The sequence below is a fragment of the Manis pentadactyla genome, chromosome 10 (assembly GCF_030020395.1).
Source record: "Manis pentadactyla isolate mManPen7 chromosome 10, mManPen7.hap1, whole genome shotgun sequence".
Lineage (NCBI taxonomy): Eukaryota > Metazoa > Chordata > Mammalia > Pholidota > Manidae > Manis > Manis pentadactyla.
This window is the reverse complement of record NC_080028.1, coordinates 49,303,592-49,360,319: the sequence shown is the minus strand read 5'-3', so window position 1 is coordinate 49,360,319 and position 56,728 is coordinate 49,303,592. Positions and strand designations below refer to the sequence as shown.

The following is a 56,728-nucleotide window of genomic DNA, read 5'->3' as shown; positions in this document are numbered from 1 at the left end:
GCTCAGCGGGCTCTTGACTCCGGTGTCCTTCCTTCTTGCACAGGATGTCCTTTGAGGTTTTATGGAAAAGACTGTATGCTGATATGCCAGTGTCAGAACAGAGCTGACTGCAACCACATCTCCGGGCAGTGTACCTGCCGCACAGGGTTCATGGGCAAGCACTGTGAACAGAGTGAGTGTGACAGCGTGACACCTATGGGTGGTGTTTCCCCCTGGAATCAGTTTTCCTACACACCAGAAAATATTATGGCAGAAGCCACAACTTTCTAGTGTGAGTTGATGGCCAGTCACTTATCAGCACACTTGACTTCCCCTCCCAAAGACCAGGCCACGTTGGGATTCTTGCTGGCTGTCTTTTCCCTTAAAACTCTTCTGAGTAACTCCTCAGTGCTCTGGGTGGAGGGCGTGTGGCCACAGAGATGAAGACAGAATTCAGGTTTTCCATTTGTTCATCGTAGCTCTCTCTTCCTTTCCTGCTTTTTTTCGGAACACGGCCGCTCAGCTTTAAGAAAGCCAGTCAAGCTTTCTTCATGGCAGAGGCCCGGGGCTCTTGCGGAAGGGTCCACCCTCGGTGGCGGGCTGGGAGCCTGGGGCCAGCCCCACCACCGGCAAGAGAACAAGTCCATGCAAACACTGCCCCCCATTTGTCAGCCTTCCCCAGACAGCACTTTTATCTGTTTCCACTAACAACTCCTCACTTTAGCCTCAACAACCTTCAAGACATTATATTGTTGTACATTTTTTTAGTTGTGAAAATCCCACTCAGGGAGCATATGCTCTGTTGGAATTACTCATCCTTGTTTTTCCATTCCCAGGCCAACAGTTATGCATCTGCCCACAGGGTTAGAAGAACATTAGTCTTAGACTGAGTATTTCCAGGTAGTTTATCATTCCTTTCCTCTGATTCTCATTCAAGATTCAAATGAATAAATAAAGGTCTGAGAGCTGTGTGGGGCTCACTCTCTTATCATAAATGACAGGAAAGATGCAGGGCATTTCCTGCTTACTGGGGGGTGCGCCCTTGGGAAAGATTACAGCAAAGATTACTTGGCTGTAGGAGCAATGTGGCCTGGAAAGCAATCAGCACAGCAGAACTCTGGCAATAAAGCATCCTTCTCCCTCCAGCCCACCCACACCTCACAACCCCCTTGGACAGCCAGGTTATCTCAATCTTATGTGCTAAACCCTGGAATATTTTTGCATATCCACCTATCTGGTAATATACAAGAGTGACATCCAGGAATCAGTCTGCATGGAGGTAGCCCAATTTTAGTTTTGTACTGCGAGTTCATTAAACCATGAAATAGCTACTAAGTGACACAGTTGCCTGCATCCCATTTCATTTATAAAAGTATTTTGTGTTTATGTCTAAATGTCTAAATGTCTGTGCACATACATATATGCATCAAAGCCAGAATAGGCTCTAAACTGACTTTCTCTTGAATGCCAGACTGGTTATGGTCTTATTAAATAAAAGCCTCTTAAGTGCATCTGTGATCACTCTGAACACCAAATTAAAATGTCCCTATTTTTGGAGATCTCTGTAATGTTCATTTGTAAACAGAAACCTTGTGTTTAACAGAGCACTCTGATAATACTAGCACATTGCCCCCTGCTGCTCACTTTGCAAAAAACATCAGTATTTTGTCATGAATATTTGATTCAACATGCCTAGGCTATTCTTTGAAATTCATGCCCAATTTTTATTAAGACTTTATCAGAAAAATCTCACTATTTTAGTCTCTCAGGCTTCAACCTGCAAATCCAAATTTTGAGCCATTTTGTGGTAAATGAAGTTCACCTAGAAAGTTCACAAAATTTGCTCCCCTCCCTCTTCTCCTGTTCCCAGCTAATCCAAGTCAGAATGTGCCTTTAGAAGGATTCCTGATCCTACAGAAAAACATGCATTCTCAAGGAAGCATCTCCACCTTATACTTCCCAGTCTAGTCCCCTCCCATCACACAGTTTTGCTTGCTGGGGTCATCTCAAATTGCCCTTGGTAACGATCTTCATCAGTTCCACTGGGGTTCTACAGAGTCTCTACATACTCATCAAAGAGGTGGGTACATGGAAGCTGAAAGCATCAGGAGCAATGATGAGGGGCTCAGTCTCTGGCCTTGTGCCACCTGGCCTGTGAGTCCCACCATGGTTTGGGGAATGCTGGCCATCTCTAGGACATTCCAGGTGGTACAAGTCTGCCTAAACAGGAATCCCCTGAAAAGGATGGCCTCAAGACACACTGGATCAAATAGTAAACAACAACCATGGCCTGGATCCCCAAAGCTGGAGAGCTACAGTGGTCTTTGATCTTCTTCCCAGAGTGCCCTGCAGGAACATATGGCTATGGCTGTTGCCAGATATGTGACTGTCTGAACAACTCCACATGTGACCACATCACTGGGACCTGTTACTGCAGCCCAGGATGGAAAGGGGCATGATGCGATCAAGGTAAGGATACTAGTAAATAATCACTACCTTCTATTGTGTGACAGTGTACCAGCCAACATTAAGTATTTTCACATATGTCATCTGCTATAATCTTCATCATGACTGTTTAATGCATTATTCATTTAGTTGACAAATGGATGCCTTATTGTCATTGTCCTACAGATGAAGAAACTAAAGCTCAGAGAGGTTGAGTAACTTGCCCAAGGTCACATAGCTAATATGCAGAATATGTCAGGGCTTTGATGCCACATTTGTCTGACTCCAAAGCTCTTGAACTTTCCACTGTGCCTATAATTTTTTCCAGCTTTATTAAGTTATAATTAACCTATAGAAAGCAATACATATATACAGCTTTTATATATATACACACACACATATATTAACACATATGTACAGCAGCACAAAGTATACAACTTGATAAAATGATATTTACCCACTCATGAAACCATCACGATAATAAAGATAATGAATACATCCATCATCCCCAAAAGTGTCTTCTTGAAGGACATACACAAATCAATCATAGTTGCTTTCAGAGAAAAGATAGAGCAGGAAGAAGAGGTCTGTTTGATTACATATACTTCTGGAGTGATTTTTGTTAACCGTGTCCAAATATTAGTTTTGCAAATTTAAATAAAAAGTAGTAGAAACCAATGAATGGGAAAGATATCATATGTGCCCATGAGGAGTTTATAGGCTAATAGAGGAGACAAACATTTGCTTAAAAATTACAGGGCAGCATGAGAAATGATGAAAGAGATTTGTGCAGATGGAGCACAGAGAAGTGCCTAGCTGCAGCAGCTATATTCTATTAAAAGCAGGAAAAAATACTGTGTGATGATTTTTCTTTTCTTCTTACACTGCTACCATCAACATTTTTGGAAAATATTTGAAATATGGAATTCTGTTGTGTACTATGGCTCAGGAGTTTAGTCTTAGACTGTGTATTTTAAGTGTGTTCTCCCATCGAGGGCAATGGGCCGGCCTAGCGGCTCTGTCCCCTGTGTGGCACTGGCTTAGCCAGTGTGTGACACAGTGGTGGCCGTGCTGTGGCCGCCCAGCAGAAGGCCGTGTGCACAGCAAGACTTGCTGCTCTGTGTGCACAGCGGGATGTGCCGCCTCCTTTGTGCACATCCAGGGGCTCTGTGGATGTGGTCCATTGTCAGAAACAAGGGGCCGCTTCATCTTGACATGGACAAAAGGGGTGGATGACTGAAAACCTTGAAGGAGTGAAGCCTCTCATAATAAATAGTCTTAGAAGCACTGCAGCAATATAATTCTTTAGAAACACATTGATCTTTGGGTTTCTGTTCATTGTCTGCTGGAGTTCAGAATCCATGCTTCTGGTAGAAAAAAAAAAAGGAATGTTACTATGTATGAGACATAGTAGCTTATCATAAGGGCAAAAGAATTGTGGGTGTAGGCCCCCATCTGACAGATTTCCTTGGAACGTTTCAGAAATCTCACGTTGAAGTTTGATGCCTTTAATTTTAAATGTACTTCAACTCCATTGAATTTGTGCTGTCTCATTGTTCTTTTATTTTCCTGCTAAGAAATATTTGAAAATTATTTTCTATATTTAGAGTTTATCTCAAATCTAACTGTCTCCAAGATGAGTTTTCCCATGGCCCCTTTCAGCTTTCTAGTTGGTAAGAGTGGCAAACACCTAGAGCTGGCAATTCATACAGTGTTTCACTAGTACTCAACAGCCAGTTTACAACAAAAGCTGAAGGAAAAAGGGGAGTAAAGTAAATGGGATTTACAAATCTTTTGAGTGAAGACAAGAATTACATCAACATTACCTTCACTATGTCCAAATAGATTTTTCACTTAAAATGAAGGTTTTAAACATGACTAACACAACTTAGAATTATTCAGTATTCCTTACTTTAGTCCTGTCTCTGATCTTTTATACCGCTATTTCTAACATCAGAAAGCTTCTGTTTCACTTTGAAACTATAGCTCTTCCTATATTCCATAGCAGTTAGTTTAGATGGTGTTCGAAAACCATATTGTTGTAATATTGCTTCAAATTCCTACTAAGAACACGTGTTATAACAGTACAAAGAATGTAATCTATGTTAAATAAAGGTAAAATTTAATTTCATTCACAGTAAGAATTTAGCTTAGTATAATAATAGAATGGGTTTAGATTTTAACCACTCTCTCTACAAAAACAATTTACACTGATGTGGAATTACTCTTTCATTTAACAGAGTTTATTAATGCAGATTTTCCTGTCTATATTATATACTTTGTGAGTTCTCTGCAACCAATGAATGATCCAGATGGACTTTCCTTTGACAAACTGCGTGCTGATTCCTTCAATGGTGGACTGTTGTCTTCACAAAATGAAAAAGCACTTTAATACTGACTTCCGTTAGACACACGGACAAATTGTTCCCCTAACTATCACATTATGCTTTTCAAAGCCAAATGGAAATGAGTTTCAAATCATCTTCTGTCGGTGATTATGGGCACCTCTGCTCCTTCCTATTACTACAGGTATTATTAAGAGCTAAACATACTTTCCCTTAAATGCATCAAAGGTAATTTCATGGTTTACATCAAGATTTTTTCCACGGTTCTTTGGTTTCTGTGCCTATCCAACCATTCTATGCTCTGTGACACATGTTTTGCTCAAAATCAGTTTCCTGTCTTCTTGTTATAAGAACCCTGTTGAGCTTTGTATTCCCAAAACTTAACTCAGCACCTGGCCAGTAGTAGATATTGATCTTTGTAGTTACTAGCACATACATGCCAAATGTTGTTCCAAGCTCTATATGGATTAACTCTACATGTACTGGCATTTAATGCTCACAACAGAGGGTATTAATGGTAAGATAACAAACCCAGAGGTTAAATAACTTGTCCACAGTCATATAAATAGGAAGTGGAGGGCCAGCCTTTAAACTCAGTCAGTCTGCCTACAGATCCCATGTTAACTGCTGTGCTCGAGTAGTATTAATTTCACAGCACTGATTGATTTGGTCGCATACTTTCAGAGATTCCAGGACCAAAAACACTGAAAGGTGGATGAAGAAACTTGCGTGGCAGAAGAGATCCTATAATTCAATAGGTGGGACGGTGTGATTGTATTCTCACTCACTTTCTCACTTATTTTATGCTTTAACTTTAACTTAAATACCAAGGAGATATTTCTGTTGTGTGTATGTGAAATACTCTCAGCTTATAAGTTCTCCTAGAACGTCCTGTACAATTTAGGTTAGCTATTTTCATCATCAAGTTTATTTCTCTTTATTTTTTAAATTTCTCTTTAAATGAACGCTTCTTTTTAGTTAACATGCAAGCCACATCCTCTCCAAGACTTTTTTACTGCATTTCCATGAAATCATAAAAGCAAAATCTTTTCAAGTGTTTTCTATTGATTCAACAAACACTGAAGGAATATGGAATAAAAAAAATCTTAGATTTGCATAACTCACTGAAATTGATAAAGCTCTTCTATATAAACAGTTTTAATTGTATCCCCCTGCAATACTGCACAGTAAATAGAGTGGGTGTGATAATTCAGTAAGTCAAGTAAAAGGAAGTTAGGTGTGTTAACACCTGATGCAGTATTTTCTCCCACTATACTCTGTGTTTACTGATAATACTGAAATGTAGTATTTGACTGTGGATATATCCTTTCCCTCAAAATTGTAGGTAATCCTATAGTTACTATGAAAAGGGGCCCTGCTATGCTATAAGGCAGATATTAAATAATATAGTATTGTTGTTCAGAGAAGAAGTGATTATTTCTGGCTGAAGGAGTAGGGTGTGGGAAGCAAGGTCCCTAAGAACATCTCCTAAGACAGGTCTTGAAGGATAAGTAGAAAATGGACTTATAAAAAAGATTCAGAAGACCACTCCAGGTAGAAGGAATAATCAAAGAAGGGTTTCTCTGTTTGCCAAAACTTAGTGGACTTAGCTAACATGGAATCTGCCTTGCCACAAACACCTGAAGGTTCTGGGGAAAAATATAAGAAAAATAATGTAAATATAAGGCTGATGTTGTAAGAGTTAAAAAAAAAAAAAGGAGGTGTGAGGGGGCAATCCACCTGGTCTCAGAAAAAACAGTTACTTGAAAGGCAGAACAGGGAGTAGAGATTAATACGGCTGTGGTCAGGAGGTGGGACAGCAGACCCACAACAGGGACTGGCAGGCCTAGAAGCTTCAGAGTTAATGTCCACATAGAAACAGGAGTCAAATCTTCTGCCCTCCCTTGAACCGTGCATAAAGATAGGAAGAGCTGCTTTCCCCGTGAAGGAAAGCTAGATAAACTACGTCTTCAGCACCAAGGATGGTAAAGAATGTCCAGAGTAATATAAAGAAAAAAAAATCTCCAGAAAAAAATGTATAACTCATTGGTTAAACAATCATCAAGATGAAAATGAGGCACAAAAATTATTCAGAGGCTAATGGTATCCCTATGGTATCAGATGTGAAAACCAACAATCTGGTTGCTGTTTCCACAACACAGGCCACACTGGATTATCAAAGACAAAATAATTCCTACTAAAGATGAGCTCAGAACAAACACTGCCAGACCTGTAAGGAAATGATACGCCTGGGTGAAAATCAGCAAACACTGTAAGCAGAAGAGTAACACCTCCAAGAATTTGAGAGTATAAAGTAATCTGAAAGAGAAAGCAAAATAATTGTTTCTATTAAAGAGAGGGATAAATGAAGGAATGGAATCCTTAAGGTAAACCAAGACGTCAAGGCAAAAGAACAAGCAGATTTGAGAAAGAATAAAATGAAATGTCTAGAGATGAAACATACAGCCATTGACCTTGTCAGGGCCACACAGCGGATGACACGCACTAACTAGGAATCCGTGCCCCTCAGAACTGAGACGGGAGCATGACTGAGGCGCAGCCTGGTGCTTCGCTCTGGATCTGTCACCACGTTCATGCTGAGGCCAGGCTTCCGGCAGCCGATCCCGCTGCTGGCTGAGTGTTCTAACCTTGCGAGTCTCAGGACTGCTCAGATGAGTGACTTTACTGCACCTCCCACCAGCCTGGCTGGAACTTTCTTAGGCAACTTAAGACCCTGCTGCCCCAGCCACCATGCCCTCCTTCCCCATTTCCTTCCGAGGCGTCAGACCTGCCTCACAGGGCGCAGCCTCCCCTTCCTCCAGCTCCCTCCCTTTCTTCTTCACCAGCAGGTCCCTCAATGAATGTCTTGCAACCTAATCTCACCTTGATGTCTGCTTCCCAGGGGATCCAAACAAATGCAGAACAAGATCTGAAATGGAGATCTTAGAAAAATGGTCCTCAGGGCAAAACTGTGATATAAACTATCATCTAAAAGGGCAAAAATAAAACATTTTAGTAAAACAAACAAGACATCATAGACCCTTGCTAATGCAGTTCAGAAGCAAGAACATTGAACCCAACATGAAAGAATGGGTTTCAGAATCACTGGTGACAAATATGGGAATATTTAAAATGAGAAATATAAAAACAGCTACAACAAGTGATGTAATTAATGAGATTTTTTAAAAAAACAACAACCCAAAATACTAGGTCATAATAGCATAAAAGATGGGCAAATACGTAGTTATGGCATTCTGTAGAAGACCTTTTTTATTATTCAGGATAGGATAGAGGCATTCGAATAAATTTATCTTTCTTAAGTAAGAATAAAAAAATAGGATTTCTTATAAATATGCCAGTTTGAATATGTGTGGTTAGCATCACTTATTCTGCAAATCCCATTAAAATGGCAGTAAATGAATAAGAAAGAAATAAGCCCACAGGAAAAAAGAAAACAAGAGGTGGTGACAGTGGACAGCCGGTGTTTAAAATATAACTGGCAACAAAAAGTGTAGGAACTGGAAGTAGATTAAAGCAGGGAAGAAGGAAATGCAAGGACATTTAGTGCGTGAAACCGGTAAGAAGCAATCTGGTTCACGCAGGAAAGGCTGAGGAACTGGAGGCAGCAGGTTTTGCAGAAAGGGGGAAGGTGGGGTTAGGGAATGGGTACAGTAGGGTTGGCTGAAAAAAAGCATAAAAAGCTTGAATCTCAACGCACCTGTGTGCTGCAAACAAGGACAATCCCTTCCCTCACCACAGCAAGAAATCAAGAGAAAGTTTATTTTTTGAAGAAGCTGAGCTAGAGAAGTCCCAGTGTTGGGGATGCGGGAAATAACTAAGGGCAGAGGTGAGGTGCTAAACTGTAAAAAGGCAGTTAAGTTCTGCAGGCTCCCACACTCAGAACCCAAGCCAGGCTGATACATACTCTCAGATAGAAGGTGCAGACTCCTCTCTCTGCTGAAACTGACCAGCCTAAGAGAACACAGGCAACACCACTATGGATCCTCTATCATTTGGTCATCAACAAAGAGACATACAGATTCCAGTTAGCTTTCAAGGGCCTTGCTCTTCAAAATGAATAGACAGCCAATAACCACCAGACCTTAGAGGAAAACCTCCAACATGAAAGAAAGAAAAATAATTGAATAAACAGAAAAAGAAAAAGGAACTTGGAAGATGGAGCAAATACTTATATATAACTATGATTAATATTCTATGAAATATAAAAGTCATTACATCCTTGAAATAATAATAAGGATCATCATTGAAAAATTAAAGAATAAAAAAGACTTTGGAGAGCTTTTGGGTTTCAGAAACAAAAACATTAACAGAGCATTTGGAATACAAAGTTCAAGAAATAGTCCAGAAATAGAACAAAAAACTAACAAATCAGCAATAGGGGAAAAAGGATAAGAAAATTAAAGGACCAGTTCAAGAGCTCTAATATCCAAATAATAGTTTCAGAAAAAGGGAATAAAGGAAAATGTCAAAGACATATGAGAAATTTGTGAGGACCAAAGACCATGGGACTCCAGACCAGAGACGCCCCACTGAATGCACAGCAGAATGACTGGGGGGAAAGTCTGTTACCCATGCACACCACTATGAGATTTCAGAAAGGAGTGATTAAGGGACAAAGAGAAAAGTTTCAAGGAAAAATCACAGAATCAGACAGAGAATGTCATTGCACTTGACAACAGACACATTGGAATACATGAGGCAATGAGAAAGTTTAAGGTATAATGATTATCAGTGTAGAACTTCATGCTCCTATACCCACCCAAGTAATCACATGTGAGAGCGGGGTAAATATATATTACAGACATGTGGAATAAATAGATATTTTAGACAAAAATTTCTGAGAAAAGTTTGTCTCCCAGGCACCTGCTTTTTAGGAATTAGCAGAGGGATTCTCTCAAAACATGCGGGTGCACTAAAAAATGAGAACTCATGGGGTGCTGAGGGTAGGAAAGGCAATATAGACGTCCTGGGATAATTGTAAAGAGGAAAAATATACCATAACAGTAACTCAATAGACAGTATCCAAAATAACACATTTTAAAAATAGCATACAAATGTTATTGAGAAATCTGAAGATACTTGGAAGAGCTAAAAGTCTTGCTTCAGGGGGGTGGGATTTCAGAGTAGGTAGGCTGGGCCTGCTTCTTTTCATCAGAAGCCAAAAGATAAAGGCTTTAATTTTTCTAAACTCCTTGTTATCTAAGCAGATTAACTTGTTTAAGTGTACCTACAAAGTCTAGAAAATAAAGTCAGTGTGGGTGGCAGTCAGTGAAGTAGAAAAAAGGAAATATGGAAATTTTGATTAATTGAAAATTAGAAAAAAACATTGAAAAATCATTAAAATAAAAGCACAAACTAAGGTCATAGAAGAAAATCTAAAATATAAATAAATATAATAAAATGGATTAAATGTGTCAGAGAAAAGCTAAACAGTCTCATATTGAATGAAATATCAAAAGCCAGCCCTGGCTGTTTAGAAGAGACATGCTTCATGAATACAGATGCAGGAAGATAGATATTTAAGACAGATAGAAAGTGACTATCATTAGATTAATGTCAAACCAAATAGGCTACAGAGCAAAAGATTTATTAGGAACAACTAATTCTTACATATGGATAAAATAATTTACCTGGAAGCTGTAATTCTGAATCCATATGAGCCTAACAATGTAGCCTCAAACTATATAAAGAAAAATTGAAAGAATTTCAAGGAAAAGGGAAAAATATCAAAAGTTGGGAAAAGCATAATACATTTTAAAATGTAATTAACGGCCTTGTGCTAACATACATGAGTGTGTGTGTGCTTGTGTCTAGATATAGGTATAGATATGGATAAAGATACACATGTGTGTCTTTACATAGGATTTATTTAACTATCAAGCTGGTTATTGTAAAATAAAAGGAGAAACCAGCTAATCCTTCAGCTTCTAAGGACTCTGCCCCTGAATATAATCTTGACCAGTTCAGCTTTTCTAGTTACTTAATAAAGATCTAATCTAGTCTGATATAAATAGCTATACATTCTCCCAATTTTGGATGATTCTCTTTCTGCCATTTGGCTATCAGGGATTCAAAGACCATCTTGGGGAGACAGGATGGGATCAGCTTTTCTCTGCTTCTTGGTAGATGTCCTTCTTGGCTTCCTAGCTGTGTTTTGGCTGATGGGGAGAGAAGGAGGGACATAAATGGGGATTGGAAAGAAAATAATGTTTGAGGGTAAGAAGATTTGCTTTGTATGCCACACCCAAATTCAGCTTCTATTTTTTAAGAGATACATCTCTGAATTTTTGTTTTGTTTTGTTGTTTTTGTTTTTTATTTTGGTGTCATTAATCTACAATTACATGAGGAGCATTATGTTTACTAGACTCCCCACTTCACCAAGTCCCCCCCACATACCACATTACAGTCACTGTCCATCAGCGTAGTAAGATGCTGTAGAATCACTACTTGTCTTCTCTGTGTTGTACAGCCCTCCCTGTGCTCTCCCCCCACATTATACATGCTAATAAATCTGTGACTTTTTAAAAAAAGACTTACTATTATTGATAGCTTATACATCCCCAGCTTGACCACTAACTTCCAGCAGTCTAGCTACAGCTCTTCCGTTGCAGCCACGTTACCCCATGTTACATGTGCTAATCGTAATGCCCCATATTCCCCTTCTCTTTTTTTTTAAGTACTGTAATTTTGGAAATTTGAACTTACAACCTTGGCAGAACATTTCTACTAACTGAAGGTATTGATACCTAAGCCATTTTAAACTATTAATTAAAAAGTTTTGGACAACTAATACTACTATCATCCCAGTATGAAATAGTGTGGTGATTGAGAGAAGAGGCAAATATTTCAATATATTTTCTTGGAAAAACACAGTGGGAGACAAAGGGCTCTCGGGAAAAGCAGTAGTAACAGTAATTAGTCGTCTCACAAAACAAAATTTTGTTTTTTATATAACTGGAATGTCACCTGAATTTTGGGTTAAATGGAGACAAGTTATTTTCAAACATTTTCATTCATTAACTTGACCACATATATTACTAGATTTCTGTTGTAATGGAAATCATGTACGCATTTTGTTTTTTTCTTATATGTCAGAATAACCAATATTGGTGATTTGGTTACTCAAAGAATTAACATTTTGTGGTAACAGGAGAAACTCAATCATGGGTTTTTTTCTTGAATATGAAGAATTTTATTCCATTTTCTCTACCTACTAGTATATTATGTAAGCTGTGTAGTCTCCTATCAAATAAAAATAACCCCAAGGGGAATTACTGTTCCAATTTAAATGCTTTTTTAAAGAAGTTTACAATGAAAATGTGTAGTTCACTTTTATTTTCTCATCTCTTCTATAAAAAGTAATCAGTTCCTTTACATGGTCTATCTATTTTTTACATAGGATGTAGGGAAAGTCTCACTTTTTAAATTCTTTATTCTTGATGAAACTCAGTGTAGTAAAACAAAGCTTATTATAAATAGTAAAATAAAACAGCATAGTAGAACAAAACTTATTCTTTTATTCATCACAATCTAAAATAGCATTCCCATTTATTAATGATTATATTATCTTAGGACGTAGAACATTTGCAACCAGAAAAGAAAAACAAAAAGTACAAATGAAAACAAGATTAGGAATTTCTAGAACAGCTATTATAAATTCCATATTTAGTGCTCAGGTTAGTTAAATACATTTTAATTTAGAGCCTATTATGAATGTAGATAAATAGATTTCCACTGCCAGAGAACATGCTGTTCTATGGGACACAGCAACAAACATGAATCTGTGTATGATATATATATGCTACACCAGTGTTATAATCAAAGAGTTGTAGGGACCTAGAGAAGAGATTGATTATTTTAATTACTTACAGGACTTAGGGAAGAGTTTATTGAACATGGGGGGTGGGGGGCGCTGAGTTGCCACTTGAAGAATAAGTATGATTTTACTTAGGAAAAGGCAGTCTAGGTAAATAGAGCTTTCCAAGAACAAAGCATTAGGTCTGAAAGTGCATGGTGTGATTTGAAAGCCCTGTTCAGTACTCTGCTCCTATTACAGGGTTTAGTACATTGAACTTATCCAGTTACCTGTTTCCTTTTTTGAAAAGAGGATGTCGTCTTTCTATCTCCAGTGCATTATAATGGACTAATTGGAATAATGCAGACATTCAGCAAGTATTTCTTCAGTGAATTAATATCCTGGCTGGAATATGGAATGAATGGAAGAAGATAGTGCTACAGTGGTAGATGAGATTACTGTTCAAAGCCTTTTAGGAAATGTGGATGACAAAAGTTTTTGAATATTCATGTGCTATTTTCTAGAGAGATAAATTTGGAGGAGCATGGAGGCACGATAACCAGGTAGGAAGCAATGACTGACATTTTTCCTGCATTAAGGAGACATTTATTAAACCTATCTTTTTGGAAGGTAATACGCCATGTGATTCATTGTTTTTGCTCTGCAAAAATCTTGCACTGTTAGAGAAAGGAACTACTATTCACAAATTTTAAAGACAGGTAAATTATGATAGGGGTTTTGAAAATTTTAAAAGAGCAAGAACTTGCTTCTAGCAAGTAACCAGGGAAGATTTATTGGAAAAAGTGACAATTTAATTAAAAAGTACTTAATATTACTGTTTTACCAAATTGAGATGATTTTCATGATTTTCTTTAATTGAATCTCAATTAGTTAGCAAAGATACTATTTTATACAAGTTCACATCACAGACTTAAATGTTTATAACACTAAGAGGCTCGATTTCCGATGTAAGAACACTGTTGCTCATAAATAATAATTTTAGTTATTAATTATTGAGCACCTACCCTGTGCCACACCCTTTACTGCAGCCCGTGTGTGTGTGCGTGCATGCGTGCACACACACATAGTTATGGTTCAGCACCAATTTACTGATGTGGAAACAGGACATAAGGGATAATTACTGTGCCCAAAGTTACACTTCTAGAGCTTGGCAAAGCCAGAATTCAATCCAAATCTATCTGTATCTATAGCCCATATTCTTAGTACTCTACTAATCTAATTACTAAGTATTATGTGCACAATTTTATCAAGAATAAGTATTATAAAGAAATGTGCTGCTGCATTGTAATTTTAACGATCACTTAATTTAAAAGTGAAAGTGATAGTGAAATACTATAGTATATCATCATTGTCTCTTGGGGGGGAAAAAAACAAGATTTCTTTATAATTTTGACCTAATTAGAATCGGTGGGCCTTCTAAAGATAGAGACTACCTCAATATCCCTAAAGGTGCATAAAAGTGCATTTAACATTTAGAAATAAAATCCGGAAGCTAAATATCTGAAGTAATTCCCTTGGGACCATGGATTAGTAGCAATGATTAGGTTTCAAAAAGCCATTTAGTCCTTGCCAAATTTGGTACTATATTTTAAACAAATTTGAATGTAACATGATCCTAGTATTAACTGACATAGGATCTTTAAACTGCTAACACATGGACATATAATTAAGAAATGAGTATGGATTTTATTGTCATATATGCCCTTGAAAAAAGATAGCTGGAAAATTGAAGATTCTAGAGAAAATACTTTTAAGGAGTTAGAACTGCAATAACAAATTGTTTGAGTTTCTTAAAATTTTGAAAGGTCCAAGTCCAGGTCTCTGCCTACAAAACAAAATGCCATATGTGTAAAACTACACTTTAGAATCATGCATCAGAGGAATTATAAATATTTTAATAAACACAAATATTAACATGGTGATTTATAACCTTAGGTAAAACCTAGAATTGAAATTAAGTCCAGTTAATATTAAAAGTACTGATACTAGCTTTCTACCTCTACTATTTCATTTAGAATCCATTTTTTTAAGGCAGCATTTCAAAGGAATGAACACTGCATGTCAGAGAGCCCTTTCATTTTTAGACTGTTTATGTTCACATTGTACATTCTTAAAATTCTTTTCAAAATTGAACACCAAATGCTTGTGTTCATAATAAAAAGTAATAAAGTCCCACAGTTTAGGTACTTGCAGGTGGGCCTTCATGGCTGCTAAGAGATGAAGGCCCTCAGTAGAGTCTGGACTACTTCACCTCCACTTTTCTAGGGCCTGAAAAAGTCTATGTCCTGCCAAAGTGTTCCTCCTCCTCCCCTCCCCACCTCTTCCCCCTTGTCCCCTCCCCCTCCTCCCCCTTCCCCTCCCCCCTTCTCCCCTCCCCCCTTCACCCCCTCCCCCTTCCTCCCTCTCCCCCTCCTCCCCCTCCCGCTCCTCCTAATAGTTTGACTTACATGAAAGAAGTCCTGAGGTCAGTAACAAAATCAAAGGTGACTAGCTATTACATTCTCATCTCTAGAGCCACTTTGCTCCTAGACTTTTAAGTGAGAAAGTTGCCAGAACTCCTGTGGTCAAGGTGTTTAAAAAAAGCTACTGACAAGTTGTGTCCACAAAGGATATTTGCTTTCCCAGCTTCTGGTAGGAGGGTAGACGTTGGTGAATCAATCAGGAAATGCTGCATTCCTCTCCACCCAAAGGCTGGTGCTCAGAAGAGGAGAAGGCAGTTGGATGCGTTCCAGGGAAACGCCACTGAAGGATTTCTGCGGGAGCTGCTTACCTCTGAACACTTACCTGGAAGCACAAGATAAGATTCTAGAGAAAAATGGAGCTTTGATATAGTTACATTCATGTGTATATGTCAAACAAGAAATAATAACACAGCATCAACAATAAAAGCAATAGTTAAAAGTTATCAACTAGTTTTCCTTGAATCTTTCCTTACCCCCAGCACCAAGCTAGCAGATAAAGTTTGTATTTTTGCCTGAGAGGATATTGGAGTTCAAGTGGGTGAAAGCAGAAATAATACGCAAGAAATTACTTAGTAGCTTGAGCATTTGGAAAGCAACCAAAACAGAAGGAATACACTTTCCAAGAGAAATGAAATCAAATTGTAATGCTGACCAAGCCTGCAGCTTGGCAGCATCCTGAAAAGACATAAAATTGTTGAGAGTCTGACTACAGAAGGTGTCTGCTGAACCTAGATTCCGGGGTTCTCAGTCTCAAAGATGACCCTGCCCCGCGTGTGGCACAGAATCGGTGAGCAACCTCGGTGCAGGAGCTGTTTATGGCTGGCTTGGGCTATTAGTGTGCAGGCAGCGGCCACTGTTGTCCAGCGATTAGAGGGCCTGCTCTCATTTTCTGTGGTGGCTTAAGCATCCCAGATCCTTATACACTCCAATGATGAATGAGACTAAATCCCCATAAATCCAGGCAGGAAGGAGGGCTCAGAATGAGATGAATTTTATTTATAGAAAAAGAAAGAATAGATACTTTTCTACATCTATATTAATTGATCAAAACTCACTCCTACTATGTATGGGACCATACTGAGGGTCACTAGGAATTCATGTGTGGAGCACGGCTGCATCAAGGGAGGCTGCCCTAGAATCACAGCCAATCAATTCCTCTTGGAAAAAATCCTTAAACCTATTAAGGAAATGGTCATAGAAATGGGTGTGGATTTGAAGTGACTTTGATTTGGGCAATATATTGTGATGATATTGAGTAATTCTACATACTGCTTTTAAATCCCCAGTTACTGCCTTGGTGGCAAAAGGAAGAAAGAAAAATGCAGTCTTGTTAGACTTTGACAGGATTTATTTCTCTGTCAGTCCGATGAGAATTTCCAGAAAGGAAAGAACCTGAAAAGTGGTTTCAGGCTGTTATTCTTGAACTCTGAATAAAAACAAAAAACAAACACACTAAACAGCTAAATACACGTATTCTTCCAGGAGAGGAAGGCACACACAAAACCAAACAGCTTGTGAGAAGTTAGGTGTGAGTGTGGACGTCAGAGAGGAAGACTCCTACGCTTCCTTGGCTCAGCGTCCTACTGTCAGATACTAGCAGTGAAACTGGAGAGAACCCTCTCAAAATGAGATTGAGCAGCAAGGTTTTTTTGGAATACGTTGGCCTGCAAGGTCCCGTGGGACGTCCGGAAGGGGAAGGCCTGCAGGCAGCAAGGACGTGAGTCTAGGACCCAGATGGCAGAGCCTCCTCACCGCTTTTGGGGAAGTAAAGAATGGCAGAAATCCCTCGCGGACCTCGGGCTGTGTGGTGGCATGAGAAGGTATGGCTTAGCAGCAAGAATCTTCTACTAGAATTAGGGGATCTGATTCACTGAGCGGCCGTGGGAAATACACTCTCTGTCCCAGGGTCTCACTACCTTCCAGTGTGTGTTCTAGACCAGATGTGTTCAAATGGATTTGCACGGAATCTTACGGTGTGTGGTGGAACTACAGGTCCGCTTGACCCATCTTGCTTCTATTTAAGTGGTTGTCTTTAGAAAAATTGGTTTCATTTATTCTTTGCCTCATAAAACTACATTTGGGAAGGGGAGAATTTCTTAATTAAACAACAGCAATGAAGACTGAAAACCAGAGGCCCCCCAGTGCTGCCTCGGGGCTTCTCCGGCTCCAGCATCCGTGGCGCCATTGCCCTCATTTCTCTCTCAGGCTTAGACCACGGCCAGTGTGATCAAATGCTTCACTCTGATTTGAGAAAAAGATAATTTACCCCATCAGGAAAACTTCTCAAGAGTATTTCATTCTAGTATCCATATTTCAAATGCTGATGAAGCATTGAAATGAAATGAAGCATTGAACAATGGGTGAGTTGAAAGTTTCAAATTTCAAAATGGCAGAAATAAAAATTACAGAATTTTATATAAAAGAAGGTGAATTGGAAAATGGAAAGCATCAATGAGAGAGATACACCTTAAAAAATCAGAAACAAATGAAATCAGGTACTTTGGGATCATCTGAAATTGGAAAATGTGGTTTGGGTCAAAATTCTGTTACTCAGGAGCTGTTTGCTTTGGAGAATTTGCTTAACTCCTCCAGTCTCTGAGTTTGGCCTTTGTAAATTAACTCTGTCTTAATTCTATATTAACTCCATCTTCTGGAGAGCTGATATGAGAATCACATGAGATAATTGGGGGGTTGGGGAAGTGTGAAGTACTTGGAAATCACTGGGACTGTATTACTGAAAAAACATTAGTTATGTGGATGGACAGAAATATAGATATGGGTGCAGGGGAATGTGTTAAAATGTCATGATTATAATCTTAAAAGGCATAGAACAGTATGCTAAAATCAGGATTTTTTACATTGTAAAGAAATGTCCTTGTTGCTTCTACTTCAACTTTCATATTCCCTTAATACCCTTTATCCGTGTCATTTTAATGTTTATTTCCATTTACTACACATAATTTTTCATTACTTCTTGAATATAGTATGCCATATGTACCATTTTAATGTTTATTTCCACTTACCACACCTATAATTTTATTTGTTCTTAAATATAGCTATGTCACTGTATTTGCTGAGGGATCAGAAGATTTATTATTCAAATGTGTTTTGGTAGATAAGTTTTTAGGTGTAACTGTTCCTACAGCCTATAAATCAAGATAATAAGGAAGCTTTCCTTGACAAAGTAAATATCCTAGTTTGGGTTGACAGCCAATCATCACTGAGCAGGTCAATTTTAATGAGGATGGGATCCTGCCCTGTGTATGTGCACGTGTGTGTATATATGGTGTGTGTTTGACAGACTGCTCTGTCTCTCTCTCTGGACTTCATGCTCAGAGCGCCCACCTGTACCTCCCTCATCTGTCACCGCCATGCAGAGCATCACCACTTTTACCATCCTTGTCCTGGCGGCCACTACCTGGACTGTCTCTCTTTCTGGTGAGTTAGGATTCCTTTTCGAAGCCTTTATGTTAACTGCAATTTATTCAGCCTTCAGTAATTAGAGAATGCTAAAGTCAGCAGAAAATGTAGAAGTTATCTACTTGGAGTGGTCTGGTTAACAAAGTGGGGTTGGGCCAGACCTTTGGGAGAAGACAGGCCCAGGAGAAGAATAAAAGGGCGATGGGCTCCCTCCTTGGTTCCTGGTCAGGATGGCTCAGCTTCCTGACTTGCCTTTCAGAAGAAGCAAAGTTGCCCTTTATGCAGCTTTGAGACTATGACACAACCCTACCTAGGGTGCACCCACAGAACTCCTGGATACCTGTGAAGCTCTTTCTCCAAAGACCAGGGATTTGCCCCATTTTTAAAAAGAGTCAGGCTCACAGAGATCTATGTCTTCATCCTGAGTTGGCCCTGAGTAAACAGTGAACTCTTAGGCCTGGGCAAGGGATGTCAGGAGATAGTTAATTTTGAACAATGAATTCAGCTTTGCTTTTCTAACTGTGGAATTTGTTCTTTCTCCAATTCTTTCTCTCCAATTGCATCTCATTCCACTCTTCTGGTGATTAAGCCGTAGGGAAAGAGGTGAGTGAAACCTTCTCTGTGTGTAAAAATGAAATCAGCGAATGTATATATGGAGCTGTGAAAATAGTGAAACCGGCTCACAGCTGAAGTAATTCCTCAGGAGGTAAAACTGTTAACTGTTCCCGCTCTACTTCTTCTGCTGGTGTTTCTTTCTTTAAAGGCGGTAAAAGACATCTTGCAAAAGTAGAACAGCAAATAAAGTGAACCTTTACCTTTGAGTAGCATTTTAAACTTTTCTGAGTATTTTTCACGTTCATTATTTCACTGGACTCTTGCAGTAACCCTAAAAAGAGAGATTAATATTTCCTTTTTAAATAGCTAATTCTCATTTTATTTAAGGAGTTGTAGGTCTGAGTTATCCATGTAGCACGGCATGTGGCACATAAGATCTTCTAGACATGTTAGTTGACAAATTGAAGAGGCGAGTACTTTTTCCCCACTCTTCTTTCTCTCTACCATCTTGATATGTGAATGACTACCGTACTGAAAAAGAGAACGTAGGGCATTATTTTTGTTTCAATTACAGGTGGACTGCTCCAAATACAAGAGAAGGCTCCAAGATCATATGCACAAAGGAGCTGCAACCAATTTGTGGCACAGATCAGAGAACTTATAGTAATGAATGTGTATTTTGCATGCTAAACCAGTAAGTATGGTACTCAATTTGGAGTGCCCCCCACTTCTTTTTAAAGATTGCAAAGTCCACATTGGCTGAAATCTTGGTTTTTAGAAACATGGCTTGAGAAGTCCTACTTTTTGTCATGTTCTTACAATAGTCTTAGGATATTGCTTTGTTAAAATAAAAAAATTAACTTAGCTGTATGTCTAAGAGGACATATGTACTTCTTTGTTCTCCAGCCAAATTCTCATTCATATTATACACTGTTCCTTCAGGCGTTAGTGTTACATAGAGACATTTTTATTCCCACATTACATTTAAGGAAGCTGGGTCTCAGGCAAGAATGTATCTTAATGAATGTTCCATGAACCTCCTGTGCTACATCTTTCTTAATACATAATGGGAGCTCAGAAGAGAGCAATCTCTATTTAAGCTGTTAGCCATAGACACTATTATAAGATTTGGACCTATTGTTCATACTCCAGAGGAAATCCATGTTGCTTCTCATGACTGTCTGGAAAAGTCTAAGGAAGAGACCAAAAATACAAATGAATGGTTGGAACCAGTTGGAATCCCCAGTACCACCAGCCCCACAAATGAAATATTAAGTCCTCACTGTAAACAACATCTCTGTTTTTAGGAGAACGAAAGAAGGGTTAGTACCAGCCATTCTAGAAATTTGAATTCACTACTGATGATTAGTGAAAGGAAGGGAGTGACACACAGCAGCAATTCACCGGAGAATTCCGCTTTATTAGGGAAAGGTGCTGGGTTATATAGGAAGGGGCATGAGCTGATTGAGGTGTCACTTCTACGGGGCTGGTGGCTATTGGCTAGGTGCTGGGATTAGGGGGGCGAGGGGTGATTGGGCTTCAGGTGGCGCTGGCGGGAACTGAGGACCCGGAAGAGAAGAAGGAAGTTCGCCATCTTATGGGTGGGGGCCCTTCATTCCCCCCTTTCTCCTCTATGGGGTTGTGGACGTTGCTTTCTTTCTGACTGCTTCCTGCTGAACGGGGGCGGAGAAGGGGATGAGGGCTTGAGGACTGGGAGGAAAGGGTGGATAGGACTCCCCACAGTAAGGACGAGTAGATGTGGACTTCTTCAGGTTGGAAATCAATGAAGGTTCCCTGTAACCATAGGTCGAGGACTTGTTGATTCTAATGGTGCCAAGAGGATACGGGTGCCAGAAGCCAGGCGTCTGCGGCCATTGTTTCCAGGAACAGTTTCCAGCGGAGAGAGGGGTCCATCTCAGCGTGTGGTGAGGAGGTTACGTGAGGGTGAGGGATCTTCTGTGGCTAAAAGCTGGTAGTTCCTGAGTAAAAGCTGGTTGAAACTGGTTGAAAGTTCGATTAGAGATTTTACCAACTTGGGATTTGATAAACTTTACAAGGCAAGAAGAGACAGGCGAGGAGAATGATTATTATAGGGCCTGCAATGGGCCAAAGCCAGGTAAGGAAGGGGTTTGTTAGTATTGAAGAGAATGGGTTGGAGGAGTAATACTGTGGGTACCAGGAGTTACCCATGTAGTGAATGGCACAAGACCAGTAGGGACATCCCCGTAGGTGTCTGGCCATCGCTTGCAACAGGCTTGTTTTTGGTCATAGAGGAAGCAGAGGTAGGGAGAATAAAGGTAGCTCCTAGTGAACACTTCGGTGGAGGGAGGAAAGTGGAGGTATAAAGGCTCGGAGCCGCCTTTCAGAGGGCAGTCTGATGTGGCAAGGAGGGCAGTAATTTTTGTTTGATGCTGTGTGTAAGTCTGTCTGACTTTGAATCGCCATACAAAGGAGGCTGGGGTGGTGGGGAAGACAATAGGAATGAGGAAAAAAAGCGAGAGAGAGCGAGGGAGCAGTAAAGGAGGAAAAAGTCATGATTCGGGTATGGATGGCAAAGGGGGTGAATGGGATTTTGGAGGAAAGAGGACAGTAAGGTCAGGAGTCTGGAGGGAGGGAGAGTCTGTAAACTTTTGTAGGTTAAGAGATCCTTTAGGTGATGTGGGGACAGAATGGTAAGGGGCGCCCTGAATGTCAGTTTATGAGCCTCCTTCTGCAAGAGCTGTCCAGTGGCTAATGCCCGTAGGCAGGGGGCCCATCCCCGAACTGCGGGGTCTAATTGCTTGGAAAGATAAGCTACTGGGGCAAAGGATGGGCCATAATATTGGCCTAGGACTCTTAGAGCTTGACTGGACCTCTCATGAATGTATAATGAGAAGGGCTTCGACAAATCAGGAAGATGGAGAGCTGGGGCTTCTACAAGGGCTCCATGGAGCTTAATGAAGGAGTGTCGGGGTGAGGAGGATAATGGTTCTTCAGGGGGACCCTTGCTGAGGTCATATAGGGGTCTTTCCAACAGGGAGAAGTTAGGGATCCATGCTCTAAAATACCCAGCCAGGCCTAGAAAGGAAAGGATTTCTGTCTTGGTTTTGGGAACGGACAGGTCAGAGAGGAGCTGTTTTCTGTAAAAAATCTTGGGAGGAGGGGTCCAGAGGGATAGGAAAAAAAATGCGTCCTTGAGATCTAGGACTGAGAAGTGGGAGGCCGAGGCAGGGATCCGCGATAAAAGGGTGTATGGATTTGGAACTAAGGGATGGATAGGGACAACGGCCATGTTGACGAGGCGAAGGTCTTGGACAAGGCGGAAAGATCCGTTGGTTTATTTAACAGCTAATATGGGGGTATTAAATGGGGAGTGAGTGGGTCTGAGGTAATTTTTGTTTAAAAGATCTTGAATGATGGGTTGAAGGCTTAGGAGGGCTGAAGTGGTTAGGGGGTATTGGGCCTGACAGATATACTGAGAGGGGTCACGTAATTTGATAGAGGCAGGAGGACATAGAGCCATGGAGGGGCTTGTAATGTCCCAAACTTTGGGATTTACAGGGTGTATGAGGGCGGAACTGGAGCTTTCATTGGGTAGAGGGGGGTCGTTGGCTATGAGGGCCATTAGAAAGGGAGTACTGGGGGCTGTGGGAGGGGATATAGTTATGGAAACATGGAGGAGAGAAAGGATGTCCCGTCTTAGTAAGGGGATGGGACACTGGGGCATAACCAGGAAGGAGTGGGAGAAATGTATGGGATTGTCCTGGATTGTGCATAAAGGGGGGGGGGGTTTAATGGGAAAATCTGTTTACCTCGTACCCCGACTATAGGAGTAATGGCAGGCGTGGTAGGGCCCCGGTATTCTCGCAAGACTGAGAAGGGCTCCTGTATCTAGGAGGAAGGAGATGGGGCGACCATCTACTATTAAAGTAACCCTGGGCTCCTGTTTGGTGATGGAAATGGTCGGGCGAGAAGCCCCCGGGCCCTGTCAATCTTCTGCCAGCCCCACTACGGCGGGCTTAGGATGGGGGTTGTTCGTCCAGCCTCCCCTTTGGGTGGCTGGGCAATCAGACCCCCAGTGGCCCTTTTTGTGGCATCTGGGGCATGGGGTGGTAGGAGATCTGGGGGAGGGGCATGCCCTTGACCAATGTCCTTCTTGTCCGCACTTGAAACAAGCTCCTGGTGCGGGGGGGCTTGTTTGTAGAAGGGCGCCCAGGTTGTGGTTTTATCTGCTGGGCCAACATTTGGAAATTGGCCTGATCAGCCTTTTGTTTACGGCATTCTTTCTCCTCCTCCCGGTTATGGAAGACTTTAAAGGCCACTGTTAGGATCTCAGTCTGTGGGGTAGCGAGGCCCTGTTCTAACTTTTTGAGTTTAGCTTTAATGTCGGGGTAGCTTTGAGCTAGGAAGTATGTCATAAGGACATGTCTCCCGTCAGGCGTTTCTGGGTCCAGGCTGGTATAGTGTAATAGGGCTTGAGTGAGTCTGTCTAAGAACTCGGAGGGAGCTTTTGAAAATTGACTACTTTACGAGCTGCCTTTTTCAGACCTGCTATTAAGCAGCAGGTGAAGATATCTCGAGAGCGGAGACCCACGGCGGTGGGGGACTGAAGGGTTCTGGCTCAGTCCGTGGGGGAGAAACAGGTGATGGGGGCAAAGATGGAGGAGGCTCCTGGGACTTAGAGGGGGGCTGAAAGGCTCAGGCTTGATCTGCAGGGGGGTGAGGTGGGGGAGGAGATGGTGGTGGAGGAAGGGGGAGGGGTTGTTGTAGAAGAGGAGGGGGAAGGGAGTGAACGGGAGGCTTCTGCAGGGGAGACGGCTTGCAGGCTAGGAGAACTTGGGGGGAGGCGAGAGGAGGAGGCAGAAAGCTTCGGTATAGGGAATCTCCTTCCAGTTTTTCAGGCGCTGGCAGTAGTTAAAGAGATCGTGAGTGATGCTAGGATCAAGAGCTCCCCCTGCGGGCCATTGGTTGTTATTGTCTAGGGGGTATGTCAGCCAATCTTGGGAGCAGTATTTGCGGAGAAGTTTTGGTTTTATATCAGGCGTCAGGGAGAGGGTGGCTAGATGCTTGAGCAGGCATTCAAGAGGTGAACTTTCAGGGAGGGATGAGGAGGCTCCCATGGTTAAAGGACAGAGAAGGAGACAAACAGGGGAAGACGAACGGAGACCCTCGGACTGGGAGCAGACTGCAAGGAGACAAAGGGCGTCCCCGATGACCCTTGGGGGTCTGCGGAAACTCGTATACGAGTCGGTTTCTTAGGAAGTGTGGGTCGTCACCCAGACTTCTCTAAGGAGGCAGAGTGCCGGAGTCTGAGGTACCTAGTACTAGGAGTTTTCGGCGGAAGGAATTTTCGGCAGAAGGAACGGAAGGAGGGGGTGGTGAAGGGAGCGTTCTCATCCGCAAAGGAGTCACCTCGTTTATGGCTGTTGGGGGAGGGGCCTGAGGGTCCGCTGCAGCCATGAAGGCCTAAGGCGGGGAGAGTTCCCTCCTCGTCCCCGAGCGTCAGGGCCTTGTTGGATGATCACGGTCAATGGCGCTGCGATAGCTCAGGGAAGAGCGGCCCGCTCCGGGGGAAAACTTACCCAAAGGCCAAAGAGGAGTGGTGAGTGTGAGGAGCCAGCGCCAGGAAAAGAGGACGAGGGCAAGCTGCTGCTGGTGTCGGGGGGAAGACGGGGCCCAGTTGGGGTGTCCCGTCTCCCGAGTTTCGGCACCAATGAAAGGAAAGGAGAAACACACAGCAGCAATTCACTGGAGAATTCTGTTTTATTAGGGAAAGGTGCTGGGTTATGTAGGAAGGGGCATGAGCTGATTGAGGTGTCACTTCTACGGGGCTGGTGGCTATTGGCTAGGTGTTGGGATTAGGGGGGAGAGGGGTGATTGGGCTTCAGGTGGCGCCGGCGGGAACCGAGGACCCGGAAGAGAAGCAGGAAGTTCGCCATCTTATGAGTGGGGGCCCTTCAATTAGAGGTTAAAATCATGGGATTGGTGTCAGAAATCTGGATTCGAATCCACATCACACTCAGTGGGTCCATGACATTAGGCAAATACTCAATAGGCAATTCCTTCATGCGCGCTTCAGTATTCCCATCTGTAAGGTAGAAATTGTAGTAGTGTCTGGAAGTCACTGTGTTAAACATGTCAAATCTTAGCTAAGCAGCTGACACAGAAATTAGCCTTTCTTCTTTTTTAATATATTGTTCCTTATTTTCTAGCCCCCCTGAAAATTTACAGTGAAGTGTAACAGCAAATGCCCTTCAGAATAATGCTTCTCAGGATATGCAGACTTATGCGCTAATAAAACTCATAAGAGATTACAACCTATGAGGTCTTACTCTTTACATTATCTAGAATCCTCTCATTAGGAGGCAGGAATCTGACAGAAAGGAGAAGTGACCCTAACAAACTTATCCAGACTGTACATGCCAGAGATGGATTTGAGCATATTTTCATATTTTCTTTTTCTTAACTGCAAAAGTGATTGCACACTATTTTGTCTCTGATTTTCATCTGACTCATGGGCTAATTTTTTAGAATTCCCATCCTCCTTTTAGTATGGATCTTATTTTCTTATATTTTCATGTGTTTATATATGATCATCCATCAAATATGTTACTGGTCAATATTACCCAATTAGACTATTAACTGGAACTCGTCATTTTAAGTCCAGGTCGGAAAAACACAGAATGACATATGAATGTATTTTGCTTTGTAGATTATGAAATATCAAATAACTGCATTACCCATTCAATAAAATCTTTTCTTCCAGAGGCAAAGGACTTCAAGCCAGAAAACTTCATGATGGTAAATGTGTAAGTGTACACAGAAATTTTATTTATTCTTAATATAAAACATTATAATAATTCCTCACTTTCATAGAGGAAAACTATTTTACAATATGTATTCTAGAAATTATCTATTATTATATATAGTCATAGATAAGACATTTGACTGGCCTAAACAGAAGACCTGAAGTAGAGTTAACTTGTTTACCCAAAGGAAGACTCCTTAAATTTCACTCATAGCCCTTAATTAGGGCAGGTGGGTACAATGTGGTTATTTTCTAACACTGCAGCCAATTAGTAGGTTAAGAAGAGGACATTAGGGACTCAGGGAATACTCTTATTCTTATAAAATAATTTATTTTTTGAAAAGCATGGAGAAAACTCAGGAGCAAATGTGGACACAATTTGGGGTAAAGAGCTCTGTGAATGGGATGTCAATAATTTTAATACAGTTTGAAATATGATTTAAGAGAATTGTAAACATGGGGTTGTGTTAGTAAAGACAGTTCATTTTAAGGAGGAACACCATGATAGGGGAGGGAGAGAAACACCATCATGAAACTGTTATAAAAGTGGCTAAACTGACTTTCCAGGAGAAATAGGAATCAGTCAGTCTGATGGATAAAGTGGGTAAGGTCATGCAAGACAGGAAATACACCATTAGCAAGTGCAGGGTTGTATAAGATCAGGAAATGCTCTTGGAACTTGGTCTTTAAGTTGAACTAAAGAAATAGGCACAACACATGGGACTGGAGAGACAAGCACGGGTCCTGAGGGAACTTTCTGTTGATGGGGAGTCAGTTAAGTATTTGAAAAACAAGATCTGATTTGAGTTTAAAGATGACTGGCATCACTGTGGAGGGTGAGTGACATCTCAGATAAGCACGGAGGCAATAAACTGGCAGACAATTACAGCTGTGTAGGCAAGACATGCTGAGGGCCTGAGTAAAGTGGATGACACTATGGCAAGGAGAGCACCAATTCAGAAATTAAGTGCAAGATAGAACGCACAGGATGTATTCTATTCATCATTTAGACACGGAGAATGAGTGAGAGGGAAGCCCTGACCTGGGCTGACCTACCTCCCTTGCTGCCACAAGATTCCCACCATTGTTGGGTCAGATTATGTAAGCTACAGAGGATCTGTCTTTTTGCATGTGGGACTTTGGAATACATGATCCCTCAAGGCCTTTGAAAAGCTCATTTTCTATGATTTAATTATTTGAGTTTTTACCCCCTGTTTTGGACTGAGACAGATTGAGAGTACCGAATACTCTGACATATGTACCTTGGAATACATGCCTTTCTGTGGACTGATGGACATGAATATCCCAACAAATGTTTGTTTTGCAATGCTGTTGTGTAAGTGCTGAATTCAATGTGTTATTTGCAGAAATAGCCTCTCCCACAGAGCCAAAAATCATCTTACCTAGTTGATAGGCTAGATGTTCCTACAAAGCATAAAGTAAGAGGATCCACTGATAATCATAATAGTTTACAAAAATAAGTAAAAAAGGAAGAGAAAGAGAGGGCAAGAGAAATAAAGAAAGTGGATAGTAGAAAGAAACTGAAGCTAGGGAAAGGAGAGACTTGATCAGTATCATAGTGTTATTAAGTGGAAGACAAATAAATTTTTTGGCTCCCAACGCTAGCTTTTCCTGACACACTGAATTTCTTTCCCACCACTCTGAAGGGCAGTAAGGACTTGCTCACCTTTCATGTTAGGCATTCGTTTTGATGGCTTGATCTAAGAATATGAAACTTTTGATAAAGTCTCCAAAGCCTTCTTTTCTTAAAAAAAGTGATTTCTCTTGTAGGAAGAGTCATGGTGCCATTTTTTTTGGCAAATTACAGACAGTGCTGAGTCACCCTGAGGCTGCAGGATGCATGTTCCCTTTGGGACATTCCATGCACAGAACTGGTTTCTCCAGGATGGCTGAGGTGGCAAATATGTGGACTTGACTCTTCAATAAAAGATTCTCAGCAGAAAACTGTCAGGCTTGTCTCTGGACGTGATTCTCTTCCTAAGGAGAATATCTATGGTGATTTTCCTAAACTACGAGTCACGTGGAAAGATACCCTCTCACTCTACACAAGTTGGGAGCTAGAGAGATTCCATACACACTGGGGAGAAGACTCTGCTCATTGCATTCCATTTTTTAAAAAAACTTAAAATGTTTCAGTAAACATGGGTCGAAGGATGTATTGACCATTAGTTTTGCTGGGGGATGAGTCTGTTCTCTGTTCATGTCCCCATCACAACAGAGAACTGAAGGACAGAGACACAGTAGTGAAGTGGAATCAAAGTTTTATCTGAATGCACTCCAAGGAAGGAGCAGGCCAGAGTTAAGGCAGACAAAGGCGGGTTTACTTGAATAAAGCAGAGAGGAAGGAAAACAGAGGGAGGAAGGAGAAGGTCATTGAACTCCTGCTCAGCACAGGGCACATCGCCTGCCAACTGATAAAGCCAGGATTGCCTGGCATCCAGAGTCTGCTTGAATCTGCATGGTGTGGGAGCTAAGTCCCTCCCACCCTAGGATCTGGGGGAGCCGCAGGGCACTGCATGGAGTGAGATTATGTTCTGAGAACTTCCCAATGGCAAAGAAAGGAGACTTTCAGGCAGGCTACCAAAGAGTGCGACTGTACAGCTGCGGTCCTGTTTGGCTCACCCAGGCCATGGTGAGCTGCAAGCCCAAATCAGAGCTCTCAGCAGCCCCTCCCTGCTTACCTGGAGCAGAATGGAGAGAGTGACACACTTGAAGAAAAGCGAGTTTTGGCAACCTCAGAAAGGGGGTGTGCTTAAGGGTTTAGGGTTTGGGATTTTTGTAGCGCCTTTTGGGTAAGGGTCAGCATAAGGCATGATGTATAGAGGTGATTCATAATTCCTTTTAAGTTTTGTCTTAAGAATAGGGTTATTTAGGTGACTGCATTGGTCCAGATACTGGCATCCTTTGTCCACATAGATTTATTTATACTTTGGAGGTCTGTCTCCTGCCCTGGTTACAAAGTTACTTGATTAAGTGGTTGGAAGAAGAGGAAAAAACAGCATATATGTTAAATTAAATAATAAGCTGGGCCTTTTTTCAGGCTTAGTAGATTTTACAATGTCACTATATAATTGGTACAATGAAGACATGGACTGTGCTCGGATATTTTTCTTTATCTGGGGAATATCCAGACAATTCTAAGTCACTCCTGGCCTTTGGAACTTCAGCTAATTAATTCATTAACTCTGTGAGTCCTTTCTGGCTCTCTGGTTTTATCTGGTTAATTCTTTGAGTCCCTTCTAGTGGGCTTTACTGCCTTTATTCTCTCCCTACCCAGCTCATGTCTATTTTTCTGTCTAACAGTATTACATTCTTATAATACTTTAGCTACACTGGTGAAAACTAGAAAATTCAGATTTGGAGAAAGATAGAGTGAAAATCCATAATACTAAAAACTAATCAGAACAGACCAGGAATACATATATACTTTATGCATCACTATTTAGAGGACCCAGTCACATAAGGGCATCTGCAAAAGAAGGCATCCTGTTGATCATGCTGGGGAAGAGATTAAAAACAGTGTGTGCTGACTAAATTTTGGAGTCACTAAAAAGGCTTGAAGAAAATTAAAGGTAGCTGGGAGAGACGAAGGTATATGCAGGTCTACAGAAGATAGAGAGATCAGAACTTTCCCATATCTGGAGATCCAGAGAGAGGACTCAGATCATTAATGTAATATGCAGATAAAGATATTTTGCTTTGGTTAAGAGAATTATTTTCTAATAGTGAGTAAATGAAACCTGAAGCTGACATTAGACTAAAAATACCAATCATAACTTGTAATTGTGTTTTTTTCTATTTAATCAAATGAGTCTTAATATTCATGTCTGATACCTTAATACACATATATTGTGAACCAAATAATTCATAATATAAAATATTCCTCATGGGCTTCAAAAAACTTCAGATTTTAGGTTAATGTCAAATAAATACTTTCTAAGTCAAAAATAGCAAGTAAAATTAAGATAGTAATTAGTTGTTAATAAAATAATAGTAAAGATGTGGTGTCACTGAATGAATAGAACAATTACTACACTTTTAGGAAAAAAATTTTTTAAATACTGGGAAAAATTTGTTTAGGCCAAAACAGTTCATTCAAATAAACTCACTTTATCAATTTATGGGTAAAAACCCAATATGTAATTATTGTGTAAATACATATACATTAAAAAATATAAGTTATATATGTAAATCTACCTTACAATTTTTAGATATAAATAAATTAAAATATTTTAATAATATCTCATGGAATATATGCTATTGTAAAAAACACATGATTTAAGGTTTGCTTAGAACAATTACGAACATTCATCAGCTGTGATGCAAATTGCAAGAGAAAGAAAAGACAAATTTTAGGACATGATTAAAATATGAAGCCATAAAACTGATTATTATTAATAAGAGCATGAACCAAAAATTAGACAATTAAGATAGTCAATAGTTCTCTATACTTTTAACTCTACAGTTTGGATTTTCACACTTATTAAAAAACTATTTTTCCCATGTATTAAAATACATTTTTCTAAAATATATCCAAATGTCTCCTTTTTAAATATCTTGAATAAATACCCTGTAAATTTTTGAATCAGTAATCACTTATTTTTTTGTGGGTAATAGACTCCCTTTTTAATTTTACTTTGCAACTTTTTAAATTGTGGTAAAACACATGTAACATAAAATTTACACTGTAGCTATTTTGAGTGTACAGTTCAGTAAGTATATTCACACTGCTGTGCAACCAATCTCCAGAACCCTTTCATCTTGCAAAACTGAAACTGTGCTCAGTGAACATTAACTCTCTGTTCTCCCCCATCCCCAGCCCTCGGCAACCATGAGTCTACTTTCTGTTTCTATGAATTTCACTACTCTAGGTACATTGTACACAGGGAATCATCACACAGTATGTGTTTTTTTGTGACTAGCTTATTTCATTTAGCATGATGTCCTTGGGTTCACCCATGTTGTGGTATTTTGTCAGAGTTTCCTTCTTTTAAGGCTGAGTAATATTCCACTGTATGTACAACATCTTGTTTATCCATTTATTCATCAACGGATGGATACCTAGGCTCCATTCACCTCTTGACTATTGTGAATAATGCTATTATGAACATGGGTGCACAAATATCTTGAGACCCTATTTTCAACTGTCTTGGGCATATATTCCTAAAAGTGGAATTGCTGGATTATATGGCAATTCTCTTTTAAAATATTGAGGAACCTCCACAGTTTTCCATAGTGGTTACACCATTTTATATTCCCACCAACAGGGCACATGGGTCCAATTTCTCTACATCCTTGCCAACCTTGTTATTTTCTGTTTTGTTTTGTTTTTGATAGTAGCCATCTTAATGGATGTGAGCTCATATGCCATTCTAGCTTTGATTTGCCTTGCTCTAATGATTGATGGTGTTGAATATATTTTCATGTGCTTTTTGTCCATTTGTACATCTTTGGAGAAATGTCTATTCAAATCTTTTCTTATTTTTAAATTGGGGTTATTTGGTGGTTTTTATTGTTAAGTTGGAGGACAGAGTAGCTTCTTAAAGTCAGTCACCTAAGAGGCGTGCCACACCTAAGAGGTGTGGCAGGGGCAATGAAGCCAGTAACTTCTTCCTTATACATCTCTGTATAATTTGATTTATTATAAAACACATATATTGCCTTTCTGATTGTTTTGATGCCTAATGGATTATAGAAAGATAAAGCCATGTCCTCCATCGCAGAGTGGAGCCTCATGCCACCCCTACAAGATCTTATCCATTTTCCCTCCATCTATTTTATTTTATTATTTTTTTAATTAAGGTATCATTGATATACAATCTTATGAAGGTTTCACATGAGCAGTATTGTGGTTACTACATTCACCCATATTATCAAGTCCCCCCCAACACCCCAATGCAGTTACTGTCCATCAGTGTAGTAAGATGCTGTAGAGTCACTACTTTTCTTCTCTGTGCTATACTGCCTTCCCTGTGCCCCCCCTACATTATGTGTGCTAATCATAACGCCCCTAAATCCCCTTCTCCCTCTCCTCTTACTCCCTACCCCTTTTCTTTTGGTAAACACTAGTCCCTTCTTAGAGTCTGTGAGTCTCCTGCTGTTTTGTTCCTTCAGTTTTGCTTTGCTGTTAAACTCCACAGATGAGTGAAATCATCTGGTACTTGTCTTTCTCTGCCTGGCTTACTTCACTGAGCATAATACCCTCCAGCTCCATCCATGTTGCAAATGGTAGGATTTGTTTTCTTCTTATGGCTGAGTAATATTCCATTGTGTATATGTACCACATCTTCTTTAGCCATTCATCTCCTGATGGACAATCTAATTATTTTAAATTAAACTTTATCTCTTCTAGGTGAAGACAGTTTGGTTCTTAGTTCATCTGTACCTTTCCCAAATGCACGGGAATGAGATTCAGACTGGCATACCACGCATATTTCTCGTGGATACAGAATATCCATAATATTTCCCATAGGGTGGAAAAGAGACATTTGTTAATACCCAGATAGTAAGAAAATTAAGAATTGAAGGATATCATATAAATGTGCGAAACATAAAAAATGCTAAAGGTAAAAGTGCCTCATTCATTCATTTGACAAATATTAACTGAGTGCAACCTGGTCTTGTTCTAGTTGGTGAAAGGAGATATCACTACACAAAACAGAAAGAGCTGGAAGGTGGTTAAGTGTGTACAAAGCAAGGCTGGGTAAGGAGGGTGGGTAACATTCAGGAGGATGACTAGAGAAACTTTCTCACATGGCAAGTCTCAGTTGTGCAAGGTTATGAACATCCATGTTTCATTCACAAGGTTCAGGGGCTCCTTACTTAGAATTTAATTCTCAGAAGGATTTTGACAAATCTAAAATAATCATCTACCAAAAAGGGTCTACATCACTTACTATATAAATGTGCGCTTATGTTTTTAAAAGAAGGTATCTGTCATGGAATGAATGTTTGTATCCCTCCCAAATTGTGCGTACTGAAGCCCTAATCCTCAATGTGATGGTATCTAGAAGTGGGGCTTTGGGATGAAATTAGGTTTAGATGAGATCATGAGGGTGGGGGCCTCCAGCCCAGGACCAGAGCTCTCTGTCCACCACGTGAGGACACGAGTGAGAAGGTGCCTGTGTGTGCCAGCCAGGAAGAGAGTCCTCCCCAGAACCCACCCATGCTGGCACCCTGATCTCAGGCTTCCGGCTCCAGAATTGTGAGACATAAATGCCTAGTATTTAAGCCACCCAGTCTATTGTATTTTGTTATAGCAGCCTGAGCTAAGACAATACTTCTCTTGACAATCATAGCAATCCACTCCTACCTCTGTCATTTCACTTTTTATGCTTTGTTGTTGGGTATATTAAAATCCCTCACTCACTTATTTTTTTTTTCAATCATAAAACACTTCAGCACATGTACTTTGTTTACAGGAGTAAGACTAGAATGTATACTTCAAATCTTGACTCATGGGGAAACCACTGAACCCTAGCAGGAGTGGATGAATTAAATACTCAGTTCCAGAGCTTTCCATGGAGACAGCTGACCAGAGCGCTACTCCGAGGTGAGACAGAATCAGTGAACGGGCTCACACGGCATGGCATCTGTCAGTGTGATCAAGTACACTTGAGTTGTCAGTGGCATCAAGTACAGAAGACACTTCTCGGCAAATTTCCTCAAACATTTCTTCCTTTCTGCAGATGGGAAAGCTGCTTACAGTGGGTTCACCAGCAGCTTCTGCGACCCCGTACTTCGGCCGCTTGGTGGGGATCCAGCGGGCCATGGCGGCGGCCTGCCCGCGGCGGCTATAGCTCCTGGGGCGCCGGCCGCCGCCGCGCCTCGCTCCCGCGCGCCCCGCGCGCCCCCGCCATGTTCTGCCAACTCGGCCACCTCACGAGCGTCTCCCCGCCGCCCCGCCCGGACTCGCTGCGGCTCCCGCGGCGGCCCCGGCCCGCGGTCCAGTAATCACTTTTAAAAGACTTTCTTTTCAGTTACTATCCTGATTAAAAATTTATGACTCATTGATTTATATTGGGTTAATTTAGTTGTATGACCACTGGTAATCTACAATCGCCTCCCAAAGGTTGCATTGTGCAGTGACCCATCCCCACCCCCGTCTTCCAGGCAACCCTGCGCTTCCTTCCCCAACACCTCCTGCTGAGATCTGGTTCTGACTCAACAAGAATGTCGGGCCTGCCAGGACTTGCTCAGCCTGGCACACACGGCGCCAGCGCCTTCCCTCCTGTGCAGCCCCTCAGCTCCTCCTGAGGCCCTAACCCAGGCGCCCTAAGGGAGAGGCACCCGCCACAGAAGAGCATGTTACAGTTTTCTTCTTTTTCTGAGGTGGGTCAACGGGGACATACGTGGGCTAGAGCGTGGGCGCCTGGCGCTGTGCTTCAGTGCATCTGCGTCTTCCGTTGTTGCTGCTTCATTCCTGAAGGAATGCAGGGAAGACGTCAGGAAGAGATGGGGGTGTGTGTCTAGACTGTCTCAGAGGCAAGCAGAGTTGGGTAGCTCTGGACATTGTGCTAAGATCCTCCTGCCATCCGGAGTGGAGTACTCCGGAGGCATGTCAGTGCTCTAGACGCACCATAGCATATCAGCAGAGGCTTTGGGTGCCCCTTGGGGTGGCACAGAATGTTTTCTCTCCCTATGCACTCTCTCAGAATGGCCCAAGTGAGTCTAGCATTCCATGTCAGAAGGTTGTCTGCACAGCCAAGTATGCCTGGGATATTAGAAATCTTTGCCTTAATCTAAAAAGGTAGTCTCTGCTTCATGAGCAGGACAGACCTACATCCTCTGTTGAGAAGCTCTTTTGTCTAGAAGCCTCTAGTGGCCTCACCATTTTCTTTGCATCCCATCCAAGAAAAATATGGGGTGAAATCTTCAGTTAAGGAGTTACCTTTTCAAGATACCTAAAATACCTCCATACTAAAATAATAGCTATGCCCAGAGTCATCTCTGATGGATTTCTGTCTTCTGAGCGGTCACAGGTCTGCAGCTGAGGCCAATACTTTAATTCACGACAAACCAAGGTTGAACATTTCCTGAGCAGGTGTTCTCGGGGAAGCGTGGAACAGGCTTTCCGAGGGTGGCACACAGCGGTTCCTGTGGGCAGACCAGAGGCAGATATGCACTTCAGTGCTGGTCTGATCACCTGATACCTCTGCTTTCATGGCTGCACTAGAGGGAACCACCCTAGACAACACCGGACAGCATCGCTCTAAGGACACGTCGGGAGGAAGCCGAGTCTTTCCGAGGACTCTGCTCACTTCTGTTCTTCATCCTCACATGTTGGGTGTTACCTTCTGGTGAGTAATTTGGCTGGCTAATTTGTGGGCTCTGACATTGTGATCTGAAGAAGTCTTTGAAATACTTTTTTAGCTATTTACTTAAGTGTATCAGTTTACTCTATCTGTATTTCTGTATCTCTTTGGAGTCGATGGCATGTGGTCCAAAGAACAAAATTTCTGGGCCAATGAGCACAGGCCTTACTTTTCCCATCTATTAATGCATGGGGACCCACATTAACTAATGGGGACCCCTAACTCACGGGGGCCAGAAGGCTTGGAGGATTCAGTGAAGTGACATGTGAAATGATTAGCAATATGTTTACACCACTGTGCAGCTCAAGAACTCAGAACTTTTGAAACTGCTTTTCCGGGTATCTGAATGAGGGATCCTTTGTGTCCTCTTTCCGAGAAGAGTCGTGTAGGGAGCTGCAAAGAGACCTCGCCTCAAAGGCTGAGGAGCTGCACTTTCCGCTGTCTGCCATGAATTTCTGGGCACCCCAGAAGCAAGTGTCTTTCTCTGCTCTGTCAGATAATGGGGATTGGGCCAAAGGACCTCTTTAAAGTTCTTACATTTCTTAATTTCTTTCATATATCAGCTGCCAGTTCTGAATCCTCAAGTCCACACTCATTACTGTTAATCCAAAAATTATATGGTATCTGGACTGCCAATATTGATGAGAGAGCACTTGTATATAGACCTTGGCTGATTACATCTCAGGAGTAGAAGAGTTATTCTACATTAAAAAAAAAAAGAATGAAAACATGTATAAATGAAACAATGTTTTTAATTATTGTAAGATTTCTTGGTGATAAATTAGAATTATTTTATTCTGCCAACAGATCAAACTGTTGGTTACTATCCTGACTAAAAATTTCTGACTGTGATTTACCAGTTATTGATTTCTGTAACTATTTATATTTCTGTCTTGGTTTCAGGTCCTCGACACTGGTGGCCACCACATGGAATTGTTATGGTAATCTTCCACTAGATTTCCCAAGACCAAGATTCTAATCTGAATTTTCTTTGGAATTGCTATTTTAGAACCTCTCTGCAGCAAGGCCATCTGTGACATTCTTCAAGGGCCACTCACATCAATGTGGCACATTGCAGCAGCCCAGGGTAGAGTGATTCAAATGGAGACCCAGCTGAGATTTGGTCCTGTGTGCCCCAGACACCCCCTTTTGCCCCCCTCCTCCCCAGGATGCCTGGGAGTGTTCATGAGCACCAATTGCCAGGGGCAGTACAGGTTCTTCAGAGCCCACAGACTTGGGAATAACATGGTTTCTGCTCTCAAGGAACTCAGTTTGGGGGAGGGAATGCTCCCTAAAAGCCCTGAGATGTGCAGAGAATGCTTATGTGGGCAGTGAATAGGGAAAGCAACTTCTGAGATACGGACTGAGGACAATGTGGAGGAATCGGAAACCTCTAGACAGAGCTTCAAATTATGTTTGCAACTTATATGAAGGCAAAATGAAGGAGACGCTTTTTCATTTTAACCTGCCTCTCTAGGTATTTAATGTTTTTTGAGGTTAATAATATTTGTTCCATGAGGGAAAATCTAAAAGAGGAATTACTATGTTATTTTGTTGTTTTTTTTAAATGTAGATTTGCATGACTATACACATATAAGGGAGTATTTGCCCTTGAAATTTTTGTCTCAAAACTTAAGTGTTTACTTCTTTAAAAATGGTCAATCATGACTTGACTGGTGAGAGAGGTATTTTGAAGGTGGCTTGGCCGAATCTTTCTGAGGACTCTGCTCACTTTTGCTCTTTATCCTCATACACCGGTGTTACCTTCTGATGAGTAACAGGCACTGGCTGGTTCTGACAAGCATTTAGGGTTAATTTGTGGGCCGTGACGTTGTTATCAGAAAGAAAAGTCTTTGAAATACTTTTTTCTGAAAGATCAGAGTGGGTCTTCCCCACTTTGAAAGATCAGAGTTTTGAACCAATCTGTCAGGCTATAGCTCCAACCAAAAACCCTGCAGAATTTGTCCTGAGAATGTATACTCTAGTCTCACAGGAGTCAGTCCTGGAATTCTCCCTCTCCAGAAAGTTGCCTGTACGAGGAGTCCTTCCTTTCTCCATAAATCAATCAATAAAAAATAAGCTTACTCATTCTTACATATTTTCTTTAAGGAATACTTTATCTCCTGTGCATGCTCTAGGAGACAATATTGAGGGAAACAAACATATCCCCTTCTGTCAGGAAGCTTACACATAGCTGTGAAAAAGGAAGGCAAACAATATTATTTGTAGCAAATTCTATGAATAAAAGTAGGATGGTACGATAGACAATATCTATTAGGAGTAGAGATAATTGAGATAAACAATGAGACTGGGGACACACAGCTGAGATCTGAAGGGTAAAAAGGAATCAGCCAGGTGGACTGTAGCGAGAAGACTTCGTCTACTTGAGTCCCTGACTGAAGACACAGAGAGGGAGGAAGGAGTGTGCCAAAAAGTCAGTGACAGCTATAGCTGGGGACCCTCACCTGAGGGATAGATTCTTCTCAAAAGGGAAAGAAAGGAAGCTATATTTATAGACATGATATTAACTGTCCCTGCTCTTTTATTTGCTTACTCCACATTCATTCAGATTGGACTACTTAATACCTCATTCATTCTGCAAACATTTCTACAGCAACGACTAAGTACCTGTATATGTACTGGGCACATGGTGGTTAGTTGAGTCAGACACAGACCTTACCCTTATGGGCTTATAATCCTTTAGGGTGTGGAATTATTCAAATAATTACACGAAGGCTTTACACACTGATTAGAGGTGTAAAAAGAAAGAACAGAGAGTTGGGATTGTATTTTGAAAAATATCTGAGAAAGTGTGCTCTGATGGTGGAATGACTTTAAGTTCAGAAGAAAAATATGTTTGATGGGGTGGTCACAACAAACCAGAAGACCCTGAGGTGCAGGGGATGTGGAGCACTCTGTGAAATAAAACTGATCTAAGAAAGTGGCATAAGGTGATATAAAGTAAGGTCGGAAGACGTGGGGGCATCTCAATCATCCAGGGCCTGTTAGCCTATGCTAAGGACTTTTTTGCTTTACTTTGTTTTGTTTTATGCAATGAGGTATAATGGAAATATTTTTATCAAGGGAATAAAATGATTTTATTGATGTTAAGTTATGGAAACTAGAGGACATGGGGAATTGAGGAAGTAGAGGGATAGTTGGGGGACAGAGACACAGGAGGCAGAAGGTGTGGCCTGGCCATGGTGGTGGGATTGGATAAAGAAGGAAGGTGCTTCTAAGCTGCAATATGATCCCTCTTTCCCTTAATACTCAGCCAAAACTGTCTCCTGCCTCACATCAGGGGTACATTATCTATCTGGTGGCACTCACATAGCCCATGAGCCCACCATCCTCCAGCCCCAGCACAGCAGGGTCACTGCCTCAAGCCATCACTCACATGAGCATTGCAAGTAGATGTGGCTTCTAATCCCTGATGGAACATGTCTCTTCCTCTGCTTCTAGTTTTCCCTGCAAAACCAGGGACTGTGTCTAAACGATATCACATTTCACAACTTCAAGATAAGAGTTGGCTTGGGGATTTTGAGAGTGGGTAAAATGTGGTAAATATATGAAATCAAGGCTTGTGGACTTCAGTAAAGCATCTCCACCTACGGGGCTTCCGTTTCTTTAGTAGAGGTGGCATAGAAAGTCTCTAAGCACACTCCCAGATTTAACAGTCTGGGAATAAAGGAGATGAAGGGAAAAGCTAAATTTTCCAAATACACTGTGCTCATCCGCTGTTCCTTCTCCCACTGTAGCAGAGCAGGCCTCTGCTCCCTATTTGGTCAGGAGGTCAACAACTGGGCCATCTGGCGGTCACCGGGTGGGGTGTACATGGCTGCTGTTTCCCTCGCTTTGTTGGGCAGGAGCTGTGAGAGCTTTGGAGAGACTGGGATGTGATTTTGCCTCTCTTTCCTAATAAAGCCCAGAGGTGACCTACCCTTCTGTGACCATGATTCTAATCATATCATTCTTTGCGAGTCAATTTCAGGTGAAATGTCCATATAAGAAAGTAGACTTGAGTTGGCTCAGTGTGACAATGAACCCCTGCCCTGGTTTGAATCAACCCACTTCCGCGACCTCTGCAAACCCCTGGGCCTTGTGTATCGAGAGCTTGTGAGTACTATTTGGGGAAAGGAAAAGAATGGTGATGGCTGAGTCCACAGCGATTACTATCTAACTCTTCTCCCCAATGCATCAGCCTTGAAGCCAGGAATTTGTGCCTGTTTACAGACAATAACCAGTCCCCACGTAGAAGAGCAGGAGGTAACAGAAAACCCTGGGTGGAAAACATACTCATAGAGCTCGGCAGCATCACCAGGCCCTTTCTTCTCCCAGGGACCTCGAGTTCCCATAACCAGTAGATGGATTTTCACCTGAAGCCTCCAATAGCCCTTCAAGTTCTGAAATTCTTTGATTCTTCAGACAGATTGTGGTTTTGCCTTCTCTCAGGTATCTTCAACCTCTTACATGCCTGAAATTCTGAGCTAGGATGAGGTGACTGCAAAGTTTGTGTCCTTTTATGTGACATAGTTATTATTATAATTAAACATTGAGATCTCACAAAACCTGGCTTCAGGTTTGATCTCTGTATAGTCTGGTGCAGGCCACAGAAAGTTAAGACTTTCCCCACAGCATCGGACTGGAGCCCTTAGCCCGACAATCATTTTGTAATTTTGCACAAGGGGCAATGACAGGAATGTGCAAACCCCAGGTCATTCTCACTAACAAGTGTGAGAGTATTGTCAGAATAAGATGCGCGTTGATATGCCTTATGTATTGTGAGCTCAGGCCTGATTACATAATTTGTTTTCAAAGACATTGTAGCATGGATCATAATGTCTTCAGTGGCTTCATGGAGTCATGGAGGGGTAACTAGGTAGGAAATCTAACGACCTGGTTTTGTGTTTAGTCAATTCCCTTTATGCTCTGGCTCTTAGTTTCCTCAAGTATAAAATAAGGGTGATGGATAAGATAATTCAAAAAGTATTTTTGTAGTTTTGAAGTTCTATTAATGAAATGTTTATTCTGATTGTTCCTTTAGGAAATCTCAGGGAAAAATTAGGTTTTAACATGATGGAAAATGCTAGCTGAATAGAGTTGCATGTAAAGAAGATACTTCCTTCCTCTCTCCATCACGACGACCTCCCTGCAGCTCTCCCTTCCTTGCCTGTGATCTTAGTGACTGAGCGCTGCCCCTCACAGAGCTTCTATCAGGTTGCTGAAGGTTCCTTCTTGAGACCTCTGCCTTCACTGATTCACTGCCTTCCATATGCTCCCTCATAAATAAAATGTTCTAAAGGTCTCATTCAATTTGGGTCTTAGATCTGTGTCTCAAGTCTCAGAAATAGAAAAAAATGAACATTTGACCTTTGGCTCAAATGTCAAAGGCAAACATTGGGATTAATCAGTTCTCTGATACTGTGAACAGTGCAATGATTTATGGAGAGGCTGCAGGTTATTTTCCAAGGAACACAACACAAATTTCTTCCATATTCCTTTGGCATTAAAAAAAAAAAACAACAGTTATTAGGAATTATGGAGAATTTTGCTCCTCCTGTACATTCCTGCTGCCCACTTCCTACGGACTCCTCATCAAACAGCCCTGTTTCAGGGCTTGGCCTTGAGGCAGAGGCATCCGCACACACCTGGCGTGGGTCAGCAGGACTCAGCTTTTTCCCGGGCCCCACTTTTCCCCACAGACAGAGGCCTACGAATGTGCCGTTGGTCACTGGCCTTTTTCTTAAATTCTCTTGACATATCTCGACCTCTGGAACATATAGGGACATGCTCATCTTTAGGTTTTATTATATATATATGAAGTATAACACATGCACATACACATACATATATACACACACATTCCTTATATGGAGAAAGACTAATATACATTAAATGCCCTCTTCCTCTCAGCAGCTTGCTCCCTACTGGCCTGGGAAAGAGCGTCTCTCCTACCTCTGGATGTCCTGTAAGACTGTGGCCACAGTGTGTATATCTTCTGTTAGCTCCTTGACCTTGACTGCTATGCTGATTACACGATGGACACATAGTTCCATCCAAAAGGAAATAATCACCTGTCATCTGTATGATTTTATATTTATTTTCATATTTTGGAATATGAAAAGCAAATAGCTCAGGAGAAAATGAAATATTCTCTATCTTTATGGCCTATCTACTTCCATTGCTCCAAGTTCTGGGCCATGCAGGAACACTAAGAATCACAGGGAAGATTGTTTTCAACACTATTGCCTTGACTTCATGTTCACAGACCTTTTGTTCTTCGGAAATTAATCTGCTATTAATGTCATTCAGTAATTTTTTTTCATCTCAAAGATTTCTATTTTCATTTCTACAAGTTTGATTTATCTCTTCAATGTTTCTAACTTTTAAAAAATCTGGAATACAGTTATATGGTAATCATTTTTATGAGTTTATCTGCTAATTCTAATATCTGTGTCAGTTTTGAGCTGGTTGATTTTCTTCTCATTAGGGATTATATTTTAGGACACCAGATGTTATGAATGTTACCTTGTTTGGTTCTGAATATCTTTTGTAGTTCTAGAAATGTTCTTGAGCTTTGTTCTGAAACACAGCTCAATTACTTGGAATCAGTCTGATCCTCTGGAATATTGCTTTTAAGAGTTGTTAGGTAGGACTAGTGCAGTATTCAGTAATTGGGCTAATTATTCCTCATTACTGAGACAAGTACTTAGTGCTCTATGAATTGTAAGGTTTTCTAATCTGGCTAATAGGAACAGGCACTATCACTGGCTCCAGAAGAGATCTGAGCTCTGTTATTTCTAATCTTCTCTGGTGGCTCTTTCTTGGCTTTGGGTGATCCCCTCGCACACCAGCACTAACAGTAACCTGCTGAGCTTTCTCTCCCTGGCTGTGGTCCTGCAAACTATCAGCACTTTATTTTTGGTGGTAAACAGCTTTGTCTCTCAGCTTTCCCTCCTCAATTCAGGAAATCCATGTGTTCCATCCAGGCTTCCCTTTAGACTCTCATGGTGCAGAATCCAAAGCCAATCTTATTGCTCATCATATTTATTTCCAATCACTCAGGAATCAGCATCCATTGTTGATGTCTAGCATCATTGTTTTGTGTATTTTGTCTGATTTTTGATTGTCTTTTCAGGAAGGAGATATATCTGGTTTCTCTTACTCTATATTATTTGAAATTAGAAGTCAGTTTTATCTTTATCATGTCATTGTACTTATGTTTTCCTCTGATGATTTCTAAAGTCTAGACTGGAGCCCACATCATTGCTGTATTTTTTCTAAGGATTCCAAAGGATAAGACTTGGGCTCTGTGATACTACAAAACTTTTCAGTGGATAAGAAAACATTTACTTAAAATTGGTGTACACAACAGCAAAAAAAGACTTTCATAATTTTTTTTTCCTGTCATTTGACTGTAGTCATTCCCAAAGAGGGAATCCGGAGGTCGGGATGTTTATCTAAATGCAAGAGTTCACTTTTTCTAGTGCAAACCCTAAAAGCTGGTCATTTCTACATATATTCTACCACTGCCAATATAAAATTTCCGTTAGCATTCCTAGTCTGACAGCCACTGCCTGTGTGTGCTTGCTCATACTCATCCTCTCCGGCAGCAGGTGTTTTGAATTTTGAAATCCCTCTGTCTTGTTCCCCATGTTTTATCCTCTAATTATTGACCAACCCCAGGTTTTTCTCATTGCTATCTTCTCTTCCCCACATGCTCCCTTTGCTTTACGATCCTACTCGCATCTATAGCCACTCTCTTGCCATATGCTTATAACTCACATACTCACCTTGTGAGACTGTACTCACCTTTCTACGATCAGATACTAGATGTCTTCCTTTCATTAACTCAAAGCATTTTTAAACTCAGTCTATCCAATATAAATCCTATTTTTTTCTTTCTAAATGTGATCCTCCACATGCTTTGATTTAATTAACTCAGTCTTCTCAAACTCAATTTCAATATATAATTTATTTATATTCCTTATTTCATCTTAAGTATAAATTGAGCTCATGAACATTTATTTAATCCAAGTCTTCATTGTTTTTGGTGGGTTATTTTTATATTCTACTTGACTATTACCTCAGCCTCCAATCTATTCTTCCAACCATAATCTTGTCTTTGTTCTATAATCATTTAAATTTGACCTCTTAGAAAATCACTCTCTTTTGTGAATTATAATACAAATAAACATCTAGTATGACTTTAAGACAAGACATTTCGTTGCATTTGATATAGGAACTCTCTGAAGCCCAACTTCAACCATAATGAACCCGGTAGGACTTGTAACAACCCTTTCTGCCCATAAGGTGGCAGTAAAGTACTGCTGCTTAAACCGTTGATTGGCTGGCTCTACGGCCGCCGGGTCACGTGCCAACAAGGTGATTTGGGGTAAGTGGCTAATGCTCTATGAGCTGCAGATTTCTCATCACTTAACATGATAATAATAGTACACACCTGATTTTGAGAAGCGACGCTCCCAAAAAGTTTAAATAGGGATATCCAGGTGAGTGACAAATGGGGGCAAAACCTTAGGTAGAATCAAAAGGCTTTCCCTCACCACCTACTTAGGCCACCTGTTTCTGAACCCGAGTAAGGGGATGAGCTTAAAATGGAGATGGCTTTCTGCAATTTTTGGTATTTTATTCTTCCCAGGAAGATGAAATCTCCTAACATAGTCCATCCCAAGCTCCTATTCAGATCTCATATTGGATGAGTTAGGAAGTGCTTCCATCTAACTAATGGACTAATCATTACTTATTATTCTATGGAGTTCCTTTTTATTTCCTTGATTAGATCCTTATAAGGCTCTTTTAAGATATAAAGAAATTTAATCAACTCAAAGAGGCAGATTTGAGCAAACTGCTTATCATATATTATCCAAACAAAAATTAGGAAATCCTTGTAGTCTATGGGTATGTGAAGGCAGTCAGTGAGTCAAGTAATATGCAAACATAAAACCAGCCTACACTATGATTAATTTTCTTGAAGTTTTGAATTGTATTTTAAGGTTGCTTTCAAATAATAATATATACTCTTGAAGAAGAATTCAGAAATGCAGAAAAGTAAATTTTAATTAAAAAAAAAAAACTAAGCAAGACATTACAATCAGACATGCATTTAATTGCTTTTAATTTTAGATGAAAATCTTTCCTAAACTCTATCTTCCTCTCTCTCTCTCTCTCTCTTCCTCTCAATGACTGACGATACAGATTAAGAGTGTGGTAGAAATGATCTTGTAAAAAAGGATCATACTTACATGTTACTTTGGAAATAAGAATTTACTGAATACAAAGTCAATATGCAAAAGAAGAAACTATATTCTAAATGTGTGCAGTAATAAATTTAAAATGGAATTATTTAAAAGATATTACTGCTCAGAATACTAATAACAGCAAATGCATGAGGAAAAACAACTGTAACAGAAGGTATATGTAATCTCTACCCTGAATATTACAAAGTATTAATCAAATATTTCAAAGAAACTCTAAATAAATGCAAGTACATAGTCATTCATCAACTTATAAATTCAATATTAAAAAGAGGTACAGTCAGACAAATGCTGGGCATAGAAGCCACAGGGCATAAATCTGCAAAGAAGTAAAAAGCTAACCTTTTCAAACAATAAGGCATCTCTCTCACTTACCAACTTTACATTTCCCTGTATGGCCCCAGAAGATGACTGGTTAGCCAGAGACGGGTAAGATTCCTCAAGGGAGAAACAACCTACGACAGGCACAGTCGCAGGGGGGCCATCAGGTGAGAAATTGGGGATCAACAGAGGTGAGGCTTAGAACCTCACCCCCCCTGTTTTGAGAGAAATCTTCTGCATCCGTGGATGTTTTGTTGCCCTTGTCTAGCTTGGATTAACACTTAGTCTACAGGCACACACCTGATCATCTACATTTGCTCTCTTACAACACTAAACTATGTTTTCTACCTTTATCTTGCATCTACCTACCACTTCAGCATTTTATTAAAAAAAATAATAATAATAAGGGAGAAATGTGGGGTTCACATATAAATCAAGTATAAAAATCAAACGAATATTCATATTTGACCTGATGGTTTATAGTTCATAATGTGTGATCAAAACCAAAAGTTTCTGTGATGACTGCCCTTGTACTGTTCACCATGTAAAAACTTATTCACTATGTAAGAATTTGTTCACCATGTAAGAACTTGTTCGTTATGCTTCAGAAGATTGGAGACTGATGAGAATTAGGCTTGGGGTGGATTAATGATTGTGCATTGAGCATTGAGTCCCCTATACAGAATTTTATTGTTGTTAACAACCATTTGATCAATAAATATGAGAGATGCCCTCTCAAAAAAAAAAAAAAAGAGGTACAGTCACTCTAAATTGTTTTATAGATTCGATCATCTTACTCAGATAAGTAGCAGGGTTTTTCTGAGAGAGTACTAGTTCAATTTTCAAATTTGTATGAACATATAATAGGAATAAAGAATAGACAAGATAATCTTGAGTAAGAACAAAGCTGGAGGACTTACACTACCGCATAATAAGACTTACTTTCAAGCAATCACAATAAAAAAAAATACTGGTGTAAAGATAAACAAATAGACCATTGGAAAAGAATTTAGAATCCAGAAACAGACTCACACATACATGGTTATTCGATTTGTGGCAAAGAAAACCACTGTAGTAAAATTGTGAAAAGTTGTTCTTTTTAATCAATTATGCTGAGTCTATTGGATATACATATAGGAGAAAATGAATCTTGACAATTTCGTTTGAACTGATATTCAAAAAACCAACTAAAAAAAATTGGGAACTTTATGAACTAAGAGTATGCAAATATTCCTTTAACTGACAAAAAACCTCCATAACCATAAATAAAAATACGATAAATTGTGCAACATGAAATGTGGGTTCTAAAATATTAAGAACTGCCCTTCATCAAAAATCTACCACTAGGAGAGTAAAAGGTAAACTGTCAACTAGGAGAAAATGTTTCTAACACATAGATCCAACAAGTGGCTCATCTCAGAAATACATAAAGAATTCCTATAAACAAGACAAAGATACCAATAGAAAAATGTGCAAAATATAAAATGATGGCATCAAATTAGCTAATAAATGCATTATCTCAATTTTCCCTTACATTTCAGTTGTTTTTTTATTGATCTGGTTTTTGATCTTATAATAAATCCTGTTCTTATACTAGGATTATTTGATACACCCCACTCTTATGGTTCACCTGTTTAAATGCAGAAGAAGACAGATCTATGACCTGATTGCATTCTGCCATAATGTTTTGGTTGTCTACTGCTGAACAGTAAATGCTCCAAAACATAGCAGCGTAAAGGAGTAACACTCGGTAGGTACCTTTACATTATTCTGCAATGGACGGGTTGGTTCCTCTCTCTGCATGGGGTCAGCAGGTGCGGCGGCGTGGCTGGAAGTTCAGCTGCACTTGGTGTTGCCTGATTCCTGGAAGCTCAGCTGCAGCTCTTTGGTTCTCTTCTGTTCAGCCTCCCTGCCATAAATAAGGTTAATTCAATTTTACAATATTTTTACCAGCTGGAGAGGCTGTCCTAAACCCTGTGTATTTCATCTACATTCTTCTTGAAAAATTGACAAGTTTTTCAGTTTCCTTCGCCTTTCCTTAATCTCTTTGACAGCTAAAGTAACTGCATGGCAGACAAAGCCAACCTCAGAATAAGAATATCACTAGGGACAAACAGGGATATTACATCATAACACAGGGATCAACTGTAGATGTGTTTGCACCTGATAGCAATCCTAAATGTGTACTTCTCAAATAACAATGTCAAAATGTATATAGCAAAAATTGACAGTACTCTAAGAATAGAAAAAATCAACATAGTTGATGCCAGCATTTATCTCATAATTGATAGAACAAGTGGACAAAGAATCACTAAGAATATAGAAGACCTAAGCAATACAACCAAATTGTCCTAATTGACGTTTATAGAGCACGTCACCCAACAATGGCAGCTTTGCATAATTTTTTTCAAGTGCACATAAACATTCACCAGGTTAGACCATATCTTGGGATGTAAAACTAAAAAATCACACAATGTATGTCCTTTGACTAAGAAGAAATGAAATTATCTAGAAAATCCCCAATTATTTGGAAGTTAAACAGTGCACTTCTAAAAAACACATGGGTGATAAAGGAAGAATCAAGCCATTTTTAATGGAGTGAAATATGAAAGCAACAAAGCAAAACTTGTGGTTTGCTTCTGAAGTAGTGCTTAAAGAGAAAATTTGTAGCATGTAGTGGTATAAGTAAAGAAATATATAAAATCAATAATCTAAGTTTCCATTAAAAAACAAATAGGAAAACAAATACAACCTAAAGCAAGTAGAAGGAAGGAGATAATAAAGGGTAGAAATCAGTGATCTCACTTATATCTGGAATCCAAAAAATTGTTGAATACATAGAAACAGAAAGTAGAATGGTGGTTACCAGGGGTGGGGAGATGGGGTGTTTTGCCAATGGATTTCAGCCCCAGGCAAGTTTGCTATGGATTCAGTGTGACCAAAGAAAATGACAGCAAAATATTCTTGGGGTGAAAGGGTTATACCCAACTTTATTTTCAGGTGGCAGGTCAGTCATTAGAATCCCATTCACTCAGAGAGAGTCTATATGCAGCAAGCCAGTCACTGCCTCTGGGCCCCTCTGTCTTCACAGCTGTCCCGCACAGCCATTGGCTGGGCCTCTGTCCTCAGCACTGCCACCACTCCAGCCTCTGCTCTGCTCTCCTGCAGCCTTGCAGCCCTGCCACCATGTCGCATGCAGAGCACTGGGCAGAGCTCTTTTTATAGAGTCAACAGTCATGTATTGCCCACAGGTGTGCAGTGAGCTAGTCAACCACGGCCAGGTGAGAATCCTGGCCACAGGAACTCTCATTTTATCCACATGGGGGAAATGGAGATGTTGGTCACAGGGCACAATGCTGCAGTTAGGTAAGATGAGTAAGTCTAGAGATCTGATATACAGCATGATAACTATAGTTAATAATGTAGTATTAAATCCTGGAAATTTGCTAAGAGAGTAGATTTCAGGTGCTCTCACAAAAATGTTGACTACGTGCTACTTATGTTAATTAACTGTACTAATCATTTTTCTATATATGTATCAAATCATGTTGTACACATTAAATAAATATAATTTTTGTTAAAAATAAAAGACCAACCTCTCTACCTGTGCACAGTATCTCCTCCACTCCTGTCATCTCAAGAATGTTTTCTTAGCAGTTCCATCGGTGTCTCGAATTCTCAATTTTACTCTTTCTTCTGGACATTTCCCAAAAGCATATATACTTCCTGTTATTTCTCCCATTTAAAAAATAGACAAAAGAAAACAATAAGAAAATAAATACTTTCCGGATTCCACATTTTCCTTGATTTTTCTTATTAGTTTTTCCCATAGACCAAAATTCCTCTAACGGGTAGGCTATATCACTGATTCCAATTTATTTCCTTCTATTTTTCCCTAGTCTCCTCTCATCAAATTCCAGACACCACTACAGCAAAGCTGCTGTTATCAAGGTCTGAGAGGCTGCTCTGTTGCGATAACCAGCGGTCAGTTCTCAGTCCTCATTTCCTTTCACATATCAACTGCATTGTATACAATAAAACACTCCTTCCTCTATAGAACATGTTTTCTGCTCCCCCATCGGGCTTCCAAGGCCATCCCTTGTAGGTGCTCTATCTCAGTCTCTGCAAGTTCGTCTTTATCAGCTGTAACTAAACATGGGCGTGCTGCCGGGTTTCTGCCTTTGGACTTATTCTGGGCTTCACCTATACTTCTTCTCTTACTGATCTCCCTCATCTAGATTTATATCTCCAATCTGTATTTCTTCCCTGAAATCTAGATTCTTGTATACAACAGCCCACTCAGCATTTTTATTTGAATATCTAATTAGAATCTCTAATTTACTCGGCCCCTGTCTGAGCTCCTGATATTCTTTCCTTCCATAGTAGTTTCTTCCGCTGTTCTCAACTCATAAAATAGCAACTCCAGTTTTTCCTGCTGCTATAAGAAACCTTACAATCATCCTCGCCTCCACTCTTTTTCTCACACCCAGCATGTGACCCATCAGCAAATTATTTTGGGTCTCGAAAATATACCCTAAAGCTAACCACTTTTCATCACCTCCACTGTTAAGGCAGCCACTGCCTGATTTTGCTTGAATTATTACAATAATCTCATTACCACCCTTGCTTCCACTTGTTTAGTATGCATTCAACATTCAGCATTATACAACAGCACTGTACATTTAGCCAGAAGAATTCTGGCTAAATATAATTTTATCACGCCACTTCCTTCATTACGAATCACTTCTAACCAGACACAAGTTGCTAGTCCTTTGATGAAGGCTCTGTCCTGCTACCTCGAATTGTTCTCTGTTGTTTCCAGTTCTGTCTTCTAGTCTCTTGGGTATTCTGAGTCACCTCCACCCACTCCCCACCTCCCATAAAAATGACCTGTGTTTACAGCTGAGTAGTTTTCTTAGTCCGCTTCCTGCCTGTAGATGTTTTGTATCAAATTGCAAAAAGCATTGTCTTTTCATTTTTTACCATCTGTCCCTTTTAGTCTAGGCTTGCTTAATTTCTTCAAAAATGTTTTGGGTATCTTTATGCATCATTTTGTGCTACTTTATTGAATAAAAGACATTTCAAATCTATCTGAAAGAAGGCCTTCTCAGGTTTTGGTCCCTGTATGCTTGCTCTGAGACAATACCACTTAGTGGCTCTACTGTTGGGCAGTTTATGAGATATGTCCTCAAGATCTTAGGACGTCCATTGAGTAGCACAAAGAGCCTATGAGTGACCATCTGAAACTCTCTGAGGCTTAAAAAGGTTCAACAGTTCCGCACTTGGCTTTATCTTCATCTCAAGATGTTTTACTGGCAGCAGCCATGCTTTTGTTTTTCTCCTGATTCTTTTTTCTGGGAGAGGTGTGATGGAAAACAGTTTTGGTTTCAAATCCAGGAAGTTTACCAATGATTACTAAACTGTATACATACAACAGTAGACAAAGGCAAGAATTTGCGTTCAATTAATGCTTGCAAAATGTATTAAATCTGTTGGAGGTATGTGCTCTTACAGAAAAATCCATCCAACCTGTAATAGTCTATTCAACTTAAGAATACACTTTAAAAGCTACAAATCTGAACAAGTGAACTACACAAGAAACATTCATGCTTCTAAAGATAAAAAATAGAAATACAAGTACCTGGATTTTTTTATTACTGCCTTAATAAGTCAGACAAAAAAATAGCTAAAGGAATTGAAAACAGACCACTTCCAAAGCCAATTTTAAATTTCACTCATAATATCCTATAGAAATTACTATGCAACTCTCAGGTTGCTTAGATCATTTCTGAGTGACTCTGAAATGCTGTTGTAGATTATCAGGTACATCCTATAGAAGAGTAGACACTCAACAAACACAAAGTGAGAACTTCCCCTAATGTATATACTGCGATTGCTAGATGGAAACAAGACTACCAAGCAGACGGCAGCCCAGGGGAGCCCTTTCTCTGCCTGTGTCCAGCTACCTTTCTTAACCCAGCACTCATCACTGACATTTTACTTCAGTTCCGTTCTTACTTAGAAAAACAAATAAACTACAGGGGATAAAAGGGAAAAGCCAATTTAGTTTTTCACCTGTAATCAGATAACATAACAGAAACCATTCTATATAAAATTGTTGCTTCTAGCCATATCCACAAGCATTTTTAAATCCCTCAAAACAGACCCACTCTACTTGGAGCACCAGGCCAGTCTGGCCCAGCTATCCAAGCTCTGTGTCTGAATATACCATAAGGTACGTCTGAACAGCTGTCTGGAGGCAGCTGAACAACACTCAACACTAGTGCAGTTTATTCAAGTGACTATCAAATAATCCAGTTTCTGAGGCTCTCTTCATACCTGGAGTTCAGAATCAACATGTCCTTTATTTTCTAGCCATGGTCCTGACTTTGAGAGGAATAAACTTTATTTTGAATTTAAGATAAAGGTTAATACACCCAAACAAAAACCTGCTGTCTTGAAACTAAACCATTTCAAAATAATAGACTCAAGACTGCATATTAAATATGCATTTGTTCCAACATTCATTCATCAGCTTTGATACTGTCCTCAAAGTATCTTCTCGTCCAAAGGGAGAAAGGGTTCAGTGATCCACAGTATTGCTGCTGAGGAAAATTAAATGAACTTGTCTTCATTTCAGATAAATATAACACACAAAAAGCTCCAGAAAGTCATGTGATCACAATTTTCATTAACAAGAGTCTCTTCTGGCACAAACAAAAAGACTAGGATGCTTCTGCAGAAACTCTAAAGCTGCAATGGATAATTTCTGGTGGAAATAAAATTCTGCTATTCATTCAATAAACTAAGCAACCAATAAATTAGCAACAAGGCAATTAGAACCAGACAAACCCTAACTGAAATAAAACTAAAATTAAGGAAAAATACTAAGTAAAACTGAAACTGGACCACAGAACCATTTCTTTGAACAAAAGAAATTCCCACATAAATAGGCACAGGGGTGAGGAGTAGACACTACAGCTTAAATCCTAATAAAAAAGCATATTGGAAAAAAAAAACAACCAACCACGGTTTATATGTGTTCCAGGTCACTCATCTGGGTGTTTGGAAACCAGTGGTGAACAAAATATACTAAGTCCCTGCTCTTCTGAAAGGTATATTCTAGTGGTTAAAGGTACACAGTACAGATACATGTATCACAGGGGTAATCAGTGCTTCAAAGAAAAGTAAATCAGAATAAGGAGTTAGGGAAGGGAAGGATGGACATTTTATACAGTGTGGTCAGAAAGAGGTTGATTTTATGCCTATAATGAAAACCAACAGCATTTTCCATATCAGAAAACTACTTTTCAAACCTAGATTTTACCCACAATACAATTACTAGTATCATGATCTACATTACTGCTCTTCTATGAGTTATATGCAACCCAATTTTATAGGAAGACAGCCTCCTACAAAAACAGTAATCACTAAGTCAATAATTATCTTGGGGAAGCCTAGAGAATGCTAGAAAGGAAAATGTGCAGGTAACAATACAAAGCAAAATCATACATTAGCCCTGTCCACAAAGAGATCCCACTCTAATAAATGAGTCAAATCAGTTATACAAATTTTTCTTAAATAACAAAAAAAAAAAATCAAACTTGTCAGCAACTTTCTTGACAAATTCTAGAAAAAATAAAGTACACAGTGCTACCAGAGTATATGATGTAACTTCTTGGTAAAAATGGTACATTAAACACAACTCCACGATTACCCCTTCTGGAAATCCAACTAAAAAACAGCACAAATTTGTAGTGAAAAAAATTGAAGAGGAAATCACAAAAATTTGGAAGCTGAAAGCAGATGGATGAGTGAAAATGAGCTTAGCCAACCTAAGAGCGTTGAGTCCTAAGCCAGACATGGGGCTATCTGACAAGTACCCTAATTTATTAATTTTATTATGGTATCAGTAATATACAGTCACATGAGCAACATTGTCGTTACTAGATTCCCCCCATTATCAAGTCCCCACCACATACCCCATTGCAGTCACTGTCCATCAGCATAGTAAGATGTTATAGAGTCACTACTTGTCTTCTCTGTGCTATACTGCCTTCCCCATGTGCCCCACCCCCATTATGTGTACTAATCCTAATGCCCCTTAATCCCCTTATGCCTCCTTTCCCACTCACCCTCCCCAGTCCCTTTCCCTTTGGTGACTGTTAGTCCATTCTTGGGTTCTGTGAATCTGCTGCTGTTCTGTCCCTTCAGTTTTTGCTTTGTTGTTGTACTACACAGATGAGGGAAATCATTTGGTTCTTATCTAACAACTAACCTCATTTATACTGCAGATATTGTTGACAGCAAGAAACACCCTAGTACTCTGAAGTAGGACCAGGTGAACATCTATTTAAGAAATAAAGCAGAGCCCTACCCTAACTCCATGCCCCTGGGCACATGGACCCTCATCAACCAAGGCAAAAAATGAAAGGTTTACTCTCCAAGGACAGGAAAGCAGAATCTTAAACCTGACAGTCCCCTGGCACATCTGAAGGAAGCAGTGCCATACTGAACAAGTAAGGGAATTCAATGGACTTTTTGTAGATGACGATATCCCCTCTCAACTTCCCTCAGCTTACAGTTTATTGAGCAGGCAAAGCCCAAGAGAGAAGACAAAGATACTGACATTTGGTGTTCTCAATAAAATGATCCTGCCATTTCACCCACAATGAAGCTTGGTCAACAAGCCCCACTCATGCACAGAACTTCTCATTAGATTTTTACAGCCCCTCTTCTGAATATAAGGGGACACACACTAGTCATCAGACATCTGGGAAAAACTCTCACTGTGGATTAACTCACCCAATGTTCACTCCACCCTTCTTGTGCTTTCCTAAACTACAAAGCTAGAAACTCCATTTCCCAGAATCAACTGCAGCTAGGATTCTATATACAAATTTAGTACCTCTAAGACATCCATAAGCATATAAAAGAAGGAAGTACCATGGAGCCACCTCCCTGGACCTGTGCCAGAAATTTTTCTGCTGACAAGCAAGGTTGCCAATCTTAAGTGTTTCTGTCCTTAGCTCAATACCACACACATTACTATAGCTTATATTAAGCTTTGAAATCAGGAAGTAAATCCTCCGATTTTGTTCACTGTCAAGATTGTTTTGGCTATTCTGGGTACCATGCATTTCCATATTAATTTTATGCTCAGCTTGTCAATTTCTGCGAGAAAGGCAGCTACGATTTTGATAGAGATTGCACTGAATCTGTAGGTCAATTTGGGAGAACTGTCATTTAACAATATTAAGTCTTCCAATTCATGAACTTGGGGTATCTTTCCACTTATTTAGGTCTTAATTTCTTTCAACAATGTTTTTTTTTTGTAGATAATTATTTTTTATTGAAGGGTAGTTGACACACAGTATTACATTACATTAGTTTCAGGTGTACAACATAGTGATTCAACACTTATATACATGATATTTCTAGGTACCAGCTATCACCATACCAAGTTGTTACAATATTTTGACTATATTCCTTATGCTATACATTACATCACGGTTACTTATTTATTTTACTATTGGAAGTGTGTACTTTTTTTTTTTTTTGTGAGGGCATCTCTCATATTTATTGATCAAATGGTTGTTAACGACAATAAAATTCTGTATAGGGGACTTAATACTCAATGCACAATCATTAATCCACCCAAAGCCTAATTTTCATCAGTCTCCAATCTTCTGAGGCATAACAAACAAGTTCTTACATGGAGAACAAATTCTTACGTAGTGAATAAGTTACATAGTGAACAGTACAAGGGCAGGCATCACAGAAACTTTCGGTTTTGATCATGCATTATGAACTATAAACAGTCAGTTCAAATATGAATACTCATTTGGTTTTTGTACTTGATTTATATGTGGATACCACATTTCTCTCTTTATTATTATTATTTTTAATAAAATGCTGAAGTGGTAGGTAGATACAAGATAAAGGTAGAAGACATAGTTTAGTGTTGTAAGAGAGCAAATGTAGATGATCAGGTGTGTGCCTGTAGACGATGTGTTAATCCAAGCTAGACAACGGCAATAAAACATCCACATATGCAGAAGATTTCTCTCAGAACAGGGGGGGTGAGGTTCTAAGCCTCACCTCTGTTGATCCCCAATTTCTCACCTGATGACCCCCCTGCAACTGTGCCTGTCTTAGGTTGTTCCTCCCTTGAGGAATCTGACCCGTCTCTGGCTAACCAGTCATCTTCCGGGGCCATACAGGGAAATGTAAAGTCGGTGAGAGAGAAGCCTTATTGTTTGAAATGGTTAGCTTTTTATTTCTTTGCATATTTATGCCCTGTAGCTTCTATGCCCAGCATTTGTCTTGAGGTATCTTTACCACTTGGAAGAATTATGATACTCGGTAAATTTGATATGAGGCACGAATTCTATTTAAGGGTTGTAATTAGGAAGGAAGAAGAAAAGCTAAAGAAGTAGCAGGCGGCAGAAAACATGGGAAGATTAATTATTTCTTTGACATATCTTCTTGTAGAGTAACTTCAGCATGTATAGGTTTTAAGCTACTACTTAAATTGCGCACACACATTAACATAATAGGAGTATAGTTACATAACCAAAGCATACCTGTAATTACCAGCCATCTCCAGTGAAAGCAAGAAAACCAGTTAGGCACCTTAGGCATTTGTGAAAACTTATCTATGATATGGTGGATATTGTCCAACTGTACTTGAACAGTCTGAGAGAAATCAGACAAATTAAAACAACCCATTCCTGGGGAATGTTCACATCCCTTATGTTCTTTTAACAGTAAATAGTCTGTAGTTGTAAGATCTTGGAGTGCTACAATTTGCACTTCTCCTAATTCTTGGTTGAGTTCCAACAGTATAAATCCAGTCAAATTTGTTGTTTTACTGTATGCACAGGCCAGCTTAGATATCTCCTTCTTCATTCCCATGGCAAGTCCAGGAACTGGTGGGATGAGTGCATCTACAGCTGTAGCACTGCGTGCATCTTTGTTGGGGTTTTTTGATGATCATCTTCTGGCATGAGTCTTCCAGAGAGTGCTGATGTTGGAAGTTCTTTTTCATATCGTATCTTAGTTCATTTTTGGCGTAGCCCAATTAGGCTTTGATCCTCTGTATAAACACAAACAGACCCTTTGCCTACACTTTTATATGCCCTTTATACCCTTGTATAGAACTCATTGGAGGTTACCACACAGGAACTGCCTTTTTTTTTTTTTTTTGGTATCACTAATCTACACTTACATGACGAATGTTATGTTTCTAGGCTCTCCCCTATACCAGGTCCCCCCTATAAACCCCTTTACAGTCTCTGTCCATCAGCACAGCAAAATGTTGTAGAATCACTACTTGCCTTCTCGGTATTGTACAGCCCTCCCTTTTCTCCTACCCCCCCATGCATGCTAATCTTAATACCCCCCTACTTCTCCCCCCCCTTATCCCTCCCTATCCACCCATCCTCCCCAGTCCCTTTCCCTTTGGTACCTGTTAGTCCATTCTTGAGTTCTGTGATTCTGTTGCTGTTTTGTTCCTTCAGTTTTTCTTTGTTCTTATATTTCACAGATAAGTGAAATCATTTGGTATTTCTCTTTCTCTGCTTGGCTTGTTTCACTGAGCATAATACCCTCCAGCTCCATCCATGTTGCTGCAAATGGTTGGATTTGCCCTTTTCTTATGGCTGAGTAGTATTCCATTGTGTATATGTACCACATCTTCTTTATCCATTCATCTATCGATGGACATTTAGGTTGCTTCCAATTCTTGGCTATTGTAAATAGTGCTGCGATAAACATAGGGGTGCACTGATCTTTCTCATACTTGATTGCTGTAGGGGCCGGCCTACAGCCGAGGCTGAGTCCCACTATGGCTGAACACCACCCTTCCACTGTAGCTGACCAATGCCCTAAGATGGCGCCCGCTTCCTGAGCACCACCCTTCCTGGTTTGGTGGCATTAGCATAAGGAAATTGCTCCTATAGGCT

The 56,728-nt window shown here is 40.2% G+C and overlaps 3 long non-coding RNA genes across 3 annotated transcripts; 2 read left to right on the top strand and 1 right to left on the bottom strand.

Annotated features, from left to right (window-relative positions):
- Positions 1 to 2,587: 2,587 nt before the first annotated feature.
- On the bottom strand, positions 2,588 to 48,494 carry LOC130679085 (uncharacterized). The gene is made up of 5 exons (XR_008992039.1): positions 48,359 to 48,494; positions 46,521 to 46,671; positions 15,055 to 15,391; positions 7,653 to 7,757; positions 2,588 to 3,791 (listed from the first exon to the last, which is right to left on the bottom strand). It is a non-coding gene; the product is annotated as an uncharacterized LOC130679085 (long non-coding RNA).
- On the top strand, positions 19,097 to 27,789 carry LOC118909800 (uncharacterized). Its single transcript, XR_005023760.2, has 5 exons — positions 19,097 to 19,195; positions 19,619 to 19,738; positions 25,790 to 25,832; positions 27,062 to 27,167; positions 27,623 to 27,789. It is a non-coding gene; the product is annotated as an uncharacterized LOC118909800 (long non-coding RNA).
- Positions 33,700 to 37,250, top strand: LOC118909799 (uncharacterized). Its single transcript, XR_005023759.2, has 3 exons — positions 33,700 to 34,183; positions 35,028 to 35,151; positions 36,070 to 37,250. It is a non-coding gene; the product is annotated as an uncharacterized LOC118909799 (long non-coding RNA).
- Positions 48,495 to 56,728: the final 8,234 nt, after the last annotated feature.